This window comes from Zootoca vivipara, chromosome 9 (assembly GCF_963506605.1).
Source record: "Zootoca vivipara chromosome 9, rZooViv1.1, whole genome shotgun sequence".
In the NCBI taxonomy this organism is placed as follows: Eukaryota; Metazoa; Chordata; class Lepidosauria; order Squamata; family Lacertidae; genus Zootoca; species Zootoca vivipara.
This window is the reverse complement of record NC_083284.1, coordinates 60112219-60183913: the sequence shown is the minus strand read 5'-3', so window position 1 is coordinate 60183913 and position 71695 is coordinate 60112219. Positions and strand designations below refer to the sequence as shown.

General features: G+C 42.2%; 2 protein-coding genes across 5 annotated transcripts; one reads left to right on the top strand and one right to left on the bottom strand.

The window, feature by feature from the left end:
- The first annotated feature begins 38387 nt into the window (after positions 1 to 38387).
- Positions 38388 to 46113, top strand: GNPDA2 (glucosamine-6-phosphate deaminase 2). 2 transcript variants are annotated; one of them, XM_060278869.1, is made up of 7 exons: positions 38564 to 38619; positions 40791 to 40912; positions 41371 to 41472; positions 41602 to 41784; positions 42564 to 42748; positions 44310 to 44484; positions 45009 to 46113. In XM_060278869.1, exons 3-7 carry the CDS (start codon positions 41457 to 41459, stop codon positions 45068 to 45070), a joined length of 621 nt encoding a protein of 206 aa, XP_060134852.1. In that variant the 5' UTR covers positions 38564 to 38619; positions 40791 to 40912; positions 41371 to 41456; the 3' UTR covers positions 45071 to 46113. The 2 variants fall into 2 exon arrangements, with proteins under 2 accessions (XP_060134851.1, XP_060134852.1); XM_060278868.1 differs by lacking the exon at positions 40791 to 40912 and having other exon boundaries at positions 38388 to 38619.
- Positions 46114 to 46178: 65 nt separating this feature from the next.
- Positions 46179 to 71444, bottom strand: GUF1 (GTP binding elongation factor GUF1). Of its 3 annotated transcripts, XM_035112785.2 has the most exons (19): positions 71388 to 71423; positions 69027 to 69112; positions 67206 to 67623; positions 65787 to 65898; positions 62812 to 62960; positions 61446 to 61526; positions 59482 to 59559; positions 57731 to 57814; positions 57351 to 57415; positions 56154 to 56357; positions 55046 to 55185; positions 54039 to 54162; positions 53724 to 53856; positions 52723 to 52866; positions 50753 to 50886; positions 49035 to 49136; positions 48200 to 48319; positions 46957 to 46993; positions 46179 to 46529 (listed from the first exon to the last, which is right to left on the bottom strand). In XM_035112785.2, exons 3-19 carry the CDS (start codon positions 67356 to 67358, stop codon positions 46392 to 46394), a joined length of 1998 nt encoding a protein of 665 aa, XP_034968676.2. In that variant the 5' UTR covers positions 67359 to 67623; positions 69027 to 69112; positions 71388 to 71423; the 3' UTR covers positions 46179 to 46391. The 3 variants fall into 3 exon arrangements, with proteins under 3 accessions (XP_034968676.2, XP_034968675.2, XP_034968678.2); XM_035112784.2 differs by lacking the exon at positions 69027 to 69112 and having other exon boundaries at positions 71388 to 71444; XM_035112787.2 differs by lacking the exons at positions 57351 to 57415; positions 62812 to 62960; positions 65787 to 65898; ... (1 more) ...; positions 69027 to 69112; positions 71388 to 71423 and having other exon boundaries at positions 61446 to 61508.
- Between the last annotated feature and the right edge of the window lie 251 nt (positions 71445 to 71695).

Here is a 71695-nt window from a genome sequence, read left to right as displayed (position 1 = left end):
CAGACAAGAGTCTGGCACGTGACCTTGTGAACACATATATTTTTTTAAAAAAAGATATTTTTTATTAATTTTTTAAAGAAAAGAACCATAACATCCATGTGATTATACATTGTTATAACATCCATACTTAAAAAAGAAAAAAACAGAATAAGAATAAAGAAAGAAAATTAAAAAGAAACAAGAATTTCTACGTGTATAGGGGACTTCCCCGAGTCCCCCTTCTAGCGGTTCATTGATAACATTCTTAGCAGATTCTAATTCTATTTTCCAAACCTAATTGCTATTACAACATCATTTCTCAATTTTGCAACTCAATGTAACATTCTAACCTTTTTTCCATTTATATCTCACTTATTTTAAAAAACCCCTGCAACTTCACAATCGCTTCTAATTCTACTCAAACATCAATTCTACAATATTTTTTATAATAAATTCTAAATTTCTTCCATTCCTCTTCCACCTTCTCCTCTCCCCGGTCGTGTCTTGTGAACACATTTGACACAAGGATCATGTCCTCTTTCAGAGGGATGCTGAAAAGGCGGCAGAAGCAGCAGTCCATGGACAGGTTCATCATGAAGAAGCCAAGAGTGGAACAGGAACCTGCTGCTCCTGAGGCTAGCCAGCCTGAGACCGTCGCTGCCTGCTCTACAGCGCCTTCTACCAGTTCTACCAGTTGAACAGCATTCATGCCATCCCCAGAGAGGCTCTCCGTAGCTCTGGGTAGGTGCTGCGTCATGTTTGCTGGGTTTTTTTCAATCTTTTTCTGTCATGTTTATAAAGTTGAAGTTTTGCACTTTAAATTTTTGACATGCTCTGTGCAGTATGTATGCCTTTAAAGTGCACTTTATAAACACTTTGAAAACCAAATTTGGCTTTGTTGTGACCATTTTTGCCCATAGGAATGCATTAATTGATTTTCAATGCATTCCTATCGAATTGACCCGTGGAACGAATTAGTCTAGTGAGGACTGTATGTTAAATTGTAAGGGAGTAAAAACCCCAATGGAGGCAAGGTTTTTCATGAAGAAGAATGCACAGAACCAGTAAATCCTATAGTTGGAAGTTTATTATACATTTCATTGTGGAGCAAACCCGATTTGAGTTATGCAATTGGAGTGCTTAGTAGATTTGTAAGATGTCCTACTGAAAATGCATGGAAAGGTTTAAAACATGTTTTCAGGTATTTAAAACAAGCACTTCGATTATTGTTTAAGAATATCTTCTTCAAAATCTATAAAATTTCAATATTTTCTCATCAAGACCTCACACCATAAGCTTTTAACAATTATGGCTGTAGGAGATACTGCAGCCTGTTATTTTTTCCCTGTTGGAAATTGTTTTGATCCGCTTGTGTTAAATATATAATTAGAAAAGTTGTGTGCTTGTTTGTTTGCACCTTTTCTGTGTTGCATTGTGGACCAACTCGCAGTGAACCCCAACTCTGGAGCAAGGCCTGAGCCAAGGTAACAAACTGGAAGACAAAGTTCTGGGATTATAAAAATTGGCCAAAACAATAGTGATTCCAGATGTATGTTCGATTTGGTTTAGGCATTGTAGGGAAAAAACACTTAAGCCTAATTTGCTTAATAGAATATCTGGCCTCTAAGGGGTGGGGCTTTTATGCTGTACTCTGGAATGGGCCCCTCCCTTCAGGTTGTCAGTTTTGAAACAGAGGTTAACAGTCATGTACCTCAAAGATGTTTCATTTCTCAGTTTGTTACTAGTAGAGCTGGAAGGGACCCCTAAACAGCAATTGACATGCCATCTGATACACACAAGATTGTCATTCATGCTGACAAAACGCCTGCTGGAGAACATGTGTGAATATTCAATGCTCCAACTATAGATGAAGTGGCAATTGTTATAGTCTGAGATCAATTCTAATGTTCTTCATCGAAAAAACAATCAATTGACAAAAGTTCCAGAAATTCATCGATGCTACGATGCCCTGCAATATCCACTCATTTTTTGGGATGGTGCCGATGGATATCACTTCAACGTTAAGATGATAAATCCACTCAGTGGCCAATAAACAAATATGAAATGCAGCGCAATGAACTATACCAATTAATGATTTGAGAGAATGAAGACAATCACATTTTGAAATGCAGTCAATTGTTTCACCAATACATCGTAGATATGTATGCAAAAATTGAAACAGAATGTTTGATATTCAGCTTTGCTCTGAAGAATATGTTCATTTGAGAGATAAAGTTGTAAATGACAGTAATACAAGTAACGTTGGAAAACCAACAATTTTGCCATCTTCATATACAGGCAGTCCACATCATATGCATGAGTACGCTCAAGATGCAATTGCTTATGTTAGTCACTACGGTCCCCCAGACCTATTCATTTCAGCAGAAGATGGCGGTAAATTAGCAACCATACAAATGCAAAACGGTGACATCAAAGTAGATAACCGGTGGATTGTTACATATGGGTCAGTCTATGAAAATGTGGGGAATTTTTTTTTCGTAAAAAGTTTTTTTAATAATTTTTTTACATGTTATGTTTGTGTACACATATCAAAGTGTTTTGGCAACAAAACAAATTATTCCCAGAATGCTTCATTCCAAAATGGCTGCCACCTGAATGTAGCACATGTTGCAAATGATTTTGTTTTTGAATTTAAACATACATTAAAGGTAAGATAAAATCTATTCAAACCACGAAAACAATGATTGTAATATGTCTATTGAAAGCTTAAAATGTCATCTTTCAATTGCAAATGGTCTATATTGCTCCAATTACATTCTTAATTGGTATTGATTTATGTTAATTATTGATGATTAAGCTGTAAAGTGAGTTACCAAAACAAGTTATTTTTAGAATATCTTTCTGAATTGGAGCTTCAGAATTAAACTTTTCTGCATTTTCCTTCTAGGCAGTAGATGCAATGTAATCATGTAAACATTTTAATTTTATGTTACACTTTGTGCCCTACAAACACTATCAAAATGTGTAACGTGAGTTACCGCAATTATGGTAACTCACGTTACAGTGCTCACTGTGACGGTTTTGAATTGTTTTGGTATATTTTTCTTTTTCAACCGACCTACTGAAGGGTTAAACCGGGGGAAGCAAGACCCATAGCTACCCCTCCTTACAGGGTGACGGGGGAGCACGCCGACTTGGTCTCTTCAGAGATCAGGGAGATGCTTGCACTGGGATTAATTGAGCCCTCTTACAGCCCCTGGTCATCGCCCCTGCTCTTGGTCAGGAAGTCAGACAATACCTTTCGTCCCTGTGTAGACTTCAGAAAGTTGAACCAGGTGACCGTGCCGGACGTTTACCCCATGCCACGGGTGGACGACTTGGTTGAGACCATAGGAAAAGCGAATTATATATCTACACTTGACTTAACAAAAGGGTACTGGCAAGTGGAAATAGATCCCTTAGATAAGCCCAAGACCGCTTTCATCACTAGAGATGGGTTGTTTGAATTTAAAGTGTTGCCTTTTGGGTTAAAGAACGCGGCAGCCACGTTCCAGCGACTCATCGATAGGATGCTAAGGGGTCTGAAAACGTTCGCCCTTGCTTACATTGACGACATAGCGGTATTTAGCCCATCGTGGAGAGATCACTTACAACACCTAAGTGTGGTCTTCCAGAGGATAAAAGCGGCAGGTTTAACAGTAAAAGCGGCTAAGTGTCAGATGGGGAAAAGACAGGTAAAATACTTAGGCCATGTTCTCGGAGGGGGAGTGATCAGGCCAGATACTAACAAAGTGGAAGCCATCAGAAGCTGGCCGGCTCCCAAAACTAAGAAGCAGGTGCGTGCCTTTATAGGAGCTATAGGTTATTATAGGCGTTTTATCCCCCAGTTCAGCACTCACGCGGCTATGTTGAGTGACTGTACGAAGAAAAGCCGCCCGGACAAGATTATCTGGACATCACAGTGTCAACAAGCTTTTGAACTTTTAAAGGCTGCTCTGATGACAGAGCCCATTTTAAAAGCACCTGATTTCTTTTGCCCTTTTAATTTAATGACGGACGCATCAGGTGTTGGTTTAGGTGCAGTACTGGCACAGGAGGGAGAAGGAGGGTTTTTACACCCGGTGTTATATATCAGCCGGAAGCTATTGGAGAGGGGAAAGCACCTCTCTACCATAGAACTCGAATGCCTAGCGATTTTGTGGTCCGTAGGTAAATTGAAGCCTTACCTGTGGGGCCGAAAGTTTACCCTATATACCGATCACTCACCACTGAAATGGCTAAACCAAATGAAGGGTAACAACAGCAAGTTAATCAGGTGGAGCATGCAGTTACAGGATTACACATTTGATGTCAAGCACATAAGTGGGAAGGAAAACATCATAGCGGACGCTTTATCCAGGTATTTTTGAGAGGTATAGAATAATGCAAATTATTATATGAAATGGTGGGAACCCTAGCAAAACATTTGTGCTAAGGCGTTATAATCTAACACATGCCAAACAGGGTTTATCTGTGTACAAGTTTATGAGATGTGAATTTAGTTGACTTTGTAATATGAATGTTATAGAATGCATTGAAGAATTTATAACCCCAAGCCCATTGCTTTGGCATTGCTCTAGTTAGTTAAGAGCAAGCCGACGCAATGTCTTTGTGGTGGGGGGAGATATGTGACAAATTGAAGCACTTTTAAAATGTTTATTTCTGCCCGGCTGGCAAAGAGTTAACCCACCTCCAGCCTGACTGACTTAGAACTCTGATGGGGGCGGGACTGTGCCCGGTTTAAAAAAAGGAGGGAGAGTCGGTTTGGTGAGTTAGGAGGGAGAGGGAGGAAGGTGTGGTGTGGTGTTTTGTGGTGGCTTGTATGAAGACAGTTAAGAGGCTAGGAAAACTTAAAGTTAAATGTTTGACTGAGTTTATTTTGTACAACTGGAACAAAGCTAATTAATTAATGACACGTTAAAGAGACCCTTATGTTTTTAACACAATAAAACTTCATCTCTGTTTTGCCAAAAAGGTCCGTCTGTATTTTTCCAGCGAGGTACCAGGACTCACAGCCGGGGTGGCTCAAGAGAGGGCAAAACTCACCTCAGGCAGGGAGGTGGCAGTTTGTGTCCTGGAGTTACACGGAGGAGGCTTAGAAGGGTAACCTGAGGTGCCAAGAGGTTGCCAGAGTGCATAGGGCAAACTTCTACAGTGGGGAATCCAACTGAGGGAGACCCTTTACTGGAGGCAAGAGGTTATTCCGTGGGACAGCCTAGAGTTTCTTAAGGTACCAGGTCACGCAAGCTGGAAGGTTCTCCTTACTAAGAAACCCATTAGTAAAAGGAGTTTATTTTTGAGGCGTCAGGAGAAGAGGGTGGGTGTTTTCCCCTCTGGATTCCTGTGTCGCAGTGATAGTAAGAGAGAGTGGGACTCGGGTCGTCACAACTGACGGCCACATTCCATGAGGGGCGGGGACTGCCAAGTGTTTAAAGAGAATGGGGAGCCGTTTTTTTCAGTTGAGAGGGTTATGGAGAGGGAGTGTGGGAGGTTGTGGAAAAGGTAGATTTAGAGTAGATGAGTCTATATAGGTACCTGGCCACGTTTTGTGCTGGAAAAGTACTCTCATTTTATCTTTAAACCCCAAGCGTTATAGGGGGTTTACAGGGAGACTAAAGGGGATAGTGGGAGGTTTTCATTTTACCTCATATACCCCTGTTAGTTCTTCTTTTAATTTGAGAGGTTTGAAGAAGTAAAGGCGAAAGACAGAGGCCGATCGTCGCACTCACATTTTGCATTCTTATTTTAAATGGCCCTTACACCTGCTGAAAAGATGAAACGTAGGAGGGAAAAATTAAGAGCTGAGGGAAAATATAATGAATACAAAGCCAAACAAAGAGAATTTATGAAAAACTAACAGGGGTATATGAGGTAAAATGAAAACTTATCACGCTACAAAAGTGACAGCATCGGGTTCGAATTAGAACGCTAGTACCAATAGGGACAACATTACACCTGGAGGGGAGGATAATCTGAGGATTAATTATCTAACCTGGGGGTGTGAGTGTGTGGTTCTGAGGTACTGAGAAGAAGCTGTAACAACAAGAGAAGAGAACTCAAAAGCTGTTCTGGTTGTGGGTTAGATTCAGAGTCAGTGGAAGTTAGCTAAAGGGTGAGAGAGAAAACCCCTAGCTGAACTTTGTGACAGGAATCTTGAAGAGCCTAGCCAGAGGAACAGAAACTGAGAGGAAATTTCTCTAGAGTTGTTAAGCTTAATAGAGATTCTCACACAATATGCCAGCTAAGAAAAGAAAACCAGCCATGAGGGAAACCTCTGTTGAAAGAACCCAGGAGGAAAATGGGTCTTTACAAATTGAAGAGCCTAGAGTTGAAACAGTTAGTGAAACCCCATCTGAGGGGAGGGTTCCACAAGTGTCTGAGGAATATGAGAAATGGAAATTAGAGAAAGAATATCAGTTAAAAGAAACAGAAATGAGATTACAAGCTGAAGAAAGAGAACTGAGAGAGAGGGAGATGCAGTTTTTAAGGGCTAGAATTAGCAGAAAGTTAGCTGAAATTTATGCTAATATGACAGAAGAGCAAGCAAACGATTTTGAATTATTTAAACAAATAACTTTTACCCATTTCGGAATTACCTCAGAACAGCTAAGAAAGAGGTTCTGAAGTGTGACGAAAGGGAAGGAGGAAACATATGCTCAAGTGGGCACCAAGATTTCAAATTACCTCACCAAGTGGCTAGACACAGAGAAAGCCAGTACCACATCACAAATAAAAGAAGTGTTTGCTTTAGAACAATTTTATGAAACTATACACGGCCAATTAAGATATCTGATAACAGAGAGACACCCTAGAACCCTTCAAGAAGCTGCTAATTTAGCTGATCAGATAAATGAAATAAGGGACCATAGATTTGATGACCCAAGTTTTGGCGGGAAACTGTGGGGGTCTCCCAAAAGCAAATCCCAGACAGTGAAGGGAAACCTTTCCTCAGAGACTGAGAAAGGAAACAGAACCCAAGGCAGCACTAGTACAAATGAAGAGAAGGGGAGGAAAAATAATTACACTAATCCTAAAGAAATCAAATGTTGGGTGTGCAATCAATTTGGCCATAAAAGTTTTCACTGTAAAAATAAGCAAGATAAAGCTCCAAGTGTTAGCCCTCAGAAGCAAGCTTATTGTATCCAGTCAGCTGAGGCAAGTCAAGCTAGCCCAGTTACCATGACAACAGCAGCCCCACTCAGGCCTCATGCTGTGGCAGTTGAAGACACAGTAGCTCATTGCTATGCCATTAAATATGACAATCAGTTGTTGAAGAATGCTGGGGAATTTATTGGGATTGAGGGGAGGCAATTTCTTGCGATTCGTGATACAGGATCTCAGGTGACTCTTGTTCACGCCGATCTAGTCTGTCCCTCTAAAATAATCCCTGGAAAATTGACGAGATTAAAAGGAATTTCTAAACAGCCAGAGGTGCTGAAAGTCGCACGGCTTCAAATTCTGTACCAGAATTGGTCAGGAGAATGGGAAGTGGCAATATCTGAAGAGATTCCCTCTGCTGTGTTAATAGGATGGGATCTCATAGAGCACGTACAGAGTTCTTTTGTATTAACACGTACTAATGTGAGTCAGCAGTCACCTCACGCTGAGGAGATTGCTACTGTTGCCAATGAAGCTAGAGCTGAGGAACTAAAGTGTGAGGGGGAAAATGAAGCCCTGTTGGTTCCTATTATAAGAAAACAAAAACCTAGCTTTGCTCAGAAACAACAAGAAGATTCTGAGTTGCTAAATTTTTTTGAGGCAGCCAATCCTCTAACACCTGAAAGCCCTGAAAAGTTTTGCTTGAGCAAGAGACTTTTAGATAGGGAAGTTCAAGCTACACAAGCCCAGGAAGGAAAAGAAATGTTTATAGAACCTGTGATTGAGAACCAAATCCTTAGATTATGTGGCGTTTCACCTCTAGAGGGCCTAGAAGGGGTTAAGTTGCCAGGGAGGGAAACCAATGGGAGCTCTCCAGCCAATGGGAGCTCTCCAGCCAGAAGCAGGGTGTATATAGGGAGAAGCAGGCAGGCAGGAGGGGAGATGAGAGTTGGAGATAGGGTTGTTGAAGGGAGTTATTGGTTGAAGTCAGTCAGGTTAGAGTTGGTGTGAAAATAAGAGCTGGTTATTATTGAGGTGGCTGTTAAATAGTGAGATAGTCAGACAGGATACAGTGTTATGAGATTAGTGATAATTATTATTAGTTATATTTAGAGGTAATAGGCCGGTAATTCATATTTAGAGGTAATAGGCCGGTATAGGAACCATCTGTGATTTGAAACCGTTTAAGCTTTGTACAGTAACCAATACGCATAAGAACATTCAATAAACCATCTTGTTTTATTTTACGATATCCTGGTCTGAGGTGTGTGAGTGATTGAAAGTATTTAGTTTGTCGTTGGCACATCACCAATAGACCGTCAAACGTCCGGGGGTGATGTGCAGGTCAGTGACCGCGACACTGACGGCCACATTCCATGAGGGGCGGGGACTGCCAAGTGTTTAAAGAGAATGGGGAGCCGTTTTTTCAGTTGAGAGGGTTATGGAGAGGGAGTGTGGAAAAGGTAGATTTAGAGTAGATGAAGAGTCTATATAGGTACCTGGCCACGTTTTGTGCTGGAAAAGTACTCTCATTTTATCTTTAAACCCCAAGCGTTATAGGGGGTTTACAGGGAGACTAAAGGGGATAGTGGGAGGTTTTCATTTTACCTCATATACCCCTGTTAGTTCTTCTTTTAATTTGAGAGGTTTGAAGAAGTAAAGGCGAAAGACAGAGGCCGATCGTCGCACTCACATTTTGCATTCTTATTTTAAATGGCCCTTACACCTGCTGAAAAGATGAAACGTAGGAGGGAAAAATTAAGAGCTGAGGGAAAATATAATGAATACAAAGCCAAACAAAGAGAATTTATGAAGAAAAGCAGAGAGAAGAAAAATGCCAAAGAAAGTAAGTTGCCAAAGGCTGAACAGTTGAAATTGCAAAGTGCCAGAAGAAAGTATGTAACAGAAAGAGTTTCCAAACATAGAGAGTTGAAGAAGAAAGTCCCAGTTACTCCTATCGGGACAAATAAAGACTCACCGTCAGCATTCAAATCCTACTCTGCCCTGGCCAAGGCTACAGCTAAGGCTTGCCGAGCTCTACCCAAGTCACCACGCAAGAAACGTACAGTTATATGTAAACTTTTTGAAAGTTTAGGATCACAGAAACCATTAGCAAAGAAAGCTGTTCAATCTAATTCTGCATTGAGCACTGAAACTATTAATAAAGTAGAAAATTTCTATAATCGCGATGACATAAGTCGACAAGCACCGGGAAGAAAGGATGTAAAAACATTAGTAGGAAATGATGGTAAAAAAGTCCATATGCAATTACGCCATCTAATCAATTCAGTTAAAGAGACATATGCATTGTTTTGCGATGAACAGGGTAAACTACTGGGTAAAACTAAATTTGCCGAACTACGCCCCACAGCATATACTGTTGTCCAATAAACTTCCACATAATGTGTGCCTGTGTAAGTATCATGAAAACTATATGATGGCAATAAATTCTTTGCACAGTTGTATGCCAGGAAATTTTCCAGCATACAGTTCTGAATTTCCCAACTCCTTGATCTGTAAGGAACCAAAAGAAAGCTGTTGGCTGGGGAAATGTGACAAATGCAAAGGTGGCAAACAGAAACTTGATGAAGCTTTTGAAAATATTCCGGAATGTATTTCAGCAACTTGGAATATTTGGGGGGTAAATGAATATGATAGGTTATGCAAGATGGTGGTTGAGGGGAGTGTGAGAGACCTTGCTTGTCACATCAGAAGTATGACAGAAACTTTTATGCAGCACTGTTATATAAAAAGGGAACAAGCCAAAGCCTACCAAAAACAGAGAGAAGCAGTAGGACGAAAAGACTTTGATCAGAAGACTGCACTTATACAGGTTGACTTTTCGGAAAATTACAGCTGTGTGGCACAGGATGAAATTCAAAGTGCCCACTGGAAACAAAACCAAGTAAGCTTGTTTACTTGCTCAATGTGGTATAGTGGGAAGCACCACCCATTGGTTCTTGCTTCTGACAACCTAGATCAGCGTTTCTCAACTGCTGTTCCGCGGCACAACGGCTGGTGTGCCGCAAGACGCTGGCGACGAGAAGGGCGATTTGCTGCCCTGTCACGTGACTGGCGGCCGCCATTGGGGGCGCTGACCTGCCGGAAAGGAAGCCGGCCGGGTCACGACGGGGGCGGGGCGAGCGCAGCTCTAAACAACCACCACCATGGCCTGCTGCTGTTTGTCTCGCTCCTCTTGCTGGCGGCGCCCGGGGCTTGGTCGGCGCGGGAGTGAGCGGCCTCTTCGGTGAGGAGTCCTGCAGAAGGTGAGGTGCTCTTCTCCGCGCGCACGGGGAGAAGGCGGCGAGTGGCTCCGCCCACCAGGCCGGGACTGACGGGACTGAGGCGAGGCAAGTCTGGGTGCCGCGGCAATGGGCGAGCCTCCCGTTCCTTCCGCTTCGCCGCCTCCGGGCTCAGTGCTGCGCCGGCTGCAGTACCTGGAGGACGGGGGCCCCTTCTCGTGCGCAGCCTTCCCGGAGCTGCGCCGCCCGCTCGCCCAACCCGTAGCCAAGGCTCTGCCGCTCGCTGCCCAGCTGCCCGCCTTCTCGCCGCCCCACTCCCGTTGAGAGAGACAGATGTGCGCGGACTCTGAGCGCGTGCAGAGCGCTGGCAGGCGAAAGCCCAGCCGCCGCTTTTGTAAGGTGCAACAGGGCAGGAGGCGGTAGAAGCCTCTGGCTGTGCTCCCCTCAGAAGTCCACGGGGCCAGCTGCTCCCTGGATGGGACTGCCTGGCGCCGGCCGCGGCTACTAGTCCCGGTGGCTCTTGGTGCGGGGGGAGGACAGCGTTGTCCGCAGCTGGGGAGATTGCTGCTTCCTGGTGTCAGGGCAGTATGCTGGGGTGGGGGTAGGAGAGAGGGGCGATTCAGCCTCTGGGAAGCAGCATCTGAAGGTCTCCCTGGAGGAGAGAAGAGCCACCAAGGGAGACCTGGCTTTTTCTCCGTTTTTGCATTCTTGGCATGCTCAAGGAGGATTGGGGCTGGCATGGCTTCCCAAGGGGAGCCCCCCCCCCCCAGTAAGAGACAAAAAACAGTGACAGTGTTAAAATGATGTACTTGTACTGTATAAACTTTTGGCAGCCGCAGGCATGAAATTGTTGAGGGGCCTGCTTCAGGGATCTCTTGTTGTTTTCTGCTCTTCTCTCCACACACTGAGTGACCAAATTCCCAGGGCCACCTGTACACAGAGGTTAAAGCTTAGTTCTCTCTCCCTTTCACTCTCATTTCTGCATCACCCAACTGATATTTCTGATCAGATGCTTCGTTGTCTCAAGCGCCACTGCCTCCCAGACTGAACTTCTCATATTTCCACTTTAGCTCTCCTTTTTTATTGTATTTGTTGATGACGTATTAGATGTTAATTAGTAGTTGATTTCACTGGCATGTATGCAAAGGTCACCTCTAAATATCTTTTTTTTAAAGTATTCATCTTGATTTTATTCCACAAAGCTTATGCAGACGTTATAATGTTTACTGAACATTTGTTCCAACTTGTTTGTGGGCAGTTACACAACAATGAACATTAGTTTGCATTTATTCTGATTTGTTTGTTGGGTGTTGGTCTTCCTGGTATTAATTTGTTTACCACACACTTTTCAATGCATTTCCTTGTCACTTTCCAAACTGCAAAAAAGCCCTATTCTTATGAATATTTAAGTCTCACCATTACTATTTCAGTTCAATTCATTTGTCAAAACCACAGGGTCATAACTCCATTCCTATAGAGTTATGGCCCTGTGGTTTTGACAAAAGAATTCCCTTATCTGAACATGAGATTTCATAACAATAGGGCCTTTTGGGGGGGAGTCCTGAAGTGTGTATGTAAATAAGTATGTATTAATAATCATATTTTATATGGGACTTTGACATGGCAGCATAAATATTTGAAATAATGTCTTTATTATATTATTATAAACTGCTGCCTTAATTCAATAGAATTACTTTATATATAGTCAATATAGGCACAGAGTTAAATTTTTTAACTTTTTTAATGGTGGTGTGCCTCGAGATTTTTTTCATGGAACAAGTGTGCCTTGGCCCAAAAAAGGTTGAGAAACACTGACCTAGATCATTCAAAGGAGACAGTGGTGTGTTACATAATTTCATTTTGCAGCAGATTCCCAAAGAAGTTGACATAATTAATGTATGGTCTGATGGACTGAGCTCACAATTTAAGAACAAATATGTTGTGGCTGCAATTGCTGCTCTTGAAAAAAAGCACCACAAGAAAATAAGGTGGAACTACTTTGCTACATCGCATGGCAAAGGCCCAGTTGATGGCATAGGAGGGACCATTAAGCATCAAGTTTGGAATGCAGTGAGAGCAAGAAAGCAAATAGTTTCCAATGCCACTCAGTTTGTCACCACAGCAACTAAAGTCTCCAAAGTGAAAGTAGTGGAGATGACACCAGGCCAAATCATTAAAAGAAACGCTACGCTGAACACAATGAATATTTTCAAAACTGCACAGCCAGTGAAGGCCATATCAAAGATGCACCATATTAAGATTCTGGAACACAAACCTATTTGCTCCATACTTTCTACAAATAGTGATGAGTAACTAAGCAGACCTGTGAAGTCATTGGCGTAATTTCCCCACCTACTATGGTTAATTCAAGTTAATTCTAAACTGTCTCTAATATTCATGTTTAAATAAATATTTGTCAAAATTTCCTAAATGACAAGAAAATAATTATTTACCTTCATAGAATTCCAATGCCCAAAATTATGATTTGAAAAGTAACATGAGTTACCATGTTATGTAACGTGAGTTACCATGAGAAAAGTTATTCAAATAACCGTTGAAATTAGAAATGCCAGACCACTATGCTATGAAAGGCAAGGTTTCTGTAATACTCTTACCTAAAAAGTTTTTTTCTAAATTCATCATGGAGGAGGAAAAAGAAAAAACAGTGGGTGCATAAAATTAAGCTGTCCAATTCATGTAACATGAGTTACCACACAAAAATAATTTTTATTTTTCATATTTTGAAATTAATATAAAAAAGTAATAAGATTCTATAATAACCAGGTATGTATTATATACACAATTATTTTATTCAAGATTGCTTCTCAATTACTATGTTTAGATATTACTTAATTGTCGCAATCATAAGTCAAATGTAACGTGAGTTACCATGGATTTACCCATATTCACCTTTGCTATCAAAAACATACAAAGCGCACATTAATGTGAAATACTGTAACTCTGTTAAATCCATCAAATACATTTGTAAGTACGTGAATAAAGGCAGCAACATGGCAGTTTTTGGTGTGCAACCAGAAAGAAGTGATAGGAATGTGGTCATACATATCGATGAAATCGCACAGTATCAGGCTGGAAAATACATAAGCAGCAATGAAGCTGTATGGCGAATTCTTTCATTTCCCATACATGAACGAAGTCCAGCTGTTGTTCACTTAGCAGTAAATATAGAAAATGGACAACGCGTTTATTTCACAGCTGCAAATGTACAATAATAGCCCTACACCCACCGGCTACGACGTTGACTGCTTTCTTCACGTTATGTCAAAATGACACGTTTGCAAAAAAACTGCTGTATTCGTAAGTACCTACGTTTTACACATGGAATACAAGTAGAAAATCATTTGAATGACGCAAATGAAGAGAGCAAGTCGACAGACAACTTGGCATATTCAAAGAAACTACAATAGGCAGACTGTACACTGTGCATCCTAATCAAGATGAATGCTTCTTTCTTGGCATGCTGTTGGTAAATGTGCCCGGTCCAACATTTTTCCAACAATAGAGAATACAGATTTAGAGTTACCAACAAATTATAGACCTATTTCATTGCTCAATTGTGATTACAAAATTTATGCAGGAATACTGGCCAAAAGATTAAATTTAATATTAAAAGATATAATCCATGAGAATCAGGCAGGATTTGTGAAAGGGAGGCAGATGAAAGATAACGTAAGGAATATAATAAATATTTTTGAATGCCTAGAAAATGATAGGGGAAAACAGGCTGCAATCATGTCAATTGATGCTGAAAAAGCATCCGATAACGTATCGTGGATGTTCTTAGAAAGAATCTTAAAAGACTATATCAAAAACATATCAAAATCAGAGAGCAAAATTAGTTATAAATGGGAAAATTACAGGAGATATAAAAATATCAAAAGGCACAAGACAGGGGTGTCCCGTCACCATTGTTATCTATAATTGCATTGGAAATATTATTGAAAATTATTAGAGAATATGAGGGGATCGATGGCATCAAGATTGGAACCAAAAAATATAAAGTAAGAGCATTCACTGAGAACCCACTAAAAAGCATTCCAAACGCTCTTAAAAAATTAAATGAATATGGGGAATTGGCAGGCTTTAAAATGAATGGGAAAAAATTACAGAAAATCACGGGCATTGAAATTGGGGGGGAAATGAAATATCTGGGAATACAAATAACTAAAAGTATCAATTTGTACCAAGAAAATTATGAAAAAGTATGGGAAGAAATTAAGCAAAAATTGGAAAATTGGTCTAAATTAAAATTATCTTTATTAGGCAGAGTATCAGTTATAAAAATGAACGTTTTACCAAGGATGATATACCTCTTCCAAATTTTTAGGAGGCGCAAGCTGGCGTTTCACCTCTAGGGGTCTAGAAAGAGTTAAGTTGCCAGGTAGGTAAACAGCCAATAGGAGCTCTCCAGGCAGAGTCAGGGATATATAAGGAGAAGCAGTCAGTCAGAAGGGGAGTTGAGTTGAGGGGATTTGATGAGAGGTGGAGAGGATTTGAAATAGAGGGTTAGAGAAGCTAGTGAGGTGAGCGGTGGTGCAGAATCTGCAAGAGTTAAGAAGTGAATTTCAGTCAGGGAGGACAAGGGGGGAACTAAGACTAAAGGTTAAGCCTAAAGTAAACATATTTGAGAAACCAATAAGAATTGATATGCTTGTAAGATCTTCACATTAAATAAACTTAATTGTTTTGTTCACTGTTCATCTGACTGGGTTCAAATCAATTGTGTACCAGTACACAGATTTACTGGTTGGTGGCAGCAAGGGGGGAAAATAGGCGAGGGAGGTATTGGATCAATAGACCGTCAAACGTCCGGGGACCCTTTACCGGTGTATCTCGCCACAAAATTGGCGGCAGCGTCGGGATACGATTTATCACGCCACAAAAGTGTTGACAGCATCGAGTTCGAATTACAACGCTAGAAAACTATTTAGATTGTTGAGTCTAGCAACCACAAAAGTGGAGGCTAAGACAATATACAATTAAGTACGCTAGTACCATTAGAGACAACATTACACCTGGAGGGGAGGATAATCTGAGGATTAATTATCTAACCTGGGGGTGTGAGTGTGTGGATCTGAGGTACTGAGAAGAAGCTGTAGAAGAGAACTCAAAAGCTGTTCTGGTTGTGGGTTAGATTCAGAGTCAGCGGAAGTTAGCAAAAGGGTGAGAGAGAAAACCCCTAGCTGAACTTTGTGACAGGAATCTTGAAGAGCCTAGCCAGAGGAACAGAAACTGAGAGGAAATTTCTCTAGAGTTAAGCTCAATAGAGATTCTCACACAATATGCCATCAAGAAAGCAAAAGAACCCTCTGAGAACTACCTCACGATAGCTCTGAAGGAGAGGGAAATGGTAACCCTCAAAGAGAAAAGCAGAGCTTAGAGGAGGAAATTACTAGTCCACCTGAGGTGAGAGAGTCAGAAACCTCAATAGATTTTGAAAAATGGAAATTAGAACAATTTAAACTGGAATTAGAAAAGGAGAAAATTAAAGCTGAGAGGGAAAGTGAGAGAATTAAAGCTGAGAAAGAAGAGAGAATGAGAAAACAAGAAATGGAGAGTGAAAAATTAAAAGCTGAGGAGAGGATGAGGGAAAAAGAAATGCAGTTTCAGCTTGAGATGAGGCAGCTAGAATCAACAGCTCAGGAAAACCAAAATAATAGCAACAATACTAATTCCCAAACACAAGGGAAAGTAGATTTGAAACGTTTCCCTGAATTTAAGGAGAAAGATAACCCAGAAGCTTTTCTAATATCATTTGAGAGAGCCTGTAAAGATTTTCAGGTAAAAGATGAGGAGAAAATGGTCATTTTAAGGGCTAGAATTAGCGGCAAGTTAGCTGAAATTTATGCTCAGATGACAGAAGAACAAGCAAACAATTTTGAGTTATTTAAACAAAAACTTATACTCATTTCGGGATTACCTCAGAACAGCTATGAAAGAGGTTCCGAAGTGTGACGAAAGGGAAGGAGGAAACTTATGCTCAACTGGGCACCAAGATTTCAAATTACCCCACCAAGTGGCTAGACACAGAGAAAGCCAGTACCACATCCCAAATAAAAGAAGTGTTTGCTTTAGAACAATTTTATGAAACTATACACGGCCAATTAAGATATCTGATAAAAGAGAAACACCCTAAAACCCTTCAAGAAGCTGCTAATTTAGCTGATCAGATAAATGAAATAAGGGATTAGATTTGATGACCCAAGTTTTGGCGGGAAACTGTGGGGGACTCCCAAAAGCAAATCCCAGGCAGTGAAGGGAAACCTTTCCTCAAGAGACCGAAAAAGGAAACAAGTCAATGTTCAGGGAAAAGAAGGACAGAACCCAATGCAGCACTAGTACTAATGAAGAGAAGGGGAGGCAAAATAATTACACTAATCCCAAAGAAATCAAATGTTGGGTGTGCAATCAATTCGGGCATAAAAGTTTTCACTGTAATAATAAGCAAGATAAAGCTCCAAGTGTTAGCCCTCAGAAGCAAGCTGTGATGGATTGGGCTGGCTTGAATAGAACTCCAGGGTGTTAAGTGTTAAACCCAGCCTCCTAGGTGATTGACACATTCCATTCCTGAGGGGTTTCTGCCACGAGTTTAAAGGGAATGGGGAGCAGTTAATTCGGTTGATACGAGTTGAGAGAGGGTTTTGGGAGCGGGAGTGTGTGGGTGGTAGTGGAGAATAGAGTGTTTGAGAGGTTTACTGGAACTGAATGAACTAGTTTGAGTTATATGTAACTAAGATAATGAACTAAGAGTTTATACAAATGAAACCATAAAGAACTTTACATGTCCTCCAGTTAAATAAAGCTTTCTTAAATGTTGTGTTAAAAACGGATGTTCCTCCTTATTCCAGCAACGTATCTGAACTCAAAAGGGTGGTGACTGAAGAGAGGAGGCAAAACTAAACCTGAGGAGCAGGAGAATAGTTTATACCTCAAGGTCACGCACAAGGGAGGCAAGTGCCAGGGAAAGGGTGCCACAAAGTAGCAAGGGTTGCTAGGGCAAACAGCTGCTGAGGTGAACCTGAGGTGAAAGGGAATTCTTACTGTGGACACAAGTTTGTTCTTGTAACACTTGCCTGAAGTTATTAAGGATATTTGGGGAGCTGGAGCGGCACTTCATTTACTAGCAAACCCCATATATAAACAGGGAGTTTATTTGGGAGGAAGAAGGAATAGTGGGTTGTTTGTAAAATAACTGAATTCCTTCTACACACTGCTAGTGATAGATAAGGGAGGTACATCGCTAATTTGGTGGGATCCGCACATTTTCGATGGGATCGTTGCAGATTTAGTGATAGTGTTGTGTGACCGTCGCATATTTGGTGGTAGCGGTGGGATACGTCGCACAAGCCTATTGTATCAAGTCAGCTGAGGCAAGTCAAGCTAGCCCAGTTACCACGACAACAGCAGCTCCACTTAGGCCAAGACTAATGAAGGCGTTACTCTGCATTCCCCACAGCAATGCCAGTTCAGAAAGGGTGTTTAGTATGGCAAGAAAGTCACAGAGCATAGGATGGCATTGGACAATAGCACTGTTTCTGCTTTGCTTGCCTGTAAAATGAACCACTGGCCCAGCCCACAAATACACTCCTTCCAAAAGTGTTAAAGCCTGCAAAGCCTGCAACACATTTGTATAATCAGTCATTAGAAGAGAAGAGCCCCCATGAAGAATTGAACATTTTTGTATTGTATTGAAGATTTTCTTGATTTACAGAGGTGTGCACAATGTCGGCGTCCCTTGAACCTTTTTTTTTAAAAAAAGATTTTTATTGAAGTACGAGAATTTTTACATACATTATATTCTCTCCTTCCAATTTTTAATTTCCTGTACCATTTTCATCTCTAGTGGGATGGCTTGGAAAAGATAACTTAGCTTGGGGACCCAGAACATTTTAGTAGCCTTGACTCTAGCTGTAATGCTTAAAGTTTTGTTTCTCCATCTTTTCATATCCTTTAGTATTTTATTCCATATCTTCTTATAGTTGAATTCTGTGGTCTTGTTAATATTCCTATAGAGTTCAATACCCAGGTATTTTATTCTTTTAGAACCCGGGCCCATACCTGTTATGCTATTTATTTCTTTTTTTTCAGGTAGATTCACATTAAAGCACATTATTTCTGATTTAGTTATATTTGCCCCTAATCCGGAGTATTCCTCGAAATCTTCTAATATTATCTTTCTTTCTTTTATCCCTTCCTTGGGATTTGTTATGATTACAATAATATCATCTGCAAACAAGTTAATTTTCATCTCCTCTTTCCCGATCTTATAACCCTCTATCCTTCCACCGTTTCTTATTCTTTCCGCTAGTTGTTCTATAGCCATTATAAATAGGAATGGCGAGAGAGGGCACCCCTGCCGAACACCTCTGCGTATTGGGAAGGGTTGGGAATGTTCTCCATTGACTCTTACCACTGCTGTTCCATCTTTATAGTTCTTGTATCGCAAACCGATAAGCCTCTCCTATTCCATATTTAGTCATTATTTCCTATAAGAATTCCTGTGAGAGTGTATCGAATGCTTTAAAGAAGTCTAATTTCAATAACCCGAGCTTTTTTGATTGTCCGTGATACAACACATTAATAATATTTCTAATCGGGTGGGCAATATTTCTACCCTTAACAAATCCACATTGGTCTTCTTTTATAATTTTGGGGATGGCATTTTTTAACCTGTTTGCCATGATTTTGGCGAAGATTTTATAATCTTGGTTTAATAGACTAATGGGTCTATATGAACCTACTTCTTTAGGGTCTCTGTTTGGTTTTAGGATTACCGTTATTTCTGCCTTTCTCCATGTTTCTGGGGCTTTTTTCCCCTTCTAGTATACTATTAAAAAGTTATTGTAATTCAGGGGCCAGAATTTCTACCATTTCCTTGTAGAATTCGGCCGTAAAGCCATCTAGTCCTGGCGATTTGCCATTTTTTAATTCCTTGATTATGTCCTTTATTTCTTTTATTGTAATTTTGCTATCTAGTTTACTTTTCTCAGACTGATCCAGTGTTAAATTTGTATTCTCCTGAAAATTAGCTACTTCCCTTTTTTTATATAGATTTTTATAAAAGCTTGCAAAGGCCTCTTTAATTTCCTTTGGGTCTTGCATTTTAATACCGTTTATTTTTATACTTTTAACTTTTTGTTTCTCTTTCCTTATTTTAAGATAATTTGCAAGTCTTTTTACTGATTTTATATTGTTCCTCTGAAAATCATTTCTGACCGTCCCTTGAACCTAACCCTTCCAAGATCAGTGTTAAGCTTACTGGAAAAATTAGAAAATATAACTCTGATTACTTGGAAATCGGTTTTACGGTCACTGGACCTGAGGAACAGCCTAAACCTCAATGTGTAATTTGCTATGAAAGCCTTTCGAATGAATGTATGAAACCAGCAAAACTCCGGCGCCATCTTGAAACAAAGCACCCAGAGTACAAAAGTATGTCATTAGATTTTTTCAAAAATAAATTAGGAGAGTTGAAAACATCTCGTAAAACAATTGCCAAACACTGTGGTGCAAATGTAAATGAAAATGCAACCCTTGCGTCTTACGAGGTGGCTCAGCTTGTTGCTAAATGTGGGAAAAACCACACAATTGCTGAGGAACTTATACTGCCATCAGCAGTAATACTTTGCAAGAGAATGTTAGGTGATGCAGCTGCTAAGGTAATAGGAACTGTCCCGCTCTCAAATAATACTGTTCAAAGACGAATTACTGATATGGGAGTTAACATCGAAGAAACATTGCTGGCTAGACTTTGCATGAGTGACATGTACGCTCTACAATTGGAATGAAAGCACAGACATATCAAACAAAGCTATAATGTTGGTTTTCGCACGATTCTTATGGGAGGGCCAAGTGTTCGAAGATTTTCTTTTTTCATGCGAACTACTGCATACAAAAGCAGACGCTATTTTTACTGCATTAAATAATTATCTCAATGAACACGATGTCACCTAGAAAAAATGTGTAAGCTTGTCTACGGATGGAGCAAAGGCAATGGCTGGCAATAAAACAGGGCTTCAAACTTGTGTCAAAGCAGTAGCTCCTGAGGTGAAATGGACTCACTGTTGTATCCATCGTGAAGCCTTAGTAGCCAAAAGATTGCCTGAAAATTTGCAAAAAATACTTAAAGAAGTAGTTCAAATCATCAACTACATTAAAACTCGACCTCTGCAATCCAGATTATTTTATTTGTTGTGTAAACAGATCGGCAGTGAGCATGAGCAACTTCTTATTCATACGGAAGTAAGATGGCTTTCTCGAGGTAGGATCTTGTCAAGATTTTTTGAACGTAAGAGACGAGGTTCGTCTCTTCCTTCTTGACACAAAGTACGCGGATTTTCTCACTAACTTCTCTTGGCTTTGCTCAATTGCGTACTTAGCTGATGTGTTTGAACACTTGAATGTGTTAAACCTGAGTTTACAAGGAAAAAATGTAGACATGTTCAAAGTTGAGGGTAAGATTAGTGCTATGGTCAAAAAGTGTCAGATCTGGGCATAAAGGATAGAAAACAAGTCACTAACTAACTTTTCTACTTTAAAACAATTCTTGGAGTCATCAGAGGAGAGTTTGCCTGACCAGATCAAGATCAATGTAGCCGAGCATCTACGCAGCCTAGCCACCTCTTTTAGAGAGTATTTCCCTGAACCTGACGACAGATGGATTCGAAATCCCTTCAGCTGTGAAGAAATACACAAAATCCAAGGCCTCACTGAAGAAGAGCAAGATCAACTTGTGGATCTGTCCAGCTGTGGTACGATGAAAAACATTTTCATCGTTGATAAAATTACAGACTTCTGGGCATCAGCACGCAAGGACTACAAGAAACTTGGAGATAAGGCAATGAAAAAGATCCTTCCATTTGCAACCACATATCGGTGTGAGCAAGCATTTTCTTCCATGTGTTTCATGAAAAACAAATATAGGAATCGGCTCGACATGCAGTCGGATTTCAGAGTGAAAGTTTCAAGTTTGGAACCTAATATTTCAGAAATAATGGACTCAAAGGACAGATTTAACTCATCTCATGGCCGGGGGAGAAGGACATTAGCGGGGATTTTAGGCGAGACTGAGCCTGAACATTCATTCCCCCAGTTGGTGCACCTGTCTTTGCTTTTAAAAGAGTTCAAGCGCTACTTCCCAACCACAAAAGACCCACGAACTGGTAAGGAATGGATCCGCGACCCATTTGTCAACAAATCAGGCGAATCTAGCATGTCTGTGCAAGAAGAACATCAACTGCTGGAGATTGCAAATGACGGCGGCCTTAAAACTGTATTCGAGACAACAACTCTGCCGGTGTTCTGGATTAAAGTCATGGCGGAATACCCTGAGATTGCCATCACAGCACTGAAATCCCTATTGCCATTTCCGACAACCTATCTGTGTGAAGCGGGGTTTTCTGCATTGACAGCAACCAAAACAAAACAACGGAATAAACTGGACATAAGCAACATACTTCGGGTGTCATTGTCTCCTATTACCCCAGATGGAACCGTCTCGTTGCAAAGAAACAAGCTCAGGGTTCTCATTGATTTAGCGTTCTAGTGAGTTAAAATGTCAAATCATTTTATATTCATTTTTTGGTGTAACTGTATTTTATTTTGGAGGCATGTTTAAATACAATTAAATTAAAAATATTAAACCAAAGCAATCTAAATAAAATATAAACAATCAAAATTCCCCCCTCAGCGGGCCGCGGTAAAATTATCAAACGTTGACTGGTCTGTGGCGATAAAAAGGTTGGGGAGCACTGCTGTATATAGTCCAACTTGGGAGAGTCACAAGGAGCATTTAAAGGAAGTGTTCTCACGAATTAAGGAGGCTGGCCTAACAATCAAAGCTAGTAAATGTCAGATAGGAGGCTCCACTATTAAATACCTGGGGCATATAAGAATAAAGAAATCTAATCTAATCTATAGCCCATCTGCCGCATGTGCTTTGGCTTTTGGACAGACTACTACCCAATGCCTTGACTTCCACCCAAGATGGAGAAACTGCAGACCTGCCACGTCATAAGCAGACTCTTGTTACTTTGAAACCCTGCCCACCTGCCTTGGCCAGGATTTGAATGACCTATGGCAGGAAAGCCTGCTAATCTCCCATGGCTGGCCTGGGAATCCCCCCCCCAAAAAAGCTGGCTGCCTAGCCTTGACGGAGGGGCCCAGCATGACTGACAGCAACAGTTGCCCACCCTGTGACCAGGTAAGCAACCCTTTCCTCCTTGTCTGTCCTTTGAAGCTTGGGCAAAGACAGAAACTGAATGCCACAAGCTGGCCACTTTCGTATTAAATGCTTTCCTGCTTCAACCACAAGGTAGTGAACCATAATCTTCCATTGATGAGCTTCTACAAACATTGTTCTTTCCTGGAGGACTATTAAGCAAGTGTTCTGTTCATGATGCTGTGCTGTGCTGTGATTTGTTTATAAACGACACTGGAGTTTAAGGCCCAAGTCATCTAAATGACATTGGTGCATCTCAGATACAGATCTCTAAAGTCAAACGCAACCCCATAGTTGTGTACAGTGGTACCTCGGGATATGAACGCTTCGGGTTGCTTTTTGGGGGGTATGAGCAATTGTAACCAGGAAGTGAGTTTTCCGAGCTCTCCTAGGCCTTGCCACTGCCGGGAGCCAAGCCCAGACATCTGCGGGGCCTGCGGAGGCTCCGCAATCGGCCTCCAAGGCCTCCTCCAATGCTTGGAGCCAAGCCCCGACATCGCTGTTAAGGAACAAGCTGTTAAGCGTGGTGGACATGCAAAAAACTTAAAAGATTTTGGGAAATGATATATAATGAACTGAAAAAGATTTTTAAATATACCTTTCCCATAAAACCTGAAGCTTTTCTATTAGGACTTCTAGGACAGGAGATTGTGAAAGAAGATCAAGTATTATTTATGTATGCGACAACCGCGGCTAGGACTTTGTTAGCCCAAAAATGGAAAACTCAGGAGTTACCGGCGATTGAAGAGTGGCAGACAAAAATGATGGACTATGCGGAATTAGCAACACTGACTAGCAGGATCCGAAACCAGGGAGAGTCAAAGTTCCAAAAGGACTGGAGTAAATATGTGGACTATATGGAGAAGAACTGTAGAAGTTTAAAGACATTGCAGGACTGAAATAAATCCTACGAATTGATTTTAAATGGAAGGAATAAAGGAACTGCAAGACAGGAATGGACAGAAAAAACCGTTTGGGGGGAGGGAGGGAAGTCAAAGCTCGGCAGAGCAAAGAAAACTGTAATAATTGATAAGCTGGTTAGAAGAAAATTTTTGTGTTATGTTTATTGTTTGTTTTGTTATTGTTAAATGTGTTTAATTGGAAAATTTAATAAAATGTCTTTTTTAAAAAAGGAACAAGCTGTTAAGAAACAAAGATGAGCCTGGGCTGAAAAGCCCTTTACCAACCCTTGCCCCACCCCCAGGTGTAGCAAGATGGGTGGCACCTAGCCAAGTAAGCCCACCTACCCTGTGGGGGGGGGGAGTGGAAAATTTTGGGATTCTGCAAGGGATTTTGGGATTTGTTTATGTGAGTCTGCCCTGTGCCTTTGTCTCTGCTTTGCGCCTTCGTTTGGGGGACTTCTGGGGGACTCTGCCTTCTGCCATTGCTTTGGGGATCATGTGGAGCCCAGTTCAGCTTCCTGGGACTTCTGACATGAAGAAAAGCAGCAAAGGCAAGAGAACCGTGATTATTATTTTTTGCATTTTGGTTTGTGTGGCTTTTCCGGTTTTTTGACTGTGACTTTTTGTTCAGCTTTACTCTGCCCCAGATTTTGATACCAATAAATGTTACGAGATTTGGCCTCTCTGTGTGAACGTGCAGCTCAACACACCACATCAATTAAGCACCTGGTGAATGACTCAGCTTTGCACGTAGCCAAAATTCTGCCCAGAGATAGTAACCTAGCAACAGCCAGTTGATTGGTGAAGAGAACAATAAAGACATGTGCTCTGTGTAGAAAGTTGTGGAGAGTTAGGAGATGGTGGACGGTGTGTGTGGAGAGAATTACTGATCTATGTGCTGTTTGTTATTTTCTTGTGAATAAACCTATATATAGTTACTCAGTACTAGTGGCAGTGAGTTCCTGTGTCAAGCTACTTGCCTTCAACTGCAACCAAAGAGTTTCCGCTGTGCCTGTGCTTACTCTGCTGAAGTCCAACTGGTGTAGTTGGCATTTACAAACCGCCTACAATTCTTTAACAATAAGGTCTCCTTCCCTCTCTCTTAGTCCCTGCCAACCTGGGACCCGGTCTCCCTGGAGAGATGTGTCCAACTAATCAGCCTGCTATCTGGAGGCAAATCCACCTGAGGTTTTTTTATCCAACTGGAACTGGTGCCTCTTCACTTCCATTAATTCCTCTCTTAAGATTCCCTATAATTGGAAACAGTATAATTCCTATTTATAAAAAGGGGGATCCCTCAAGATCCCTCCAATTATTGATCAATTAGCTTGCTGAATATTGCAACGTTGTGCACAACGTTGGCCTCCTGCATGGCAGAGCATGTAATTTTCGCTGGATTTAACCTTCCTTGAGTTTTTTCCCATTGCAGTGGCAGTCCATATTGGGGTTGACGACTTCAAGGACCGCCGCATATGCTTCTGGTCCGACAACCAGGCCGTGGTGAATGTCTGTGCAAAGCAGCCATCTAAGTCAACTTGGGTATCGGCTCTGCTAAGGGCTTTCGTTCTGCAGTGCCTGCATTTCAATATAATTTTTTCAGCGTGTTTTGTACCTGGCATATCCAATGATATAGCTGATGCTTTGTCCCGCTTTCAGATGGAGTGCTTCAGGTCCCTGGTTCCAGACGCCCAGCCTCTGCCGGAGTTTTTCCCGGATCGTCTATGGAACCTTGGCAGCTGCTAGTCTTGCAGGGAGTAGCAGCTTCCGTTTCCCCCTCTACTCTGCAGGCTTACCAGAAAGCCTGGACTGACTTTTTAGCTTTTCGCTGTCAGTCCCTCGCGGTAGGGGGAACAGCCTGTCCCTCTTCTTCCCAGGTGCTCCAAGAGTTGGCGCACCTTTTTCATTTGGGAAGGGCAGCCAGGACCATCAAGCTCCAGTCTGCGGCTATTTCCTTTTTCTCTAAATTATTTTTTCATAGGGACCCTTGCGCCAAATTTGTGGTGCGCAAGGCCATGGAGGGTTGGGGCAGATTGTGTCCTCCTCGATCTCCTTCGAGCAGCCCAATCTCCTTCGATCTCCTTAGCAGGATGCACTGGAAGTTAAAAGCTGTATGTTGGTCCAAATTTGAGGCCCACTTGTTTTCCACCACCTTTTCAGTGGCCTTTTTTGGCGCACTGAGGATTGGCGAAATTGTGGTTGAACAGGTGCGGCAGGGGATGTCTGGGGGTCTACTCTTGCAGGACATCCGCCTGTCATTGACTGAGCTGTTGCTTACCATCCGGAGCTCCTAAACTGACCAGGCCGGAAGGGGCGCCCGCTACGGGACAGTCGGTCCCCTGCCCAGTTAAGGATATGTCCAAGTTCTTGTCTGATAGGCCTGCTGGGGATGGCCCCCTGTTTTTGCATCAGGATGGAGCTCCGTTGACCAGGCAACAGTTCACCAGGGTAATGAGGAAGGTGATAGCGGCCTGCGGTTGTGTGGCCGCTGATTACGCTCCTCATTCATTTTGTATTGGGGCTGCCACCACAGCGGCCCATTTGGGCCTCTCAGTCGAAGCAGTTAAGGATTTGGGCAGGTAGAAATCTACCACTTACAAAATCATGTTAGGAAACGTCGCTAATCTTTCTATTTGTTTCCGCTGTTTCTCCAGGACTTGCGGACGTGCACATATGGATGGTGGAACATTCCATAGTCCATTGGGCAGGCCTTGACGCTGGTGAGACATAATTCAGTCTTCGGCTTGGCCTTCCTGCTAACATCCACGTGACCTGGATGGGCAAGACAGGCATGCGCTGGGGGGAACTCCTCCCCTTGCTCCAGCGCAAGGCCCTTATACTTGAGTTGCCCGTCCGCCCTAGTGAACTAGCTGGGTGAAAATGATATCCCCGCTTTGAACTCTTTATCGCTGCGCTTGGCTATCCTGCGGGATTTGATGGACTTTGTTCCCGGAAACAGCCATCTTCTGGTCACAATTGTTGCAAAGAATTCATTGGCAGGGCAGCATTGGCCCTTTGGCCACTGAAAGAGCCAGGAAGAGGATCAATAGCATAGCTGCCAAGCGGGTGATTGAGATTGGGGGAATGTTAATACAGCATCCCGGAATTAACATTAGAGCCCCTCTCCTATATTGGGATGATGGGGTTCACCTGTCCCCAGCTGGGAATGATGTTTGGTTGGGCGAATGTTTCAGAGGGTTTAAAAAGATGGTTAGGTCTGAGTGTTGGCGGCAAGCCTTGGCAGGCTTGATTGGCGGTTAGGCTTTTGGTTGGTGAATCGGTTGGAAGAGGGGTGTGGCATCCAGATGCCTACCCCCCCCCACCTTTGCTGCTCCACATAGAAGTATTCCATTAAAGGAATCCCGGGGCTTACGCTCTCGTCCTTACATCCCCGCCATAGGCCGGATGGAGGGGCCAATTATAAGAGTAAGAGCCTTGGGGAACATTCTTGGAAAAAGAGAGGAGAGAATGCCTGGCCTCAGCTACCTCCTCTCCCTTCAGGAAGTCGGAGCTGGTACTGTCCAAGCGGACAGTGGTGAGTCCTGTCCCAAGTGGACAGATGAAGTGAGTCCTACCCCAAGAGGGGGCAGATGCGAGTCCTGTCCAAAAGGGGACAGATGATTGAGTCCTGTCCCAAGTGGACAGATGGAGATGGTCCTTTTTAGGGAAGGACGAATGGTTAACCAAAAGCCTAAGCAAACACTCGGATTAAAATTGTATTTAAATAAAGTTGTGGCCTAAATTAATGCCAAAAACCAAACCAAAATGTTCGTGTCTGTTGTGAGTTATTTTAAGGGTAATTTCTGGTAAGCCTCGACACACAAGGCAAAAAGACCCCAGCGGAGTGTTAATTTCACAAACTGGATGATAGATGGCCTATTATATGCTATTATATGCTGAGCTGGTCTCTGCCTCCTACACCCAGATAGGGGGTGGCAGCTTTTTAACCAGCAGGAAAAAAATCCGGGGGATTTAGAGAAGGCCGGTGACATAGCTGCCATTGAGCATGATGAGATTTTTTAGGAAACGGGTCCGAGAAGAATTCTGGCATCTGATTGGGTTGTGAACCCACCTTGCAACAAAAGGCCAGGCTGCAAAAACCCAAACAGAAACTGTAGCATAGATTGTGCTTGGAATTTAATAATGGGCCTTGTTGTAGGGAAAGTTGCTGTTACTCCCATGGATGTGAATGTGGTTGTGCTCGGGTCCGTCTTTAGAAAGAGACCAAAACTACTTTCCAGTCAAGTGGATGTCAAGCCTGTTTCAACCTTTTAACTCCCCTAATATTTTGTTCCTTTGTTTTTATTTGATATAATATGCCTCACCCAAAGAGCGTTTTTTAAAAAAGAAAGAATACCAAATAGCTTCACAGAGCTTTGCACTCTTATATAGGGTAACGTCATCCTAACTGGAGTGGCACTTCTTGATAGTATGCTTCTGAAGGTCAGCTGCTGGAAATTGCAAGAGGGGAGCTTGGTCACTGTGAGAACAGGACACTGGCCTAGGTGGGTCACTGGCTTGGTGCAACACGGTTTTTTAAAAAGTTATTTTGTATATGGTGCAGCTCCCTAAGAAACGGTCAACAACTCTGGGGAACCTTTCCTTAAAAAGTCAACAACTTTGGGGTCGTCCCCCCCCCTTTAAAAAGGTTGACAACTCTGGAAAACAGCTTTGCGCCACGGCACCAGATATGCTTACGGCGGCCCTTGTGCTGGATCACATCTTCACTCAAATGTGTTTTAAAGACCACCTTTTGGGGCCTCTCGGGGCTCTGAAGCATCCAGAAAGGCGGCCAACTGCAATTAATCCAGAATGCGGCAGCTAGACCAGTGACTGGGAGTGGCCGCCGGGACCACATAACACCGGTCCTGAGAGATCTACACTGGCTCCCAGTACATTTCCGAGCACAATTCAAAGTGTTGGTGCTGACCTTTAAAGTCCTAAACAGCCTTGGTCCTGTATACCTGAAGGAGCGTCTCCACCCCCATCATTCAGCCCGGACACCGAGATCCAGCACCGAGGGCCTTCTGGCGGTTCCCTCATTGCGAGAGGTGAGGTTGCAGGGAACCAGACAGAGGGCCTTCTCGGTAGTGGCACCCGCCCTGTGGAATGCCCTCCCAGCAGATGTCAAGGCAATAAGCAACTATTTTACTTTTAGAAGACAACTGAAGGTGGCCCTGTTTAGGGAAGTTTTTAATGTTTGATGCTGTACTGTTTTTAATATTCGGTTAGCACCAACCCGTTTAAATAACCATGCTTCCCCTTCTACAATTATGCAGTTATTAACAGACAGAAAGGTTTCAAATTTTGTTTTCACATCCCAGGCTTCTCGTGAACAAGTTTCTGATAACGCACCCGCCGTCAAAAGTCTGTAAGGGAGCTCCCTAAGTAGCAGAAAGGAATGAAGGAAAAGGACCCTGGGCAAGGTAAGCTGCTGGTCGGTCCTCTCCCGACTCACACCCCTTGCCAGACCCAGTGGGTTTCCCCATTAGGCATAGTGCCCCAAAAGGTCCCTGGGGAATATCAGCTGCTGGGGCAGTTCTATAAAGGTTGCCTGAGGGATTCCATCTACCTGTGAGGAAAAATGTGGATCCTATTCTGCTAGAACTTGAGAGGTAAAGGTGGGGGGCGGTAAACAGCAGATTAAAAGTGAATATCCATACAGCTGTCTGGAGGACTGAAACAGACCAGGGATGTTCTGATGCCAGAATAGATGAATGGATTTATTAACAGAAAACATTAGGAGATAGCCAGAGCTGGAGATGATTGGGTGGGGAGCTTTTATACAGATTGAAGCGAACACAGAAGAAAAGGCTATGCTTGGCGCCTACAGTTCAAGGCAAATTTAAACAAACACCTGAGCAGCAACAATGCCCACTGTCCTTTTAATAGCTGCTTTTAACATAGGGGAACAAGCAGGAATAAGGCTGCCGGGGGGGAGGGGGCCTCCTATTTTTGTATTGCTTCGAACTCTTCACGGTTAAGTATTCACAAGTCAACCCACATTATTATACTCCAAAAAGAATATACTGTTCATTTAGTATTCAGGAAATATCTTTCAAACTGCGTACAGTTTATTAGCGACTTATGAATTGTTTGCTCTGAACGTTGTTTGTTTTTATTCAGTGTTGCAGGCTTCATGATCCCCCGAGGGGATGAATGAAAGCTTTTGGCTTTTGAACGAAGACAAATGCGTAACTGTAGTACGGATGAACAGTGTGGTGTTGCAAATCATAGGTCATTATAGTTTAAACAAACTATCAATAAGGATTATCACAAAACTTTATCCAAGTCTATGTTCTGCATTTCAAGCCAACAACTTAAGGAAGGAAATTCTGGCTAATTTACATTCCCCATCAGTACAAGCGTAGTACTCCAGAGTTCAGAGTACTAAAGAAAACAAGGCCTTTTGTTGCAGGCAACTTCCAAGACTGCATAGACTCGTTTCGGTTTCCGGCCTTATTGAAGCACGGACACAACCTGTGTTGGATGTGCACTTCACATTTGAGGGGCACAGAAGTATTTGCACATGGAGCAGCCGACCATGTGGAGGTTATGTCTCGCCCTCACTTGTTTAAGACACAAAGCAAAAACTTTTTGCAAGGCTATTTGAGGATTATGAGTCAAACTCTGCCACTTTGTCCTTACCCACAACCACTTCAAATTTGGTGATGACCTGTTCCTCCAGATCAGCGGCACAGCCATGGGCACCCACATGGCCCCACAGTATGCCAACATCTTCATGGCAGATTTAGAACAACGTTTCCTAAACTCCTACCCACTCAAACCTCTCTTGTACCTACAATACATTGACGATATTTTTATTATCTGGACACATGGACAACAGACCCTGGAAACCTTCCACCAGACATTCAATGACTTTCACCCCACCATCAACCTAACAATGAACCAATCTATGCAAGAAATACATTTTTTTTGGACACTACTATAAAAATACAGGATGGACGTATGGACACCACCTTATACAGAAAACCAACTGACCGACAAACATATCTACATGCTTCTAGCTACCATCCCAAACATACCAAACAATCCATCGTATACAGCCAGGCCCTATGTTACAACCGCATCTGTTCCAACTCTACAGACAGAGAATCTCACCTAAGAGATCTACAGCAAACCTTTTTAGAACTAAAATATCCACAGATCAACAGAGCCAGACTGATACCTAGAGAGAACCTGCTGCAAGACAGACCCAAAAAAGAAAATAACAGAACACCACTAGTCATCACATATAGCTCCCAAGTTAAAACAGTACAACGCATCATCAGAGATCTACAGCCTCTCCTGGACAATGACAGCTCCCTTTCTCAAGCTCTGGGAGGAAGACCTTTCATTGCCTACAGACAGCCACCTAATCTTAAACAACTCCTCACCCACAATAATACAACCACCAGACTTAATATGGACACTGGTACCAGAGCCTGCAATAAACCCAGATGCGAACTTTGCTGCCACATACACCAGGACACCACCATTACTGGCCCCAACAACATCCAACATACCATCTCAGGACTATTTAATTGCTCATCTTTAACATTGTGTATGCCATCAAATGCCAACAGTGCCCTTCAGCTCTCTATACAGTGGAACCTCGGTTTATGAATTTTCGGTTTATGAACGCCGCGGACACATCTGGAACGGATTAATTCACTTTCCATTACTTTTAATGGGAAAGTTCGCTTCAGTTTATGAACGCTTCAGTTTATGAACAGACTTCCGGAACCAATTACACCCATGTTTCAGTTTATGAACGCTTCAGTTTAAGTACTTCACGGACCCGTCTGGAACGGATTAATCCACTTTCCATTACTTTCAATGGAAAAGTTCGCTTCAGTTTATGAACGGTTACTCTGTGGACCGTCTGGAACGGATTAATCCACTTTCCATTACTTTCAATGGGAAAGTTTGCTTCAGTTTATGAACACTTCAGTTTATGAACAGACTTCCGGAACCAATTGTGTTCATAAACAGAGGTACCACTGTATTGGACAAACAGGCCAAACCCTACGCCAAAGGATAAATGGACATAAATCTGACATCAGGAACCACAAGACAGATAAACCAGTAGGAGAACACTTCAATCTCCCAGGACATTCTATACAAGATCTCAAAGCAGCTGTTTTATTACAGAAAAATTTCAGAAGCAGACTGGAAAGAGAAGTTGCTGAATTGGAACTCATTAACAAGCTTAAAACCATGGAGCCACCTGGGATGAACAAAGACACAGGATTCTTATCTCATTATGCATGATCAAGCTTTCTTTAGCGCCTCAGCCCTTGCTTTTCCCCCGCAGGACCAATTGCAGTCATCAACAGCCATCAACAGGTTTACCACTCCTATCAGCCCATCACCCATTCCCACCCACCCCCACCACCCTCTGTATATACATAAGGGTCTGGCTCTTCTGCTTCAAGTGTATCTGAAGAAGTGTGCATGCACACGAAAGCTCATACCAAAATAAAAACTTAGTTGGTCTTTAAGATGCTACTGAAGGATTTTTTTTATTTTGAGTCAAAAATCAGTTATGCATTTGGATGCTGCCAATTATGTTATATATTTATGAGAATTTTAAAAATATTTGTGTTTTACATTGCCTTGTACGTCTGACCACCAATGCCTTTTCCCACCTGACTTGCCTCACCATCCAAGCCCTAGTTTTCCAAATGGAGTTGATCCCCATGGGCATAAAGTGCGTATTTTAATTTTTTCCTTGGGAGCCAACTCAGGGTGTGGCTGGGACACCCTAGTCAAGATAGGAAGCATATAAATAGAATTGTAATTATAAAATAAGTCTTTTGATGAACTGAGTAGAAGACTTGAGTTATAGGGATGGGGAATGTGGGGTGTGAATTCCACAAGTGCTTTCTTTTGGGTTGCAGATTTGCTAATGTTAATATTGTATTTTGGATTAGGAGTGCTGTAATGCTTTGTGAACTTTATAATACGACTTTGTTGTGGTTACACAGTTTAGGTGTCTTGTCGTCCCCCCCCCCCAGTTGCTTGGTTAATTGTGGTTTACTGATTTTGTTCAATATTTTCTTTCTGTAATTTACATTTTTGCATTTAATCTTTCTTGGGTTTTTTTGTTATACATCACAATTATCATTCTCCGTCAAAAATGTACGTAAGAAGCAAATAATACAACATTGAAAATGAAATAGAATGATGTAATAAAGTATTGAAACCTCCCTCCACCCCGAACGTGGGTCTTCTATAATTCTGTATTAACTGGATATTTGAATAACATCTAGTTCTTATTTATCTAGTAGGCTATGTCCATAAACTGTGTCACCTTGCCGAAGACTTCACAGATGTTCACAATGATTGTATTTATCCCATTCTGTATTAAATTTTTTGTCATCCCGATTCCTAACATTCCCTGTTAGTCTAGCCATTTCCACATACTCAAATAATTTTGTCTGCCATTCCATTTTTGTCATTATATTGTCTCCTTTCCAGCACTGGGCTAGTAACATTATCACAGCCACGGTTGCACACACAAGGTAATTCTAATTGTGATGCTCTGTTATTTCTAGCTTGTAAGCCACTTTGTGACTCGTGCGAGTGGAAAACGCTGTAGAAATATAATTTAAAAATGAAAATAAAATGAGAACTTTTTGAGGTGTGCAACTTAAGTTGGGAATTTAGCATCACCTTTAAGGTGAAAGAATATACTATTTTGGTGGCAAGGAGGTGCTCCAAAAATGGTTTGGTATGCAAAGAAACTTCTGGTAGACCCAAGTGATCTTGATCCACGTCACTTCAGCACCCCAGGGATGATAGCACTGTCGTCCCCGAGGCAATAAATGCCCTTAGAAAAGCCGGTATAGTGGCTGTCTGTTGAGATAATAGTCCTCCCCCTTTAAGGCTAGCTTGTGGGTTTGTGTGGAAAGCTGTTAGCAATTCTGGAATTATAAGCTCAAGCACAAATGTTTCTCATTAAGGTCTCAAGGCCAATGTTGTTAATCAAACCGTGATGGGAACAGAGACAGATTCCTTTGGGGTGAGGAAGGGTGAACACCCACAGTTAACACTCTTAAATCTGGGTTAGGACTGGTAGGGGGAAAGCTCATAATGGATTATCAGTGCCTGTTCAGACCCCAGTTAGTATCTTGCTCTCCTGCTCATAAAACGATTTATGTGTTTTGTGTTAGGCAACTAGATGAGGTTGTTTTGCTTTAAAAGTTTTTTTAAATAATACTTTTTACAAAAACTGACTTTGGACCGAGTTTCTTAACCTCCTGATTGTGACTGCACTTCATGTCCAAGCAAGAATACCATTAAGTTTCTATCCATTTCAGTGTGAGATTTGAGATCTCACAGTACTAACACGTGATTGGGTTGGATGGTTGACTATCTTCTTAAGTTTAACTTGCCTAGCCTGAAGGCCACCTCCACGGCCTGCCATTTGACTTTTTTGTATGCCGTTTGGGTATTTAAATCCCGCAAAAGGTAAATCAAAGCCTGGCGAACGGCTTGTGTGCCATCTTTTAACTGGTTGGTGAATTTGGAAGGATTTCACGAATACATTATCAGTTTGTACACGAGGCAGTAATGAAATATGCAAGGAAGGTTGTACCGAGATTGCTTGCTGTGGCCAATCACTCATATACCTGTAATATATGCCACCCGTTTCCTCTGCAGATAATGGGTGGCTTTAAGGCAAAAGGACTTCCCAAACTGCACCGGCGCCTGCGATAAGATGCCATATTCTTATCGGTATGCCCATGGCAAGGGTGGCTAGTGTCCTGTTTTGCTGCCCAGCCCTGGCCATTGGTGCGAATAGATCTCACATGGCCATTGCCTGAGCAGATTGCATCACTCTGTCTAATGGCTGCGCCGGCCATGTATAAAAGTAACCGCTATACCGCTTTTTCAACAGCAGCAAACCATTAAGATATATGCACATCAGCAGGACTTGCACATTTCAGGAAATCAGGGCAAGCAACATTGGCAGGGAGAACAAAAAGATTGCTCGTTACCTTAAGCCAATCATAGTAAATTCCTACGTTAGGTGTTCGTTTTTCTACAAGTTGCTCAGCCATTCACAAGCCTTTTCTGCCATCTGGTGGCTAATATATACGTGTCACACAATTTTTAAAATGGCAAGTATTGTATATTTAAACAAGGCATCTGAACACTGGAAGCAAGCAGGTACAGCCCGAACCTAAAACTTAATCCTATAGATCAATGGAATTTTAAGCCAGGAGGGAGCAAAAATTTTAATTATGTTTGCATGACAGCAATGTATATACTGAGCATTAATTCACTAATAATAATAATGAGGCATCTGGCAGCTTCACTTTTTTGAGGTCCATGGAAACTACAAAATCTGGGCTGCAGAAGAGGACCGAGGCCCTACTTCCTGCACCAAGAAAAAACATTACTTTTTAACATTTTTCTTTTAATTCTCTATGGCCTTTTAGAGTGGGTGGGATGTTTTAAATATATATAGGATTTGGGTCAAGATGGCACCTGGAAAGAGGATATTCATTCTGTTCAGCACTCTCAAGTGAACCTAAGGCAACATACATAAATCTCAAAGGTGTGACTACAAGGTGTGTCTGTTTGGGCCATAGGCCGAACAGCGGGGTGGCAGGAGCAGAGTGGCAGCTCAGAGGCCGAGGACCCTTTGGATGTAGGAAGCCCAGCTCAGAGGCCCGTTCCCCCCCCCGCTAAGTCTCTCGGAGGCTTCGGGGGCCACAAGGGAGCGCGGTCTGTGCTGTGCCCGGGAGGCCTGGTCGTAGTTGTTGCCTGCGGTGGGTGTTGGAGGAGCCGCCACGCTTGCTTTTTCGCTCGGCGGCCATGAACAGCTTGGCAAACCACCCGCTGGACAAGGATGAGCACCCACTGCAGCTGGGCGAGAGCTCAGAGAGGCACCCCAAGGCCTCCTTCCCCACCATATGCTGTGATTGAGGGGGCACCGGGGGGGGAGCTGACGGTCGCCCAGAGCCACCCGGGCCCGAGGGAAGCAGCTCCTGAGGGCAAAAGGAGGCCTACTCGCAAGCAAGCCCCGCGGAGCTTGTAGGGTTGTAGATCGCTGGCAGCGGTGAACAGCGGGGTGGCGGGAGCGCTGGCGGCAAGGGCCCCGATTCGGCGGGAGCCGGCTGCGCGGGCCTGATTTGGCCATAGGCTGAGCAGCGGGAGCGCTGGTGGCAGCGGCGAGGGCCCTTCGGATGTCGAAGAAATTCGTAAGCACGTGCCAATTTTTTCTATTTGTAAGTAGAGTATTTTGGAAGTAGTCATTCGTAAGTAGAGGTTCCACTGTATATAAGGAGGTCTGCGTACCTCGCTCAGTACCCTGGGTGGTGGGTCATGTTTCTGTAACGTTCTTGTAGTTAAAGCAACTTGTTATTTTTCTTTAATTAAATCCACTCCTGATTATACTTTGCAGTCTCCTCAAAACATTTTTTGTTGCGCAATTGTTACTCTGCTTAAATACGCCAACACTAAGACTAGTATGGTTAATTGAAAACCTCCATCAAAATCATTCCAACAGAAGATTGAGTTTAAAAGGATATATTCTGCCCCCTCTAATTTGTTAATATAGTAAGTACTAGTAGTAAGTAAAGGATTTAGTTATTGCATCGCCATTTGTATGTCTGTCCCAAAAATTCTTATTTTGTGTCACTATAATTGATGTCCAATTTAGGTCATGGTGATTTATCCATTTACAAATATCTTGTCAAGTTACTTTTTCCAGTGACAGCGCAGAAAGGCAGGAGTACCCCAAAAAAAGTTTTAAAATTTATATTAACCTCAATACTGTTTTAAACAGAATGTACATACTTATGTTACTGTATTTTATTGTACTTGCAATGACCTATGGCAGCATGCAAAAGATATTTATTCTAGCTTTCAAATGCTGCAATAAAATAAATTATCTGCCTCTAACCATTACAGGACAGAGATTCAATAAGACACATTAGTCAGTACCTAGGAAACTTCAACAAGATCTTTAAAAGGGTAGGGAGAGTGAAGAGTTCCATAACTTGACTTAACTAGATTTAAAAATCGCATGCGTCCTAGGAAATAATTTGATTCCAACAATCCAATCAAAGTTCATTTGGCAGGTAAAAGGCAAGAGTACCCAAATTGTGACTCGTGCAAGGATTGGCAATCTCAAATTTATAAAGCAATGAAATGGGTACTTCCAGGGAACATTTGCCTTTTGCTGGTGGTAGCCTCCTCTGAAACAAGTATATAGAAGCAAGCTGCTTGTCATCCGGTTTTTTACCAGAAACTCTTGTTAGTTAACTCCTGTTTTGTTTTTATTAGTGTCCTTAAACCTAGATTGTTTTGGTAAATATTTCCTTCTGAGTTTGTTAAAATTGTTGGTTTGTTAAAATATGCTCTGCCTTTTCAAAGCACTTTGCCAAACACCAGTAACAACTAGATCATGGGAGCTTGCACAGCAGTTTTTAAAATTCTTTTAAAAGCTAATATAATTTGAATTCCCCCCTTGCTTTCTGCATTTTAGGTTCCCAAACCTTTTTGATACTGCAGCATTAGAGCTTTCACACGTTTGGGTATTCAACTCCTCATTACTGGAATGTTATTGGCTTCCTTTAAGTCCAATTAAAATTATCATAAGCTTTTCTTTCGCTGGGTTGTTTACCCTTTATCTTCTTTGGTCATTTAAGTTTAGTATCTTCCCATTTCGAGGTTTTGTAGCCGGCATCCCGTTAAGGATTTTGATTATTACTTAAGTTATTTCTGCATCATTTAATTTTGCTCTAGTTGCTTTTGATACTCAATTGTTTCAGTGGTTATTATTTTCAGTTAATCCCTATTATAGTAGATTACTTCTCATTTCAGGGAATTTCACCATTTATATTTAGTGTTTATTCCTATCCCCGTGACGGTCTTTCTTGCCATTCACTGTAGGAAAGCAACATGCAAATAAATTTAATTAACATTTAAAGATCTTCATTTATTGGCATACCAGCAAAGGGGGGGGGGGAATTAGGTAAAGTTTCACCCTTCCTGAAAGCAACCTTCATTCTTCAGTAGATCCTGTCATGCAGCCCCCTGAACTTTAAAATGCTGTTTCCCTCAGCTCAAGTTTGAGTATCCTATTTATTTTTGAGTCTGTATATTGTAAGGTGCTTGCATCATTAGGAAAAACCCCAAGCATTCACAGAATTTTTTGCATGGTGCGTGTGCACAAGGCAATACAATTAAATATATAACTAGCTGCAGCGTATTTCCACCATTTTGTGATTGCATCAATGTTGAAGCCTGAGTAGTTCTCATAAGTTTTATGTTCCAAATCTGCCCTTCTCCCAAACTATGCCAAAACACTACATACTGGACTATCCCAACACCCCCACATACACCAAGCAAACTAAGGATTAGATAACTTTGCAGCGTTGGCATAATATAGCCCCCTCTCCAAGCTATACCCTTGCAATACTTGTAAAACAATCCAATTTTATCTGCATCGGCAGACCATTCTTCCCACGTTTAACGAACTATTAGGGGAGGCGGGAAGGGAGGTTGCATTTTTCCCCTAGCACTGCCTCAGGTTGCGTTTTTCTTTTCTCCCTGCACTGTTTGAAAACTCGTCGAAAAAGCCTCCTCCCTTTCAAAGCAACGTTTATAAAAAAGGGCTTCCTTGAAACGCTCCTCTCCCTGCCCCTTCCCCCCCCCCTCAAAACACACCAACGCTCATACTCCGCGCCCCAAACGCGAATAACACGAGGCGCGTCTGCTGACAGGCATTTATAGCCTAACTTGCGCACGCGCGCTGGGTTCTCCGAGCCCTTTCCTCAGCGGCTCGGGAAAAGGGCCCCGCCCCTTTCCCATAACCGCGGGACTTGCCGAAGCAGCAGCGGCGGCGGCGGCGGCGGCCGAAAGGGGCGGGGCTCGCGCCGGGCGCCGGAAGTCCGCCCACTTCCCTCTCGCTTCCATAGGCCGGGTAGTGAGTGAGTCGCTGCTGCTGGTGCTGCTTTGTTTTGCTCATCTTCGCCGTTGCCGCTGCTCCGCTGCATCTTCCAGGAAAGGAGGAGGATGAGGCTGGTGATCCTTGACAACTATGACCTGGCCAGCGAGTGGGCTGCGAAGTATATCTGCAACCGCATCATCCAGTACAAACCAAGCCAGAGCAGGTATTTCACTCTGGGCTTGCCAACAGGTAAATGAATGCAATTGCTTGGCATTTATTTATTAAAAATTGCTTGGGGGGGGGGGGTTCTTGTCGAAACAAAATAAAAAAGATTCCTTCCGGTAGCACCTCAAGAGACCAACTTAAGTTTGTCATTGGTATGAGCTTTCGTGTGCATGCACACTTCTGAAACAGAAGCCAGCAGACACTTATATATAGTGAGAGGGTGGGGAGGGGTATTATTCGGGTTTTTTGTGTGTTTTTTGCCTCTCTCTCACGCACACATCAGGGGCTCTCTGAATTAAAATCCAGCACCAGAGACATAATAGGGTGCCCTGAGTGAGGAGGACAAAATTGGACACACACACCCCAACTTTGAGTTCCCACCTGTATAAATATTGATATTATTTATTTATTTATTTATTTATTTATTTATTTATTTATTTATTTATTTTGTGGCTCCTTGGCTCAGCGCCCTGTGCAGGGGAACCACCCTAAATCCAGTTCTCCTAGCACAGTGTCAGAGAATGAAAACCCATACTGTACAAGCAATTAAAGTTGTAAGAAAAGCAGATTCCAACTAAACACCAGGAATAATTTTCTGGCAGCAAGTGTTGCTTGACAGTGGAACGTGCTCCCTCCGGAAGTGGTGGACTCCTCTTTCTTGGAGGTTTTTAAGCAGAGGTTGAATGGTCATCTGTCATGGATGCTTTAGTTTCCTCTGTTGCAGGGGTTGGGCTAGATGACCCTCGGGGTCCCTTCCAACTCTACAGGTGGGCACCGAACAAGACCCTGCGCTGTGCAGGAAGCCACTGTCACATCCTTCAACTGCCTGTGTATTGTTGTGGGATAATTTCCTTCCGGCCAGGCTTGCGAGTTCCTCATCCTGCTTTCTATTCTCAACCATGTGACACTCACTTCCCCTGTTTGTTTTAACGCAATTAAAGTGGGTTCACAGATACACACATATCCCAGAAAGCCCAATATACTAAGGAGGGGCTGTAAAGGAAAGAACATAAGGATGTTTTTCTTTTCCAACTTCTCCAAAAAAACAACAACCAACCCTCCCCAGGAACCCCATGCATTTTTCCAAGGGAAAATGACAGGTGCAGAAAGTGTGTATGCGCACATACACACATGTACTGCAAATTGCCTGCTCCCAGAGTAGCCTAATGAAAATGGCTTCTGGAGTTTTGTTACACGTTCATGCAGCAAGAAAGTAGGCAAGACTTGAAGTAGCACATTTTAAAAGTTTCAACAAGGTCCTGACCAGGTTTTACTCAGAGCCAGCTACCACACAGTTCAGTGGGGCTTCCTTCTGAGTAAGGGTTACTTCATATGTTGATTTCTTTCTCTTCCTGCTCTCCAGAGTCAGTCTGTTACAGGGGGAAGGGGAGGGGGGAGCTACTGGCTGCCAAAAAAAGAAGGCTAGGAGCCTTGAACTTTGTGTAGCGACAACAGATCTCCGGCTTTTGAAGGCGGGGGTAAGAATGGTAGGAGCACCTTCAAGCGACTGCTGACTGGGCTTCTAGAGAAAGGTTTCTTTTCTGCATGTATTACATGCAGAGGAGCAGGTTCTATCTCTGTGGAGTCTCCAGAGCAAGTCTGCTTTGAGAATCACCCATGCCTAGGTGTTTTTTGTGGGGAGCAGGTGGTCTGCACTCCTGTATGTGTACTGACTAGCTTCTAAATAAATGTGCATAGAATAAAAACCTAATAAAAGCCCTTCTGCGTCAGACCAGGGGCATATCTAGTCTGGAGGCCTGCTTACCAACCAGAGATGTCAGATGTCTTTCGTAAGCCCCGAGTCATGTGGCCTCTGATCTTGGAGATAGTGTATTTCTATAATAACTAGTAGACAGCTGTTATTGTAAAAGTAGCCATGATTACTTTTACAGTACAGCGATCATTGATTTGGGATAGTATCTTCCAACTGCTCCTGTTTTATCAAGGGCGATCTCTAAATCACTCTTTCTCTTTTGCCTTTGTGTAGGTATGTGTGATACCATTTAAAAAAAATCTTCAGGTGTATTAGTTTGTTTTCTGCTGTATTGGAAAGCTGCCCATAAAAAGGAAAGCATTGTGGTGGACTTACTCACACACTGTATTTCAAGCACTATTGCTACACCTAGCTTGGCAACTTGTCCAGTCCTGTGACCAGCAAGTATTTATCTTCCTGCTTCTCTGGGTTACTGCTGTAGGTCGGTGGTTCGAATCCCCGCGATGGGGTGAGCTCCCGTTGCTCTGTCCCAGCACCTGCCAACCTAGCAGTTCGGAAGTACATCAGTGCAAGTAGATAAATAGGTACCGCTGCAGCAGGAAGGTAAACGGCATTTCTGTGCGCTCTGGTTTCCATCATGGTGTTCCGCTGCACCAGAAGAAGTTTAGTCCTGCTGGCCACATGACCTGGAAAGCTGTCTGTGGAAAAACACTGGCTCCCTCGGCCTGAAAGCAAGATGAGCGCCACAACCCTATAGTCGCCTTTGACTGGACTTAACCGTCCAGGGGTCCTTTACCTTTTTTTACCTTACTATAATAATAAAAGGTGGATGTTAAGAGAGAAGGACACATAGTGTAAGAATAAAGTAAACGCATGTCCTATTTCCATTTGTGAAATACTGGCAGGTATAAATTACGGTTTTGCCGCACGTATACTCAACAACAACCCTTCACACCTAGATTTAGAGATCAACTGGATTTGTGACTATTTTGCAGTTTGTGACTACAGTGAAGTTATTTTTTTCCAGAGTGCATGAAATAATGAGAACTTGCTTCCTGCAGGAAGTACACCTCTGAGATGTTACAAAAAACTGATAGAATATCACAAAAGAGGAGATCTTTCTTTCAAGCATGTGAAGACGTTCAATATGGATGAATATGTGGGTAGGTTTGTCTTAAATGTTTTTTTTGCAGAATAGGGTGGGACTGGATGGTTTACATGTATGCCATGTAATCCTAGAAAAATTGTTTGCAGTCCAGTAATTAGCATTTGTGTTGAATCTTTTGTTCCAGGGCTTCCCAGAAGTCACCCAGAAAGCTACCATTCTTACATGTGGAACAATTTTTTCAAGCATATTGATATAGATCCAAATAACGCTCATATTCTTGATGGAAATGCTGCAGATCTAAAGGCAGAATGTGATGCGTTTGAAAAAAAGATAAAGGAAGCTGGCGGAATAGATCTATTTGTTGGAGGTAATATATATATATATATATATATATATATACACACACAGTGGTACCTCGACTTACGAAGACGATCTGTGTCATGGCGTTCCTCGTAAGTCGAAGTCTTCGGTTGCCGAAGCGCCCGTCTTGCGCAAGCGCAAAGCGCAGTTTTGCACTTCCGCTCATGCGCGGACCGCGCACGACGCAGGCGCAAAACACACGCACGGCAAAAAGACTTCCGGGTTTGCCGACTTCGGAAGTTGAAACCTTCGGAAGTCGAGTCATTCGGATGTCGAGGTACCACTGTATATTATTCAACAGTGGTGGCAAAAAAGGGAGTTTTTCAGTGAGCACTCTAATCAGTAATGCATAATTACCAAACAAAATTCCTTGTGCAGGTCTCCTCCGAATAATCCCATTGAGTTCAATAAGATTTACTCTCAGGCAAGTTGGGGGGGGGGGGTTTGCAACCTAATAAAAGTATCTGCGTGGAACAGAAATAGTTGGAATGATTTATTAAACATAGTGGGAGTAGCCTGTAAGCTTAGCTCATAATAAACACCATCTGTTTATATTACATATGCGCTCAGTGCTGTGTTGCAGGGTTGTTCAACTTGCAGTTTGGAGCACATCTTATGAACTAAACTACCAAGATAAAGCTATGCTTAGTGTTGTTCTGATGCTCTCAAAAGCAAACTATCAACTACAGCTTAGAATGAATGCCACCCATCTACTGCTGCATAAAGTTATTTAGTATTACCAGACATTCCCATCTACATTGTCTTCCTTGTGTGTGCTCTTTCAAGGCATTGGTCCAGATGGTCACATAGCTTTCAATGAACCAGGCTCAAGTTTGGTATCAAGGACGAGATTGAAGACGCTAGCAATGGACACCATTCTGGCAAACGCAAAATACTTTGATGGAGATTTGGCTAAAGTTCCTACTATGGCATTAACAGTTGGCGTGGGAACCGTGATGGATGCTAGAGAAGTAAGAATATTTTTCTTTCTCTTCTGGGTATTTTTGTAGTGTGCTGCTTTCAGACAAGAAGCGTATCTGTGAAGCATAGCAGATCCATTCCATTGCAAAACAATGGAATTGCAAAATGAATCCTTGCTACAAACATTCTGTCCTAATAATGCATGTTTATTTATTTTGTGCAGTGTAACTGATGGTGTTGGTAAACAATTTTTTCCTCCCAAGTTGGACAAGGGGCTAGAGGTGTAATTTTATTCCCAATCCATTAGTATCATTCTTACTGTCAATTAGCATCCTGATTGAACTGAATAAAATAATGCTCTCTAGATTTGGCTTCCCCTTGAGCCGATAATGCATGTAATCTCAGTAAAATAGACGCTGTTTCACAGTGTACTTGTTTTCTGCTGGAGGGGGAAAAAGTTGTTTGAAAGGGTGCCAGGGGGAGAGTGTCAGCGATGCTCCAGGGCCACAGCTACCTATTGCCCTTCTCCCCACCCCCCATACTATAGCTAAACTTTGCTAATTATACAACCCTTACAATTCTCCTTGTATTGAATGTTGATGGAGGAATTGAGGTGACGGTGGTCCCATGTGCTCAAGGAACCAATGTGGCAGCAGAGTTAGTTTGCATACATGTTTTCTATATATAAAAACCAAAAACCTCCAAGGGGCTGGGCACTGGGAAACACCCTAGGGTCCTTTTGTGCACAGTCTTGATTCAATTTTTCCTCAAACTTGGGTCTCCAACTGTTGTTGGACTACAACTCCCATCATTCCTGAACAGTGGTCCCGCTAGCTAGGGATGATGGGAGTTGTAGTCCAACAACAGCTGGAGACCCAAGTTGGAAAAACACTGCGATTGTAGAGGACAAAATATTTTCCCCCTCCAATTACAGTGCAGCCTTTAGGTGGACTACTTTAGTTGAACGGGGGCACACTTCTCCATCTCAATTCCGTCAAGTTTATGCCCTCTACTGCCTGTACAGGGTCGACTTTGGCAGTGTCTTCTTACAGGAGCATAACACAGTGTCAGTAGGAAATGTGTGTTTAATATTTGCCGCTGCCTTCTTCTTCTTTGGTGATCACTCATAGCCGAGTAAGATTGACTTCCATAAACATGGTTTTAACAATGGGTCCGTAAGTGAAGTGTGGAGGCCAATTCTGGATCCACACGTCCTTCCACAGTGGGGACATTGGTTTCCAGGCGGGAGTTGATCACGGTGTGGATTTGCCAAGCTTGTCTTCATCTTAGCACGTTTCTCCCTTGCGTCCTGAGTTTGTCTTCAAAGCCCATGACACCTTTGGTAAAGGCTGTTCTCCAACTGGAGTGCTCGCAGGCCAGTGTTTATACATTTTTTTTATATTTGTCTTGAGATAGTCTTTAAACCTTTTTTGTTGACCACCAGCATTACACTTTCCATTTTAAAGTTCAGAATAGAGTAGTTGCTTTGGAAGACGATAATCAGGCATCCGCACAACATGACCAGTCCAGCGAAGTTGATGTTGTTATCTGCCATAACAACAACTGTCTGCAGATCTTCCTTAGCAAAATGATGGTACTGTTTTCTTCCAGGTGATGATTCTAATCACTGGCGCGCACAAAGCTTTTGCCTTGTACAAGGCAATTGAGGAGGGGGTCAATCACATGTGGACAGTTTCTGCTTTTCAGCAACATCCTCACACTATCTTCGTATGTGATGAAGACGCCACCTTAGAACTAAGAGTTAAAACGGTCAAGTATTTTAAAGGTGAGCTGCATTTTTACACCAGGCTTCTGCCAGAGTAGTCTCCCCTGTTCCCAAGTTATTTTAAGGAATAATGGTTTACTTATTTTATATATAATAGGTCATTTATTCCTTGATGGGGTGTTTAGAGGTACAACGGGCCAGTGCGTCTGGGGGTTGGACTAGATGACTCTTGGGATCCCAGCTCTACAATTTAATGATTCTTGAACCTCGAAGTGCAAATTTGCCTATTAGTACTGCAGAATTTCCTTGGAATTGTCTTTAATCTGGCATGCAAAAGCACTTCTCTCCATGATCCCACTTCTTTGTTTGGCCCAGCTGCTGGCTGGGGCAACCGAGTCAGATGGGCAGGGTACAAATAATAAAATGATTACTGTTATTATTCCCTTCCCTGACAATTGGCCCTGGTGACTAGCAATAAATGGGAGCTGGATTCCACAGCCTGCTGATAGAGAGGGTAAGAAAAGACATAGAATGACAGTTGATCTACACTGAAGTCTTGCTAACGTTGATTCTCTTTTCTCAAGGTTTAATGCATGTGCACAACAAACTTGTGGACCCACTATACAGTATGAAAGAGCAAAACTGAGGGAGAGGATCGAAGTTGGAATCATCTGGCTGACCCTGGCGGTGGTTTTAGGTAGCAGATGAATGTACTGCTATGCAATATGCTGGAATACTGGCTAAAATGGAGAATCTAAAGTACTGTGGGGTTTTGTCTTGGAAAGGTCCAAATGTGCAAACGTACATTCCTCTTAGCACTGTTACAAGCACTGTTGTCTGCTTTCTTAACCAGATCTTTTTTGCCTGTTACACGCTACCTGTATGCTACTGGAAGCCATTTAAAAGGTAGCGCTAGACAAGCTGTTTGCAGGAGGAGAGCTCTGTGTAAACTCAAGTATATATAAAAGTTCTTTTTGTCACAGGCTGTGTAATTTTAACCTCGGCAGCTGCGTGCCTTAAAATCTACATCTGGGAATCTGCATAGGGCACAGAAATAAGGTGAAAGACTTTTCATCCCTTAGCTGCTAGTCATGTTTCGTTGAATTCTGGAGGTGTAGCCAATATTGGTCTTCTGCAGCAAAAACAGCAAGGAATCATTTGGCACCTTGAATAGGAACTTGGATGTATGTATAACACTCAGCTAGATTTTTGAGGGTTAGATGCCCTTCCTGCAAGGCGGAAGAAAACTGAATTGTACACATCTCAAAGTATTACCTCCTTGTTATTAACTTTCCATAAGAATGCCACACTCTTGTAATTCTAGCTTAAGTAAAGCTTAACATAGCTATTATACTGTCTAAAATTCAATTGATGCACAACCCCTGGTGCACAGGTCCTTTTGGATCTGGGAGAGGGCGGAACAGGCTTATGCACGCTCTGCCAATGGGCACAGGGATGGAATCCCTGTGCAAAGTGGTCGCTGCCTCTACTGTACATAATGCGCTTCACTAAGGACCTCTGTGGTGCAGTGGATCAGTGTGTCTGTCTGTTAACCAGAAGGTTGGAGGTTCAAGGCCACCCAAGGATGGGTGTGACTGCTGCATTGCAAGGGGGGTTGGACTAGATGACCCCCGGGAGTCCCGTCCAATTTTGCGATCAGAGCATGTCAGGAATGCACATGGAATAAAAGGTGGTGTGCGAAGTTATGGCGGCCAATAAGTTGCAGCATCATAACGCCATCAAAAAAAAATTGATTTACCAGCCAGAATGCTTTATTAAAGAGTTGAAGGCTTCCTAGCCACTTGTCATTTATAAAAGTTCTTGAAATCAGAACACTTGTCAAAAGTGTACATTTACATTCATTACATTTCAAAGTCTTGAGCCGTATGTACACACAGGATATATTGGATTCCAGGCAGGGCATCCACATTGTAAACGCCACTAGTCTGTCAAACATGGATTTCCAACTACTTGTCAATCTGTCTCTTTAGAACACTTATAAAGGCATCCTTTGGCACTTCCACGTTTCCGATTTTCCTCAACTTCTTCTTTCCCTCAGCTTGCTGCTTCAATAGCTTCATTTTCCGTGTAATATCTCCTCCGTACTGTTTAAAGGGGAAGCAAACAGGTTATTTTCTCTGTGTTTTACAACATTAATATCTATAATTCTGGCCGGCATACTCTGGTCAAAATGTTTCTACTGTTTTTCAAATACCCAAGGCAACTAAAAAGACAGATAAATGTAAAACTGCTACCCTGAGCTTTGGGTGAAATAAGTGGCACGACTCTTATAAAAGCCAGATCTCTTAACTTCACATACTGTGGAACTGCCACCCAAAACCAAACTTGTGTCATTTTTACTGAATGTGCATGTATCAACATGAACCTAAAACATAACAGAAAAGCAGGAGTATATAGCTTAGCACCAGTACCTACGATAGAGGAAGCAAAACGGGGGGGGGGGGGGGGAATGATTCTACAATCACCAGACGTTGCCAAAGGAAAAGGAAGGTGGTATTATCAGACACTTACACATTTTGCCAGGACGTTCTTTCTATAAGCTTTCACTCTGGAAGAAATAAGGTTCAATGCTTAAACCAAAGTGCGTTTTCACAAGATGCCCTGCAGAAATGTTACATGATGTCACCTAGCGCTATATCACAAAAGGCGACTCGGTAATCGGCATGTGACCTCAAATGGCTAATGCCCATTGGCACTGATCAGCTACAAGTATTCAATTTGAATGAAATCTATTTTCTAGTTCATTTTAACCACTGGGTGTCAGCCTTACTCCATGGCTACTTTGCCCATATCCAAGAGGAAAATTGGAGAGAATTCTAATACCGGTACTCAGTCTACTACGCACTTCCTAATTACAAAGCGGTACGACAGAGAAACATGATTCTATTTCCTTTCATGAGACCATTCCTTTAATTCGGAATGGGAAGTTATTTGGTTACTGCCTCAACTATGCCCCATTTTCTGTGTGGGACTACCCTTCCAGACAGTTCAGAAACTTCAGGTGATCCAGATCGCAATTGCAAACTAATACCAGCACATGATACACCTCTTTAAGAAAGTCAAAATTCTGGTTAGTCTCCAGGCCAGGCATCCCCAAACTTCGGCCCTCCAGATGTTTTGGACTACAATTCCCATCATCCCTGACTACTGGTCCTGTTAGCTAGGGATCATGGGAGTTGTAGGCCAAAACATCTGGAGGGCCGCAGTTTGGGGGTGCCTGCTCCAGGCTAAAGGCAAAGTGCTGATCTTTAAAAGTTATGAAACGGCCTGGATCTAGGGGATCTTTGTGAACAGCTCTTGTTCCTTGTAAGTTGAGATTTTCACACAGAGCCTTTGTCTAGATGCCTTCTCTGAAATAAAGCTGGCATCGGCTAGAACGAATGGAGACTAATCTGAAATGCTCTTGAAGTGGGTAGCCTAAATGAAAGACCACAGTGATTTTAACTTGAGTTGTAACCTTTTAAGGGACTAGAACAGGCATAGGCAAACTCGGCCCTCCAGATGTTTTGGGACTACAACTCCCATCACCCCTAGCTAACAGAACCAGTGGTCAGGGATGTTGGGAATTGCAGTCTCAAAACATCTGGAGGGCCGAGTTTGCCTATGCCTGGACTCGAATGTCATTTTCACAAGTAAATACTGGAAACAACTTTAATAGTTAGAAGTGATGGGGGGGCTTTTATTCAGTTTGCAATACTAGCAGTTGTCAAACAAATGACTTTTTTAGAACAAAGCAAAACACAAAACAACTCACGTTTCTCTCGCAATTACTTTTTTCCCAATAGCTGCCTGAATAGCTATCTCAAATAGCTGTCTTGGGATAACGTCTTTTAAACGTTCACACAGAGCTTTCCCAACAGTGTATGCTTTGTCCCTAAAAAAAGGAAGAGACCAGGATATCAAAGTCTAAAACAAGGTTTACAATTTGATTTTTCCCATTTAGCTATATAAAGGGGAGGAGGAAATGGAATCGCTGAAATGAAGAACTCCTGTTGTACTGGAACAGCACCAACCTGTACAATGAAACTGAAAATCCAAACAGGCAGCTTTTGGAATGTAACCAAAAGCAGGAAATTGCACTTCAGGCATAATCCCATGATACCTGAAAAGGGTCAGAAGATATTGTGGGCCTTCCAGTGGCATTTTCTATTATTCCTCTGCTGTCGGTGGGGTTAGGGGTTAGCTCAGATCCACAAGCCTTCCCATTACTCCCAACATGGACCTGATAAGTGAGCCCCTCCCAATGTAATCAATGGGATTGTAAAAAAGAAAAAAGCTTGCTGCAAGGAAAACAGTAAGCCTCCATTCTGCCCTAGTTGGTGTAAATCTAGCAGAGTTTAGGGCCAGGCTTCCTCAACCTCGGCCCTCCAGATGTTTTTTTGGCCTACAATTCCCATAATCCCTAGCTAACAGGACCAGTGGTCAGGGATGATGGGAATTGTAGTCTCAAACATCTGGAGGGCCGAGGTTGAGGAAGCCTGGTTTAGGGATTGGCAGTTCTTCCACCACAGATTTTTCTTTAACACCCACCCACACCACCTCTTAAGGATACCTTCTGCAGACCAGGGCTGCATTTTTAGTTTACTTACTCATGAACAATAGTTACGAGCTCTTCTACAGGGTTCCCATTTAAAAGAACATCCATTTTTATAAGATCTGCAGGCTGGTATCCTGCATCTTCATAGTCAAAACTGAAGAGGGGGGAAAAAACATTAAATTCACCACTCAAAATGGCTTTGGCTTTTTAAGGACAGTGTTTTTAATATAATACTTGCATGATTCTTCAAGTAAAGATACAGGTTTGTTGTCCTTCACTAAAAAAGAAAAAGTCCCCTTTGCAAATACAGTGGTACCTCGGGTTAAGAACTTAATTCGTTCTGGAGGTATGTTATTAACCTGAAACTGTTCTTAACCTGAGGTACCACTTTAGCTAATGGGGCCTCCCGCTGCCGCCGCATGATTTCTGTTCTCATCCTGAAGCAAATTTCTTAACCTGAGGTACTATTTCTGGGTTAGCGGAGTCTGTAACCTGAAGTATCTGTAACCCGAGGTACCACTGTACCAATAAATGCATGGTGTATTCTTAATCACACTATAGATCTATTCCCAGTTCAATATAGTCATACCTCAGTTTAAGTACGCTTCAGGTTGAGTACTTTCAATTTAAGTACTCCGCGGACCCGTCTGGAATGGATTAATCCACTTTCCATTACTTTCAATGGGAAAGTTCGCTTCAGTTTATGAACGCTTCAGTTTATGAACAGACTTCCGGAACCAATTACACCCATGCTTCGGGTTAAGTACGCTTCAGGTTGAGTACTCCACGGACCCGTCTGGAACGGATTAATCCACTTTCCATTACTTTCAATGGGAAAGTTCGCTTCAGGTTAAGTACGCTTCAGGTTAAGTACAGACTTCCGGAACCAATTGTGTACTTAAACCGAGGTACCACTGCATTAAATTCACCCAGATATATAGACACCGATCCGATAAGTCATTGCTCTTCCATTTCTATACAGCCAAACCTTGGTTGTCGAACGTAATCCGTTCCAGGAGACCGTTCGACTTCCGAAACCTTAGACACCCAAGGTGTGGCTTCTGATTGGCTGCAGGAGCTTCCTGCACTCAAGCAGAAGCCGCATTGGACGTTCGGCTTCTGAAAAACGTCGAAAACCGGAACATTTACTTCCGGGTTTTCGGCGTTCGGGAGCCAAAACATTCGAAAACGGAGCTGTTCGAGAACCGAGGTTTGACTGTACTTGAAATAATCTTCTGGGGAGGGTTTTTCCCCTTTCAAAATATTCTTCCAGTGTTTACTAGCGTTTGGTAGAGGACTTAAAATAGTGCAGAAAGGAAATAACCTGCCTATGTCCCTCAAGGTCTTAAAGACAGCCTCTCCCACCTATTTGTCCTCAAACATGTCGCAGGGAAACCTGAGGAATAGACTGCAAACACGTGTACTTGCAAATAAGTCCCACTCAAGGGGGCCTACTTCAGAGCAGACATGTATAGAATGGTGCTGCAAGATACATAAACTTGCCCATTCTGCCCCACAAGAGAGGCAAAACCATTGTATTCCTCAAGTGGCTGGGGCAACCCAGTCAGATGAGTGGGGTAAAATTAATTATTATTATTAATTATTATTATTATTATTATTTCATGCACTTTGGAGAGACTCCACCTCTTCTGCAAAACCTTGAAATTCAGTGGAGACAACTGGAATTCTGGGTACAACTGGAATTCTGAAAACCCAACAAATAATGAATGTCCCACTTTATTTTATTTTTTATAAAAAAGAATACATTACCTGGCATATCCAGATGAGAGGGATTTCAGAGCATCGTAGAAGTCAACGACAATTTCATTCAGTGGAAAGAAGTATTTCATCATGACTCTGTGGTCATCAATGTATATCAGGTCCTTCTGAATAGCCCTTCGCGTCTGGCAAGCAACACAGTAGTTTTGACATTCAACTAGAATTCCCCGTGAAATAAATCTTCAGTAAATATTCCGTTCTAAAACATGATGGGTGAATTTTAAACTGAAGGAGCGATATCACCGGGACCTGGCAATTAACTTATAACTAAGCAATAAAAGCTCCAGTATTTCTTTATGGAATATATATTTTCTCATCTTGTTTGCACATTCTTCTGTGGGTCTTCCTCCCGACTACTCACATTTCTTATTGCTAAGGTACCAACAGTTTCATGAAAATACAATGGTACCTTGGTTTAAGAACAACTTGGATTAAGAACGCCGCAAACCCGGAAGCAAGAACATGTTTTGCTTCCTGTTGAATGTGTTCCATTTGTAAATTGAGTCCCCCGCTGCTATGGGAAAGCACACCTTGGTTTAAGAACACCTTGGTTTAAGAACAGACTTCCGGAACAAATTAAGTTCATAAACCAAGGTAGCACTGTAATGGAAAGCTACTTTGCTCAATCTCCTATAACTTTGCCTGCTGGGTGAGAAATGGCTTCAGGAGACCAAGTTGTACAGAGTGAAATAAATTGTAATTTAAGATGGCAAGCTAGTTAGGACAAAGTCCCACCTATATATATATATATATATATATATATATATATATATATATATATATATATATATTGCTGTGCTGAGCCTCGATAATCTGGAGAACTGGTTGACTACCATCAAATATTTTGAAGGTTCTTAGTACAAAGAAAGGGAAAGGAACCATCCTATCCACTGAGGATAAGACAAGAAATAGATTATAGTACATCAGATTTAGTATGAACCTTAGAAGAAACTGCACTTAATCTGGGAAGCTCAGCACTGCAGCGAGAAGCCTAAGGTAGCGATGGCATCTTCTCTCTTGGCCATCAAACAAGCATTTGTAAAGGATGTTTTGTTTGAGAGAAGTCATTGGAAAAGACAACCAACTGGGTGTCTCCATGCTATATTCTCATATATATATCCTGTTGCTGCATAAGCCTAAACATATTTATCAACCAAATCCACGTTTGTTCATTTAATCAGTTAACCAGTTAAATGAATAACTGATGCGTGTAACTTCCTCTCAACCAATTTATACATATACATGGATTTTATTTGAAGAGACAGAGTACTTCAGTGGCTTAGAGTCTGAGCGATGAGAGCTGGGAAGTTGTCAGCCGAAACTTCATCTCCGTCACAAACTGAATATATAGCCTTAGGCCACTTATTTCATCTCGGTTTCCAATCTGTAATGAAGCTGCCTACTGCCTCACAGGGTTGTATTAAGGATTACTGGGATAAAACAGACTAACTGCTCTGAACATGGTGAGTTAATCCATGGGAACGTGTTCCCTGGCTTTCCAAACTCTCTTGTGAGGAACCTGCGTTTTCTGAAAAGCGTGCCTGCCACCACAGATGTTCTCTGCATTGCGGGTTGAGCATGTTCCAGGGCAGGCTTCCTCAAACTAGGCCCTCCAGATGTTCTGAGACTACAATTCCCATCATCCCTGACCACTGGTCCTGCTAGCTAGGGATCATGGGAGTTGTAGGCCAAAAACATCTGAAGTGCCGAGTTTGAGGAAGCCTGTTCTAGGGCAAACGCTTAGTTCACACCGTGGATAAGGAGGCTCAAGATACGTGACCCGAGGCTCTGATGTTAACAAAGAATATGCCCCAGAATCCTCTGCAGCAAGTGAGGTTCTTCAGCAGACAAGTGGGCGTGACCGGCCCGTTAAAATTAATTTTTGGCTCGCTAAAACTGCCTCATTTAATCTCAACCCTGAAGGTAGAAAGGAAACCCAAGCTCAAAAATTTTTCACCAACCTGGCATAGACTTATTATTTTTCCAATATATTCATCAGGTGCTATGATAGTGCCCAAAACTGTAGGCTCCAAGTATTCCGCCACTACTGACTTGTCGGGAAACTTGTCAGGGTTTATTATAGTGATCACCTCTTTTCCATGTTCCTGCAAACAATTTTTAAAAAGTCAGCATGGCCTCAGGGATGAGAAGAGAGTTGTTGTAGCGCTCCCCCTCCCCGATTTCAAAAAGCCAAATCAAAACTATACCAAAGTAGGAGAAAACACTGTTTCACTGGTGAGAGAAGTGAAACAGGAGAGGGTAAAAGCAAAAAAGCACCCCAAAAAAGAGGCTGGGAAAATCAGCGCCCCGGTGAGAGAGGGGAGGATGCAAACAGTTGGGGGGCAGAAAGATGATGAAAAGGTGCAAAGATATAAAGTGATGGGATTACAGAAGAGGGGGGCAAGAGTTCGGCAAAAGTTGGTATGGGACAGACTAGGGGTGGGTTGAGGGGTTCTGGATTATCTGGTATTGTCTGAAATAATATGGTCTGATCTCGGAATGTATTAAGGATTGTATGAAGAACCTGGCTGATACATCTGGAGACTTCGATTTCAGGGAAGGGGGGGCGGGAACTTTGTTGTGTGGGTGGAAGTAAATGGGTAATAAATCTGGATGCGAATCTTATATATTTTTGGGTAAGGGAAAGAGATTAGGGATTAGATAATAATAATCTTGGAGAGAGGATGTTAAGAGAAAAGAGGTCAAAGTATAAGGAGAATGGATAATAGCAATGAAAAAGTTGAAACTTAGAAAAAAGAATGTGAAGTTAGAATGGGAAAATGCGAGAACTATTTTTAACAATAAGAACTCAAGAAGGGGAAATGAGGAAGCCTGAATCTGTTTTTGTTTTTGTTTTTGTCTTTTTTCTTTTTTTTTTGCTTTTCTGTGCCTTTTTCTTTTTTTCTGTATTTCTTGTTAAAATCTAATAAAAATTATATTAAAAAAAAAACTATACCATTACCTTTATCAGTTTTGCTGAGGAAAGAACGGCTTTATAGGGTACGGTGGGCACTGTCAAAATGACAGATGCATTGTATTCCTGTTCCAAACGCTGATTAAAAACTTCCATATGTAAAAGGCCAAGGAAGCCCAACCTGTAAATGCAACGTTCGCACGGTATTCAATCTTCCCTGTCAATCACATAGTGCTAAAAAATACCACCCCACCCCACCCCCAAAAAAGCACCAACTAAGCATGTTAAAGTTCCTGGCCAAAGGAAATCAAGAGAAAATGTTTGTGCTTTGTGGCGCTGAAGATTGAATATGGCAGATCTCACCTCCATCCGGCTCCCAAGGCAAGGCTGCTATCGCGATGAACAGAAACACTGGAGTCATTAAGAGTCAGCTTTTCTACAGCACTTTTCAGGTTGCTGTATTCCGACTGGTCTACTGGGTACATTCCTGTCAATACAACACAGAACCTAGGCTGGTAAAGGCAGCTGGTCCTCACATTTTATCCAGCATTTTCTTTAGACCCACTTAAAACTCTTCTCTCTGTAGGAGACAGGTGCCAGCCCACAAATAATATACCAGGTTCTTAAATTATCAGTCTTCAGTCTTGTTTCACATAAGGGCTGAATCCAGTGGTTGACTGAGCAGTAGTCAGCTTGAATAACTTAACCTTCTCTTCTGGGAGGAGGGGAAGAGAAAGATCAATTGCATGAACATAAGGAAGTCTCAAAAATATTCTCCTCCTGGAAATTCTCCATTAGAGTAAACGGACTGAAATTTTCGAAGCTACCCGTCCATGTGAGGAAATCATTCCTGGAAATTAAATCTGATTGAGTAAAGCTGTTTATCTGAATAACTGTGAAAAGGCATAGTTATTCACAAGCTTGTACAAAACCACTGTTCTGTCAACAAAAAATAAACCACCTTTCCCAAGCCACTGTTGTAATAAGCAGTGATCTTCACGGGCACTGAAGCACCACCTAATTTACAGAAACCCACCATAAACACAAAATGAAAGCATTGCCAACAAGAAGATTCTGCGCTCTAACCCTTTGAAGGCGATTCGGAAACTACAACGAATCCAGAATACAGTAGCTAGGCTGGTGATTTGGAGCGGCCGCCAGGACCATATAACACCAGTCCTAAAAGAACTACATTGGCTCCTAGTACGTTTCTGAGTACAAAAAAGTTTTGGTGCTGTAACGGGTACAATTTATACAGGTATCCATGGCATTCCTGTTGCGGTTAACAGCGATTCCTAAATGCACCTAAGCACTCTACCAGTATATGTAAACATGAAAGTACTTCCTATTATTGAATGTGTGCGCCTCACCTGCAAAGACCATGGGTTTTGCCGACTTAAACCCAGGCAATGGCTCCACTGGTTGGTTATGCAAATAGATTGTATCTCCTATTTGGGCCTCTTTGACCTCTTTCATTCCAGCAATGAGATAGCCAACCTGGCCGGCATATCTAAACGAAACCAGCATCATGCGGAAATAGTTATCACATTAGATATTTCAAGCCTTTCTTCTTGGCAGAAGAAGCTGTTTAGGGATTTAATCACACATTATCAAATGCCTGAAATTATGTCAAATCCTCTTCCCCACATTTGTGTGCTGCAATCTTTACAAAACTTGCTATACAGCCTTGGTAAATGGACAGAAACCAGCGTATTTTACTCTTGCGTGAAATGTTAATGTCATTACTCAGCCAACAGTGCTTTGTCCTGGGGCAGAGGCACCACGAAAGAGCTCCTATATGCCATCATGGAACACGAGTGGTGTTGTGGTCTAAACCACTGAGGCTCTTGGGCTTGCTGATCAGAAGGTCAGCAGTTCGAATCCCCGTGACGGGGTGAGCTCCCGTTGCTCTGTCCCAGCTCCTGCCAACCTAGCAGTTCGAAAGCACGTCAAAGTGCAAGTAGATAAATAGATACTGCTGTGGCGGGAAGGTAAATGGCGTTTCCGTGCACTCTGGCTTCCGTCACGGTGTTCTGTTCCACCAGAAGCAGTTTAGTCCTGCTGGCCACAAGACCCGGAAAGCTGTTTGTGGACAAACTCCGGCTCCCTCGGCCTGAAAGCGAGATGAGCGCCGCAACTCCATAGTTGTCTTTGACCGGACTTAAACGTCCAGGGGTCCTTTACCTTTTACCTTTTTATATGCCATTAGCCACTTCCCCATGCTGAGCTAAGCAAGAAGATGCTTCCGCTCTGCATTTTGCCAAAGGAAAGTGCAAAGCTGATGGGAAATCAGTCTTACTAGCTGTTTTTGTACTACAGCTCCCATCATCCCTAGCTGCCAGGAGCAGCGGTCAGGGATGCTGGGAACTACAGTCCCAAAAACAGCTGGAGACCCAAGTTTGGGAAACCCTGATATGGATATTGACAAGGGCCAAACAAATAACAGTTTCCGATTTATTTCAAACGCTTGCAACTTACAATTTGTGCGTTGGCTGCTCGTTGGGTTTCAGAATTCCCACTTCATTAACTTCATAAACCTTTTTCGTGTGAGCTGATGCTATCCTTTGGCCTTTACGAACCTCCCCACCCAACAGTGCAATATTGGCAATCACACCCCTGTAATGATCAAAAGTGGAGTCGAACACCAAAGCCTTCAATGGATCCTGTGTGCTGGCGCTGGGCCTGTTATAAGAAAGACATATATATCATGGTTACTATATAATACATACGGAGAGTTACTTTTCAGTACCAAATGTCTGTTTTCCAAGTGCTCACATAAATACAGTTCCAGTCACAGTAGCAAATAGCAACACATATTGCACACAGAACATCGAAATGCCTTTGTTTCTGCTTTCTTACCATGTTATATTTACCAGAGAAATCTACTGATCTGAATTCAATCAAGAATTCAATTCAGACAATTCAGATGTCAAAAAAGGTTATTTATGTATGCCACTACTGTGGCCCATGTTTTGTTAGCCCCAAAATGGAGAACGAGCGACATCGCAACAAAAGAAGAGTGGCAAATTAAGTTGACAGAATATGCACAACTCGCAGACTTAACATATAGAATAAGAGAACAAGAAGAACATACATTTAGAGAAGACTGGATATAAGGAGGGAGATTGTGTACACTTGAAAATGTGGGCAGCATTAAGATTAACTCAACAGTGTAAATAAGTTTTGATGGATGCAGTAATGGAATACTGAATGGTATAGTTTTTTTGCAAAATATGCAGGGATTTATGATATGTAAAATGAACCAGGGAAAGAGAAGAAGGGAAGTTATTGATATCTTAAGGATGTAAAAAATGAGGATTTTAAATTGTAAAACAGAAAATTTGAGAGAGAAAGAGAGAGAGAGAGATGTTAACTCACTAAATTAAGGAGATTATTAAAAAGACGCAAACAAGCAGATGGCTCAGCGTAACTGTAAGACACTCCATTTCTCAATAATACAGTGGTACCTCTGGTTGCAGACAGGATCCGTTCTGGAGCACCGGTCGGATCCCGAGGTTTCTGCAACTGGAGGGACTGCTTCTGCACATGCGTGCGCAGCAAACCCTGGAAAAATACTTCCGGGTTTGCCGTGTACGTATCCTGAAAGATACGTAACCGGAGGTGAATGCAAGTAGAGGTACCACTGTATATAAGATGCCAGAAAAATAAACTTACGGAGGGATTCGTTCAATAACTTCCTGAAGTATTCTTTCGACATTTGTTCCCAGCTTAGCAGAAATCTAAAGCAAATTAAAAAGGGAAAGAGAGCTTAATTCAGCGCACACTAACTAGTAAGCTGTTGTCACCTCAATATATTATGCTTCATGCAGTTATATTTGAAAATGCTTTACTCTGAATAGTAATCAATGATTACAGGAGAAGGAAGCAAGGCACTTTATTCTGGGGGAAGTGCTGAGTTTCATTTATCTCAATGGAGCTTAATTCTAAGTAAACACTGTGCACTGTGAGAATATGATCATTTAATAAAAAAATAACCTGGTAAGGTCTCCATGTAGGAGAGTTTTATCAACAGCTACTACACACAGGTGTCTTACCCTAATACAGTCGTCTTTGGGGATATCAAACACCGTTTCAATTTGATTTTCCACCCTCTCGGGATCTGCATTCTTTAGATCAATCTGCAAAACAAAGTTATTGTCGGAACAATGCACCCAACGAAACAGAAGTCAGAAGGAAATTCTGTTAGAGAGCAAAAATGAGAGGAGCTTTAAAAATGTGCACTGCATTTAGACTTTCACTTTCCTCATCTTTTACTAGCAACCTGGGAAGTTTTTGTGACTTGAGAACAAGACTAGGGACCTGCAATCAAGAAGATGGAGTTTGTCGAGAGCAGTTTATTCAAAATTGGAAACCTTGGGTTCGTTGTCACCCTATTTCATTTATAAAGCACATAAAATTACTGGGCACGGGACAAACCATTTCCAGAAAGACAAACCCTCTGCCTAACGCAAAGGGAAGGGTAAGGGAGGAGATGCATAAAGGGGGAAACAGAAAATGTACATCCGGAACAAAAAACCAGCTGAAGTATTTGTAAAAGAAAATGCAGGGCAGAATAAGCAGGTTCAAAATTCTGTTTTTCTTTCGGCATCAGGAAACAGGTGTCAAGCATAACCGTGTGCATGTTTACTCAGGAATAAGTGCCACTGTTTTCAGCAGGGCTTACTCCCAAGTAAATGCACAGAATTGCAACTTCTGAGCTCAAGGATAGGGCAGTACTGGGGAAGTAGGAGGCCTACCCAGAAGATTAAATTGAGCACAATATAAAGAATAAGAGGGACCATCAAGAGGGAACACTTAGTAGTGCTATATCCTCTCAATAAATAATAATAATAATAATAATAATAATAATAATAATAATAATTTTTATTATTTATACCCCGCCCATCTGGCTGGTTTTCCCCAGCCACTCTGGGAGGCTCCCAACAGAACACTAAAAACACGATAAAAGATCAAACATTAAAAACTTCCCTAAACAGGGCTTCCTTCAAAAGCGCAAGGTCTAAAAGGAAAGCGTGGAAAACCAAAAGTGAGGAAAGGGGGAAGTCGCGTTCGGCAGAACATCAGAATATATATTGCAAATAAAAACGGGAGTGTAACAGAAGAAGTGTATGATGTTGATTATTATTATTTTTCTGTTTATTGTAATCTTGTGTTTGTGTTTGTAGCTGAGAAGATAATAAAGTATTTGAAAAAATAAACAATAAACAGGGCTTCCTTCAGATGCCTTCTAAAAGTCAGATAGTTGTTTATTTCCTTGACATTTGATGGGAGGGTCTCTTGTGTGGCCACACCTACCCTTTGGTATGTGTCCTGAAAGAACACTAGGCTGGCAATTTCAATACTGGCATTTGGGCACCTGGTTATAACTATTTTGTTCACCCAGACTTTCCCTCCTGCATTGGTGTTTATGTTGATGCATCAATCCGACCTACAGATTTGTGATGTACTTGTTTCACTAATGTAATTTCGTTGTGGATTTCATGCTGTCCACTGCCGGGATATTATTATTTCTCTCTATATGGTATAGAGATTTCTGAAAAATAAAACAAATGAACAAACCATGGGAAAGAAAGAGGAAGCTCATAAAGGACCTTAAGTATATGTTGACGGAATGATATAAATCAGGGAAGAGGCAACTACAGAAATGATACACAACCAGAATGGCCACTTGCCCTTCCGTGGCTGGCCTCTGTCACAACTCCATTCAGAGGTGCTGAGAGCAGGTTGCTGTTCTACAGTCGGAAGTTATCTAATAATTTTTAATACTGTGTGTGGCAAGTATTACCTTATTTATAACAGGAATTATTGACAGCTGTGCTTCAAACGCAAGATAAAAATTCGCAACCGTTTGAGCTTGAATACCCTAGGGGAAAAAACATCATTTATTTGAGAGTCTGTGAATATAGTTTCTCCACCCCACTCCAAATTGTCCCAAAGGGGGGGGGGCATAGCTGCCAAGTTATCCCTTTTTTACAGGGATTTTCCCTTATGCTGAATAGGCTTCCTTGCGAGAAAAGGGAAAACTTGGCCGCTATGGGGGGGGGGGAGACATGGCCGTAGCTCACAGGCAGAGCGGAGATTTTCCACATAAAAGGTCCCAGGTTTCAATCTCCAGGTAGGTTAGGAGAGACCCCTGCCCATGAAATCAAATGGTCATGGAAAACTGTTTATGTAGCAGTGGATGTTAGAATCACAGAATTGTAGTGCTGGAAGGAACCACGAGGGTCATCTAGTCCAACCCCCCTGCAATGCAGGAATATTTCGCCCAACATGGGGCTCGAACTCATGACCCTAAGATTAAGAGTCTCGAGCTCTACGGGCTGAGCTATCGCAGCATAACAAGTTACCTAATCTATCACCCCAGTTATCAAGCAAAGGTAATATCTGCAGAAACTCGAAGTGTTCATTCAGAAGGCTCACTATGTCTAGTAGGGCTTGGTCTCTCGTGGGCTGCAATCCAGTACTCACTTATTTGGGAGTAAGTCCCACTGCACTCAATGGGGCCTGTTCCTGAGGAGACTTCTATAGGATTGTATTGTGTGTGTGTGTTTAGGATTGCAGGCTAAGATCCCTAGCACTCGCAGCAGCTAGAGACTCATAATATTGGTCAACACACAGGATCCAACTCTCAAGAGCCAACAATCCCATAACGTCCTGGCTTATCAGGAACTGCCTGTGGTGGAAATCTAACTGGTCTTTTCCATATTTCTGAAAAGTTATCTACAACGATAGACGAATCTTTCCTCGAACCGTTTGGGAGAGGGAAACTCTTCACTGCTCCAAGAAGGATACTGACAAGCTGGAACGTGTCCAGAAGAGGGTAACCAAAATGGTCCAAGGCCTGGAAACGATGCCTTATGAGGAACGGCTTAGGGAGCTGGGTATGTTTAGCCTGGAGAAGAGAAGGTTAAGGGGTGATATGATAGCCATGTTCAAATATATAAAAGGATGTCATATAAAGGAGGGAGAAAGGTTGTTTTCTGCTGCTCCAGAGAAGCGGACACGGAGCAATAGATTCAAACTACAGTGGTACCTCGGTTTATGAACACAATTGGTTCCGGAAGTCTGTTCATAAACTGAAGCGTTCATAAACTGAAGCGAACTTTTCCATTGAAAGTAATGGAAAGTGGATTAATCCGTTCCAGACGGTCCGCGGAGTAACTGTTCATAAACTGAAGCGAACTTTTCCATTGAAAGTAATGTAAAGTGGATTAATCCGTTCCAGACCGGTCCGTGAAGTACTTAAACTGAAGCGTTCATAAACTGAAACATGGGTGTAATTGGTTCCGGAAGTCTGTTCATAAACTGAAGCGTTCATAAACTGAAGCGAACTTTCCCATTAAAAGTAATGGAAAGTGAATTAATCCGTTCCAGATGGGTCCGCGGCGTTCATAAACCGAAAATTCATAAACCGAGGTGTTCATAAACCGAGGTTCCACTGTACAAGAAAGAAGATTCCACCTAAACATTGGGAAGAACTTCCTGACAGTAAGAGCTGTTCGGCAGTGGGATTTGCTACCAAGGAGTGTGGCGGAGTCTCCTTCTTTGGAGGTCTTTAAGCAGAGGCTTGACAGCCATATGTCAGGAATGTTTTGATGGTGTTTCCTGCTTGGCAGGGGGTTGGACTGGATGGCCCTTGTGGTCTCTTCCAACTCTATGATTCTATGATTCTAAGAACAAAGACGATGCAGAAGTTACTGTTGTCAGTTACACCTCAGACAACAAAGGTAAATGCTTTACAAACCCTACCTCATTTGCATCCACTACAAGCAAGACGCCTTGACAAGCAGACAACGACCGTGACACTTCATAGCTAAAATCTACGTGGCCCTGTATGGGGGGAAACAAGCGATGCAAACATTTCAAGAACTTGGCATCTCAAGGTCTAGTTAAAAAGACCATCCAATGAACACCATGAAGTCATGGTGTAACCCACTGTCTGACAGCTTACCAGAAAGCATCGAATCTAGTTTCTGCTGTTTTGTGAATATCGTCAAAATCAGTGGTTCCCAATTACTTGACAACACACTCGGGGGGGTCCGCAGCAGCATCCGATGCCAGGGACTCCCTTATCTTGGAGGAACTGATCATAACATTGAAACGGCAACTTACCCCCTTTAGGAAACTTAGTTATGAAAGCTTCTTGACCTGGAATTAGTTAACTGTAGTTCCTGAAGAAATGGCAGAAGTTTTATTTTGTGGGGAGGAAGGGACTAAGTATAGGAGGGATTAAGGACCTCCAACCTGGTGTTCTCCATGATGACTACAACTCCCATCATTCCTGACCTGACCATTGGGCCAAGATAGCTAGGGTGGATGGGAATTGTAGTCAGTTATCTGGGATGCACCTGTGAAACCTTGTATTTGTACTTTCTTCTGAAGATACCATGAGAGTCAACAAATCCCTCCCTGTGCCGAGCGATGAAGATTTCTGGATGACTCATCCAGTTCATTTGCTTCAATCTTTCTAAACCCCCTCATTAACTCAGCTTCTCCTGTTTAATAAATTAGTTGCATTAGTCTAACAACTGCAGTGTGTCCAGTGATTAATTGCAGCTCTGCTTCGTTCCTGCCTGATTAACAATGGAGCTTTATCCAACCCCTAAAGGATGCATAAGGATTCCTCACTGCTAATATACCAGGCCATGGTACCCCTGCATGGACTGAGCCAAGCTACACAACCAATTTGGTGTTACTAGATCACAGCCATGGATTTGCTCCAGTCCGCGGTTATTTATATATTTATTTTACAATATTTACATGCCACCCAATTATCTGGGCAGTTTGTTGTAAAAAGTGAAAACCGGGGGTCGGGGGGGGGGGGTTCCAACTGTTCACTCTTCGCAGAACGGACCCACTGAAATGTATGGGCATGACTAACTTAGGTTCATTCATTTCAATGGGTCTCCCCTCTGAGCAAAGCAGACAACCCTTAAAGTAAACAAATAAAGCTAAACAAAATAAAACCAACAGAATAAAGCCAAAGTAAAAAAACAGCAACAAGAAGTAACAATAATGCAAAAAATAAATCTACAAGCATTCAATATTTTATTTTTCAAAACAACAACAATAGTTCAATTTTGTATTACTTCAGCAACGATGATGATTAACTTACAGGTGTATCAATGAGATTTAAGAGGTAATTTGTTCCTTTGTGGTTATAAATGAGAGAGGCAGTCTGGGCTTTAACGGTGATTCCTCTTTCTCGTTCCACTTGCAATTTATCCAGCACCTGTTTGTTATGGTCAGTTTTGGCAATGGTTCCTAGAGGGTCAAAAATACTCCATAATTAATGTACATCGTGATAAGTGTCCATTTTGCCCTAGCCATATTTAATTCTCATAGACCTGTGGCTATTTTTTTTATTTAAAAAAAAAACCACGATCAATTTTTATGTGTTATCTTTCTCAATCTATTAAGAAAGCAAGGGCTCCAAAGTTTAGCAGAGCAGGCAGACAATACTCAGGGGAACTCATCTAAAACATATTCGAGCAACTGATTGGTGAAAGGGCTACTCTCAAAATGGATGCAATAAATATATTGTCCATTTCGACACCTGAATTTCAGAGTTCTAGTGGCACAGCCCCAATGCCCAAATGTTGAAGTGCAGTCTCAATGTGGGATGGAACACTGGGGCAGACAAGTCACAACAGTTCCTAGAGTGTCCACTAACAGGAACTCACCTGGAGGTAGTTCCTGTTCCTCCAGATATGCAAATGGGATGGATTATCTGGCAGAAAAGCCCCTGGCCAGCAGCCATTCTCTCTCTTAGCCTTTTCTCCTCCGATGGGAACACATCTCCAGAGAATCTCCAGTTAGGATGGTTCTCCCTCTTGGCCTGCTGCCAAGAGTGAGACCAGATGGAGTCTCACTTTACTAAGTAGTCTCCACATGTATATACTTGTAACTTTTCTACATAAGCCTGCCTTTCTGAGATTATGCTGTTAACTCAGGATGAAACTGTAAGTAAACACTGTGTTGTGTATTTCTTTTAAGAGGGGCAAAGGGGACTTTGCCAGGAAGTATAATATTGAAGTATAAAGTATAATATTATTGTACAAGTTTTAGCAAACCTGAACGCACTCGCTTTGCTGCGCACAAAAGGAGAATGTCACTCTGCTGATATTGGAAGCTTGCTAACACAAGCTTGGATAGGATCTATCTAATAATATATCCTAACCCACATCCCTAACATTCCCACACTCAAAAGTCCATGCCTTTCCCAGTCCTGTCTTAAACTCCAAAGTACATTTAGGCAATCTGAAAGCAGCAGCCTCCACCTGACTTACCAGGACTTCTCTATAATCAGGGGCCTAAATAGGTGCTATGCATGAAAATGGCAGGAAGGGCAGCAGCCTCAGTGAGCTGGATAAATTGTCATCTGTAGAGATGCTAGTCTGTATAGAAGATCCCTATGAAAAAGAAGAGCTAAGAACTGCACACTTTCAATGGACAAAGGCGGATTCAGCAAACAAGGCAAGTTATACAAGTCATATGTGTGCATATCATATGTTGCCTCTGTGACTTTGAAAAAAATCTGAGAATGTTTAGCTGGTAGGAGAAATGTGTATACTTCTTTTGGTACTAACACTTTTTTTAAGGCAAACTGACTGCCGTTTCACAGAACAGGTGTCCCCCCAAATTAAATGCAATAAAATAGAATGGAAACTTTAGCATCCCACTTCTGTGACAAAAATACACACTCAGGTAGTGAAAGAAAAATTACAATTTACGAGCCATTACCATAAAGCGTTCTATTTTTAAGTATGGAAACGGTAAACATTAGAAGTATTCTACTGAATCTATAAACAATGGGCAGCATAGAAAATAAAACTGGCATTGGAATCGTAATTGCTGTGCATAACTAACGAAGTAAGACGAAGCCAATTACCACAATCTGTGAAGCAGGTCTTGGTAGCCATTCCATGGCCGACAGGTAGTGTTGCCAGACTCAATAGTGGACAGGACTTCTGTGCCTTTAATTGCCCTGCTCTCTTTTGAGTCTGTTTAATTTCCAAGCAAAGGGTCTGCTGGTTTCTCTTTAAGGTTTCCAGACTCAAAAGAGAGCAGGGCAATTAAAGGCACAGAAGTCCTGTCCTCTATTGAGTCTGGCAATCCTACCGACAGGTCACCACCTCACAGTGGAAAGAAGGGCTTTCTCCCTTATGGCATCTCCCTTGTGTACATCAGGAAGCTGCTAAATGTTGTTCGTTTCCAACAGCAATAGAAATCGGACCTCTTCACCCAAGCTTTTCCTGACTATTAATAGGACCTCCCTATCATAACTGATTCTGACGTTTTATTCATATGGCTTTTATTATTCTATTTTGTCTCATGTCGCTGTTTTACATGTTCTGCCTCGGTATTTATTTCAAATGAAGGGCAGTGTGGGAATGTCAAGGATAGTAGGAAAGGATATATTGAAGAAGTATTATCCTTCCTTCAGAGCAGATCCCCCTCAACATAGCAGGAAGCTAGTTTGCAGATTGGATTACTTAACTAAAGAGATTCAAACCAATCTGGCTTCCAATCCAATCCTGTTGTCCCCTTTTATCCCTCTTAAAGACACAAGAGTCTTTCCTTAAAAGTAACAAGAAGTTTACTCGGGTTTCAGTTCACGATTTGATCCCTGAAAGGCAGGCTTTACTTACCAGTAGTAGTTGCATAACAATCTGTGAGTTCATCTCACATGGAGACTGAGCTCATGTGCTGCTAGCTGAGAGCCAGCAGACAGCAAAATTACATTAAGAGAACCAAATGGCTGCAGGAGAGCAGCATGGCAGCGAGAGAGAGAACAAGACAATAGAAAGATGAAACAGACTGAGAAGCTGGCTGCAAGACTCAGCTCTTTGAAGGAGTCAGGCAGGGGCATGTCCATCTCCCAGATCACATGCAGGGGGAAGACACTCCAGACCAGTGGAACAGGAAGTTACACCGACTGGATGTCCCCCTGCCTGTGCCCACTCTATGGAAATGAGGAATGTTTTGTATTTGGCTGTTACAACAGATTACATCCCCCAGGCGGTACCCAAAGAAGTAAATCACAGCACAGCAGAAGGTGAAATAAAGCATACTGTAAAATTATCTCACCTGTTATCTCCAGCAGCCTGTCTGCTAGAGTACTTTTCCCATGGTCCACATGAGCTATTATGCTGAAATTTCTAATGTTTTCAACAGGAAACAATGACATGTCCACTGTATCCTAAAGCACATAAATAAAAAAGGGTCACAAATAATGAATAGTTTGGGGTGGTAGACCAATGTATTTACATTCTCATTAAAAACCTAAAAGATACCATTTTGCATTTTTTGCTCCAAGATACAAAACTGGGAGGAGGTCCGGGCCACTGAAAGTTTGTGATTCTGATGCAACATCCCTTTAGTACCCTTACAGCTTTTGTTTTTCATCTGCATTAATAAGCAACAAATAATGGGCAAACAGAAAGGTTGTTACATTTAAATTATAGTAATAAAACCAGTGGCTGTCTTATTTCAAGGGATGGGGGGTGATTTCACAAACTGGGCACCATAACAGAAAAAGACCGCCCCATTGTTGGTCCCAAGATGAAACTTAGGGCTTTATAGCTCAACAAGAGAAACTTAAACTGTGCTGTTCTTTCCAAAGTGGTGCAGCTCACATTAGGCAACTCGACAGTAGCCAAGTTAAAACACCTGGAGAACACTAGTCTAGGGAACACTGAATTATGTTATATACACACACAGTGTGTTTTAAGTTTGCAGCTCGTAACATCTCAGTTAAGAGTGAGAGCTGACAGTAAGAGCTGTTCGGCAGTGGAATTTGCTACCAAGGAGTGTGGTGGAGTCTCCTTCTTTGGAGGTCTTTAAGCAGAGGCTTGACAGGCATATGTCAAGAATGCTTTGATGGTGTTTCCTGCTTGGCAGGGGTTGGACTGGATGGCCATTGTGGTCTCTTCCAACTCTATGATTCTATTCGTCACCGCATACACACCCAGTAGCTATGCAGTCATTGACAGTCACTCTTAACCGAGATGTTTCAGGTTGCAACTACATGCTGTGAACCACTCTACTGTTGTGAACTCATATGTTGCATACAAATTTACTAAATAAACAGACCAACTCAAAACATAAATAAACAAATAAACTCTAAACATACCTACTTGGGAAATATGCTTCACTGAAATGAATGAGACTTACTTCCAAGGATACGTTCCTAAGACTGGGATTTTTGCTAAGCCTTTGACCTCCCCGATACTCATTTAACAAAACAAAATAAAAAAGTGGTAAGAGGGGAGAAAAACATCAGGTGGCCAAGGAGCATCATTATGTTTGCAAAGTAGTAGCAGGAATTAGCTACCTGTTGTCATCTACTTCGGAACCCAATCCAATGACTTGGATTGCAACCTGCTATGGATTTATTTATTTTTTGCCACACATTTACTTCTCAGCTACATTAATTACAAAGTGAAGTTAATCATGCCAAAATCAACCCAATAACAAGTAGTTTATAAGTAGACAGACAACTGTCACCTTGCCAGTCTCGGAGCAATATCGCCTGAGGAATGTGACGCGATGTCCGGGAGTCTTCTCCAAACCCAGAGAAAGAGGCGAAAAAATGCCAGCATGATACGACCTCTTGAGGCTGACAGCAAGCCATGATGCCCTTTTCATGAGCACAAACATGCTTTTAGGAGAACTGCAGCAGTCACCGCCCAGAGTGTGGTGTGATAAGCAAAGTGCTCGGAACAGGGCATAAAGGCAGCCGCTGGTTGAGCATCGTTTTCTCGCTCCTATAATAATCAGTCAAAGGAATCCTTAACAAAAAGACATTTCCAAAAGTTGGAGAAACTTGGTTTTATGAAGCTGTGCGTGTATTCTCTGTACAGGGCAGAAAAATCCAAGGCTTACAGTGTTTATTCCCATTCTGCACCAAGACACTGGACTACACCTGTGAAGAGAGAGAAAGCTTGAACTTAAGTTTTTTTTTTTAGCAGTACACTGAACTTGTTCTAAAAGTGTGCTCCTTCCCCAGCAGCAACCAAACCACTAATATTTGAGAGAGAACCAATTTACGAAGCAATCTTGAAGCGACCGACCTTGCCTGAATCAACTTATATCCTTCGTTGCAAAGGACTTGATTTTTGTCCTAAAAGTTACGTTCATTGCAACTCAAGCTCAGTGCTCCTTCTTTCACTTCTGCCCACTAGCCAGATGCGTCCTTGAAGGATAGGCAGATCAACAGTTAATTGCCAGGATAGCTAGGTGGAAACTCCCAAGTCACAGCCAATATTCCTTCAACTACCAAATGATGGTGGGATAAAGAAGAGAGGGCAGTAGCTGTGATACCCTGTTTGTCACCCTTCCTAAGCTTTAGTTAGGCACTGCTGGAAACAGAATGCTAGACTAGAAAAAATTGCTAAGCTTTTCTTATTTTCCTCATGCCTTCTATTATCCTGACCCACGTGCTCCATGGCCACTATTTTAAATGCACATTATTTTAAATTCAAGAGATGCAGACTGCCTGTTTACAACAGCAGAAATAAAGCATTATTTCAGAAAACTCTCCTGTGGCTGGACTAAACAGAATTTTATGTGACTTGAGTTTCATAGTCCACTGATCAGGAATTTGTTCCACAAGTCTAAATGCATGGCCTATTGACTATTTAATAGACTTCTGTGTAGGAATCAATCCACACATTATGCAGAACACTAGGGACCTGAAACAAAACATTGTTCCAGGCAGTCAGCTATGACCTCCAACACAATACTCCATTACTGCTCACATCCCACTGACTTTTTTTCCTCAGCAGTCTATGTCATTATCCTATAGACAACGAACACACTCAGCCTTCACTGGGCTTTTTTTTGGGGGGGGGGGAGATCTTCAGCATTAAGGTTTTAAAATATGAATTTCTGCAAACCCAAACCTGCTGTTATCTCCCTCTTGCGTGTGGATGCTGTGCTTTTAGGTGCATAAGCATTCACAGCCTTAATATTGGAAAGGGGAAATTATAGCGGTAGAGCAAAGCGGTAGAATTCTGAACAAAGGTACAGGTGGGAAACTGAAGAAGTGGGGGGAAAGTGTTCTGTGGAAGCTATGGGAAAGGGTGGGAGTGGGTTAATAGATTATAAATGTTGAAAGAGATGGATGAAACGGAGTGGCCCTATACTGGTATGTTATATCAGTGGTCATCAACCCCCGGGCCATGGACCGGTACCGGTCCGTGGATCAATTGGTACCGGGCCGCCCAAGGAACATTAAATACAATTAAAATTATTAAATCAAAACAATCTAAATAAAATATAAACAATCAACGTCCCCTCCCCCTCAGCAGGCCGCAGTAAAATTACCAAATGTTGACTGGTCCACGGCGATAAAAAGGTTGGGGAGCACTGTGTTATATGGATCACGCTGTAAACTTCTGGAAAACCTAGATCTGGGGGAAGGGGGGGAGTTATGTTGTTATGTTCTGAAATATATTTGATACAAGAGTTAATACTAGAATGATGATTCGTTGTTGAATAAAAAATTATAGGCAGAGGGGAAAAGATTTATAGAATGAATAATGGGAATTAGAAATATTTGGTATGAAATATTAGATTAAAGGTGATTGCATTAATATTTGGAAGAAGAGTTGAAGATAAGAATAAAGGATTGAGAGAATAATATTTAAGATAAGCAAAATTATAATGAATACTGCCTAAATAATATTGTAATAGGGACCCAAGGTGGGGGAGGTCGGGGGAGTCTAAAGGGTAATGATTAAGATTTAAGTTAGAATTTTTGTCTTTGATATTTTTGTATCTTGTATTTTTGTTTTGTATTTTGTATTTTTGTATTTTGTATTTTTGTGTTTTGTATTTTTGTATGTGTGTGTTTGAAAACCTTCAATAAATATATTTTTTTTAAAAAGAATTCTAGTGGGGGGTGATATTTTTGAAAGTGTCTTCACGTAAAACAAGCAATCTCTGCGTGTCCACCCCCTCCCCCCCCCCGCATATGCTAGTTTAGGGACAGGCATTTAAAAAGGAACTCTCTCTGCAGTCTGAAGTAGTACAGTTATACCACATTCTGCATAATGCATAGAATTGTTTCACAGCTGGTGTAGACATGATGTTTACGGTTTTGTTGCCATCAACACGGGCAAAGCAGCAGCATAGTGGGAGCACACAGAAGATTGCACCAGCAACTTCTATGTTAACAAAATATACATTTGGAACATCCAAGCCAGATTGGATGAAGATTTTTTTCCATGTTCCCACTATGTTGCACTGCTCACATATATCATATTTATGACAACAACGCACAGGGTTTAGGCAGGTGTAGTAAACATATGAAACAGCTTGTAGACATGCCATCCTTGTAGGAAATCTGCAACACATCAAACTTTCAGAGAAGCAAAGCTATGCAAATTCAGAGACATGTCTCCAACTTGCATTTTTCCATTACAAAAGGCAACAGACAAATTATATCAGAACTCTCAAAGCACCAAATCTAGCCAGTCATAATGGGATGGAGGGCGGGGGGGGGGGGGGGGCTAAGGTTGGGAGGTTACTTCAAGACTGGATGTGGGCCTTGATCTGGAAGCTGCAGTTAATACAGAATGCTGCTGCACGATTGCTGACGAGCAGCATTTAACACCTGCGCTCAGAGATCTGCACTGGTTGCCTACTTGCTACTAAGCCAACTTCAAGGTGTTACTATTAGTCTATTCAGCCCTTAACTGCTTGGGAACAATTTACCTATGCGTTTGCCTTACACTACACTTTGGTCGGCCGAACTAACACTGTTACTGGTGCCACATAATACCCGTTCTGCATCTGCAAGAGCTGTTCAGCATGGCAGCGCCTTCACTTTGGATACTTTGGAACTCCCTGCCTATTGAGATCAAGAAGGCGCCTGCCTAAACCATTTGTTTAGGCAAGCTTACCAAGATGCTTAGAAAGTCGGTGTGTAATTTTAGTCTATTTTAGTATTTTAACTTTTTGTGTGTTTTAAAGTAGGGTTGTAATTTTTTCTTGATTCTACTGCTTCATCTTTTGTAAAACGCTTTGAAGTTTTTTTTTGTCTTTTTTTTTACAATCAAGTGCTGTGTATAAATCTTATGAAAGATCCTGGTTCAAAACACGAAGCTCTCTGGGCGAGCTTGGGCTGGTAGGTCACTACGTCTCTTCGCCTAACCCACCTTACAGGGTTGCTGTAAGGACAAAAAGGGGAGGGAGAGATACAAACACACACCAAGGAGAGAGGCAGTGTATATAATAAATGGATGAAAAGTCACGTGCAGCCTTTGCGAAGAGTTGCTAGCGGGCCCTTCTGCAGGGACAAGGGCAGTCGGAGGAGGAGTTTATATAGAAATCATGGAATCGTAAATTTGGAAGGGACCCAGAGCCCGAGGGTCATCTAGCCCAACCCCCGTTGCAATATGCGGGAATCACAACATGTGTTGATTCCCCATCCAAGGTGAAACCACACCGGACCCTCCTTAGCTTTGCGAATGTGCTGGCAGTTTCATGGCTGCACATGCTTCTTCTCCCCATCCTTTCCATGTTTACAATCTCATCTGCACTTGACATGGAAGTACAGGGATAACACAGAGAGACCCCGGAGTAACCCCTTGCCACCGCCTCATTTAGCACCCCGGGTAAGATACTGGCCGTCCTCTTAGAAAGGCAACGGGGGGAAAGGAAAAGAAAAAAGGGATCACCCACCATTACTAATTCGGACATCACAGACTTCCGAGACCCTTGACACGGAACTAATCGATGTATACCGGAAGTAAGAGGCGGAAATAATAACTCTGCTAAGTTTCTTATCTCTATGGGCTTTTCGGAGCGCATAGAGATAGAAAAAGAGAGTCGTACGTCCATAGCGCACGGTTTAGGGTTTTGCTGTTTTGATACGGCTGTTTCTCCACTTAACACAGTCTGGAATAAGACCAGTGCCAGATTTACGTATAAACTAAAAAAAGCTATTGTCTAGGGCCCCACTCTCTTGGAGGCACCCCAAAAATTTAAAA

Bases quoted from the DNA above. Each gene is read 5' to 3' on its own strand.
- GUF1 (XM_035112784.2), bottom strand. From the start codon at position 67,358: ATGTTTGTGCTCATGAAAAGGGCATCATGGCTTGCTGTCAGCCTCAAG. The intron at 61,527-62,811 runs GTAAGTTAATCA...CCCCCCATACAG, and splicing joins TAAATCTCATTGATACACCT to GGCCACGTAGATTTTAGCTA. The intron at 48,320-49,034 runs GTAAGTAAACTA...TCCTTTTTTTAG, and splicing joins CTCGTAACTATTGTTCATGA to GGACAAAGCATACACTGTTG.
- GNPDA2 (XM_060278868.1), top strand. From the start codon at position 38,496: ATGAGGCTGGTGATCCTTGACAACTATGACCTGGCCAGCGAGTGGGCT. The intron at 41,473-41,601 runs GTAGGTTTGTCT...CTTTTGTTCCAG, and splicing joins CAATATGGATGAATATGTGG to GGCTTCCCAGAAGTCACCCA. The intron at 44,485-45,008 runs GTGAGCTGCATT...TCTTTTCTCAAG, and splicing joins AACGGTCAAGTATTTTAAAG to GTTTAATGCATGTGCACAAC.